Source organism: Ursus maritimus, unplaced genomic scaffold, assembly GCF_017311325.1.
Source record: "Ursus maritimus isolate PB19 unplaced genomic scaffold, ASM1731132v1 scaffold_18, whole genome shotgun sequence".
Taxonomy (NCBI): Eukaryota; Metazoa; Chordata; class Mammalia; order Carnivora; family Ursidae; genus Ursus; species Ursus maritimus.
In genome coordinates, this window is record NW_024424230.1 from 56068888 (window position 1) to 56139677 (window position 70790).

The 70790-nt window shown below is 48.3% G+C and overlaps 2 protein-coding genes across 3 annotated transcripts; both read left to right on the forward strand.

The window, feature by feature from the left end:
• The first annotated feature begins 17084 nt into the window (after positions 1–17084).
• On the forward strand, positions 17085–18910 carry LOC121103230 (microtubule cross-linking factor 1-like). Its single transcript, XM_040632385.1, has 3 exons — positions 17085–17375; positions 18576–18773; positions 18872–18910. Exons 1-3 carry the CDS (start codon positions 17145–17147, stop codon positions 18908–18910), a joined length of 468 nt encoding a protein of 155 aa, XP_040488319.1. The 5' UTR covers positions 17085–17144.
• A 7702-nt stretch (positions 18911–26612) lies between these two features.
• On the forward strand, positions 26613–50153 carry MTCL1 (microtubule crosslinking factor 1). 2 transcript variants are annotated; one of them, XM_008690141.2, is made up of 6 exons: positions 26613–26925; positions 30332–30586; positions 35616–35912; positions 37416–37447; positions 41876–43415; positions 48961–50153. In XM_008690141.2, the coding sequence occupies exons 2-6, from the start codon at positions 30452–30454 to the stop codon at positions 49153–49155; spliced, it is 2199 nt and encodes a 732-aa protein (XP_008688363.2). In that variant the 5' UTR covers positions 26613–26925; positions 30332–30451; the 3' UTR covers positions 49156–50153. The 2 variants fall into 2 exon arrangements, with proteins under 2 accessions (XP_008688363.2, XP_040488640.1); XM_040632706.1 differs by lacking the exon at positions 26613–26925 and having other exon boundaries at positions 30312–30586.
• Positions 50154–70790: the final 20637 nt, after the last annotated feature.

Consider the following 70790-nt stretch of genomic DNA (forward strand, 5'->3'; position numbering starts at 1 on the left):
TTGAGGGCTCTCTGGCAATACTTCCTCCTGGTGAAACGTATTCTGCCTGCAAAGTCATTCACACAGTGAAATAGTACAGTTCCCGTGGTGTTGGGTGCTTCATAAGGCGTCGTTCTCAGTGTTGGGTTGTTTTCGTGGTCTTTTTTTTAATGTGCAAACTGAACAGTATCCTAAACTGTCCTAACTGAACGAGAAGCGTTCCGCCGGGAGATGGTATAAGCACCGCCCTTTCCGAGCACACAGGTTGTGTTCTGCGGTACTGCTTGAGCTCTTCTGAACACTTGCTTTACTGGATGCCTTTCTTCTTCTTTTTTTTTTTTTTTTGAAAAAATGAATGCTGCTGGTATTAGGTATTGGAGCGAACAAAGGCAGGAGTGGGGTATCAGCTCCCCGAGCTCTCAGAGCAAGTAGTAATTAGAGAGGCGCAAGAAGTCCGGGTAACTGAGCGCTCCGCCGGCCTGCCCCGTGAACTCCACCCTCGATCTGCTTTTTTGTGCCATTAGTCAACCGCGCTGATGCCCAGAATATCCTTCAAGGAGGACTGGGCCATGGGAACAGCAGGAATGCCCAAGATTAACCTTTCTCCTCTGCCCTCGCTCCACCCCTCGTCTCACTTTGGTATCCACTAATGACGGGGACATTAAAATCTGCAGTCCCTGTGCTGGGGGCTTGGACCCTCCTGGGCTTCGAGTATGTCTCAGCTTCCTGGCTCTTGAGCAGGGCAGATCTCCCTTGGAAGGGGAACCACTTCCCCGTTACGGAATGAGCGGCACGGCGCTGCATTCACCCGGGGGTAGCTCGGGCTGAGATCAGCCGCCACTGCCTCTCGGGAGTGTCTGAGAACTACTCCGGGCACCGGGAATGTGTTCCGTTCCCCTCCGCCTGCGGTATCATTGAGAAAGGAGTATTCTGTCCAGCAGAGCGGTGGAACCGAGCGCCTTGGAAACTGCAGGTCTGCAGCCAAAACTCAAAGGAAACCGGCACCCTGGCGCAAGGTAGGAACGCGAGTAGTCAGCGCTTGGGGTGCTGGCTAGACGTCAGACTTGCAAGCCAAAGAATATATACCCAGAGCGATATATTTTTGCTGCTTGACAAGGCCTTTCCGGCTGGTGGTGGTGGTGGTGGTGGTGGTGGTGGTCCCATGTGTGTCCTCCCCTCTGTATTGTGCTTGCCTTCTCTGCCTGCGACAGGACCCATGTGGTGTGGAAAGTCTGACTGGACCTTCTGCTTTCATCCTGCATTCCCGGACCTATCTGATGATCTCTTGAAACCAGAGCTTGATAGCCTTCAGCTTAGGACTCAGCCTAGACCCCCTCCCCTGGAATTTTGGCAGGGTTTTAGAAAGTGTGTGGTTACAAGATAAGATGGGGATCCAGCCTCCTGCTGCTCTGGCTAAGGCTGCGACTCCCCATCTTATGAGAAGGAGTGGCTCCCTGCCCCAAGAACAGGCTGAGCCTGGCTCCCTGGGCCTCCTGTCTCCCGCCCCCAGGCCCCAGCAGGCGCAGCGCCCAGCTCCAGCTGCCTGGACCACAGTGAGCAAGTGTGACCCTTTCGCTAAATGCACACACTCCCTTGGCTCCAGAGATTGTCTTTCTTGGAAAACTACTTTAGCATTGGTGGCAGGTCTGGTGTCGTGCATGGGTGTTGAGTAGAAATGACAGCATGCTTGAATCGTGTTCGAATTCCTGGTGTATGTGTAGTTTCTGTTTTTAAGGAACAAGAAGACTCTTTGGATACTTTCTCAATCCTCAGGTAATCTATGAATTGGACCCTCCTTAGGATGTGTCATAGAATCTTGCTTCTTTAATGGACTGGGGTCTACGTTCAAGAGACCGAAGAGAACAGTTCTGGTTTTAGTCAGACATGTGGGGAGTGGTGGACAGGGGAGAGGGGATGTGAGGTTAAGGGGATGTGATTCTAGAAATCAAGGTGATGTGAGGCCTCTTTGGGATTGTCTACCCTAAGCACTTAGAGCTGAGCGTTTTAGAACCATTGGGGAAGGTTGGGGTTCCAAGGGCCTCTCAGAGATCCTACCCCTTTCCTCAGTTTCTTAGTTCAACTTTTGCGGGAAGACCCTCAGGGAAGATCACCTGAGACTCCCCGATCTTCGTCTGAGACCAAAACCTCCTGAGTTATGCAGATAATGCTGGGCCCCGCCGTGTCCAGCCTGGCCTCCACCTACCAGGAGCTCAGGAGCGAAAGGTTTCCATGGAAGTGGGGGTGGGGCATTGGTCATAGCAGGTGGTCCTGCCCATTCCTGGGTCCGCCCAGGCTCCAGGTGGACAGAGGGTGGCATTCCCTTGGGGCTGGCGACATTCTCTTCCACGAAATCAGCTGCTATCCTCGGGTTCAAAGGTGGATTTCTGGGCTTCAAGATGGAGACAGGATCATTTAAGTGATTTTGGACAAAGGATACATGCTGGCTATCAGGTGGAATGTTGGGGCTGAGGGCACCTCGCTGTCTCCCATCCTAGGCTTTTTACTCCCAAACTAATCCATTCACAGTGTCGACAGTCTGTCTCCATTGGTATGTATGTTTGCTTATTTAAACTCCGTCCCTTCATGTGAACTGCAGAGCCCTCGCTCTGTGTATTTGGATGCGTACGCTTCTTGCAGATCTATGTTTATCAAATAACTGAAAGGATGCTTTTGAGCTGTTTTTGAAAGTTTTAAGAAACTGGGGTCATTTAAAAGTAACGTGCCAGTTTCTGGTGCATAGTGGATTCTCAGTGTTCACTGAAAGAATGAACGAGTCCACAAACAAGCATGTTTTCCCATAGTCTTAGGATTATATACAATATGTCTTTTAGCCTCACGGCACTGACTCATAGTCGGCCTTAGATTCTTCCTTGAGTCTTCCCTGTCACATCATTTTTTTTTCCTTCCATGGGTTTGGGGTGCAGGAGGAGGGATCGAGGCAGGGTAGAAGGAGGACAGTTGGGAGGCACCCAGGTGGGTATTTCTGTATCTTGCTCCCCAATGCTGAGTGTACGGCAAGAACATGGCAGAGAATGAGCCCTGTTCTCTGAGCGTGAATGCTGCCTCTTACTCCGCTAGACCATTTGAGCACAAACAATGATCTGAAAGTTCATTCTCCCCCAAAGGGTTGACTTGTTCCAGAGACTGGTTTGATGCCCTCCCTCCCCTGGGGCTGGTGGGGTACAGCTACCATGAACCATGTTGTTGAGTCTCTCTGGATGATGGGGAAGCCTTTGCCTAAGTCTTTGTCCCCACAACAGCCTTTTGAAACGCGTGATAGCCAATCAGAGAGAATGATTCCTGAAATCGGTCATTTTTCCCATTCAGTGAATGGGACTAACAGAACGTTTGTGCAGGCCCACGTCGGGGTTCATGCAGTTCCCATGCATTGAGATCTGCCCTGGGAACGCACAGTCAACTTTCCAAATCATCCAAAACACACCTCCAGGACCTCAGCCACGCAGTGTGGGCTTTTAGTAGCTAAGAGTCGGCTTCGGTGACCCTCCAGAGTCCTCCAGTGAGAACCATCTCTGGTTTTGAAACACTTCACTCTGGCCTTGGGTTTTTGAGTTTCATTTCCTGCTGCGTTACAGCAAGTAAAAGGAGTGCAGAAGCAAAGGCTCTGTTACCCTTGCCTGGTGAAAGGTTCTGAGTAACCCAGGTGTTAGGTCTGTGATAACAATTCATCCTAACTGCAAGAGCATGGTAATTACTCCGCACCGCGGCTTCCAAAGCCCCCTGCTGCGTGTCATCCCATGTCCTTGTCCTCATGTCATCCTTGTGATACGCTGGGGGCAGGGAGACCAGGGGAGGAGTAGAGGCGAACTGCTGTGTCTCAGGATTTCAGCAGATCAGTGCAATGCCAGACTCTGACTGGGGCCTCCCCATCCTGGTAATACCTGTGGGCTGCTGGCCACTTTAGATGAGGGAGGTCCACACTGGAGGCAGTGAGTCGCAACAGGTAGCACTAGCTTCCGAAGTCTGTCTGCTATACCAGGCTGCGTGAGGGGTTCTGGCACCTCTCACTGGTGCTGGTGATTAGTCAGATTGGACCCTCAAAGTAATGCAGGGCCGCCGCGTTGCTAACAGGCACTGGGTCTCATTTCATTCCATGTCCTTTGCGCTCATCACCTGTAGGATGGATTCCACGTGCATGTTTTTCCCAAATGAATTGTTTGGTTTCTTTGGTTTCTGTGACAAAGCCACAGACCATAGGCCTTTGCAGTGTCTGCTCCGTGAAGGCCTGCGCTCACCTCGGCATTGTCTTGGCTCTTTCTACCTGTAACTCGACACACTGACAGAAAGATCATTGTTTTGTGTTTGTGTGTGTGCTGGGGGCGAGGTGCAAGGGAAATCATCAAAAACACGAACATGTGGTATTTTCAAATAACCCTTCTCCCGGGCTGTTCTCTCCTGGCAGGATGACAGTGCCGATTTGAAGTGCCAGCTTCAGTTTGCCAAAGAGGAAGGCTCCCTGATGCGTAAAAAGATGGCCAAGCTGGGGAGGGAGAAGGATGAGCTGGAACAGGAGCTCCAGAAGTACAAGGCCCTCTATGGAGACGTGGACAGCCCTCTCCCCACCGGGGAAGCAGGTGGGCCGCCCAGCACCAGGGAGGCCGAGCTGAAGCTGCGGCTGAAGTTGGTGGAAGAAGAGGCCAACATCTTGGGCCGGAAGATCGTGGAGCTGGAGGTGGAGAACCGAGGCCTCAAAGCGGAGATGGAGGACCTGCGGGTCCAATATGAGCGAGAGGGGACAGGCCGGGACCACATGGCAAGCATTCCTACCTCACCCTTCGGCGACTCCCTGGAGTCCTCGACCGAGCTGCGGCGGCACCTGCAGTTCGTGGAGGAGGAGGCGGAGCTGCTCCGGAGGTCCATATCCGAGATCGAAGACCACAACCGGCAGCTGACCCATGAGCTGAGCAAGTTCAAGTTCGAGCCCCGGCCGGAGCCGGGGTGGCTGGCGGAAGGCGCGGGCAAGGGCGTGGGCAGCGGGGCCCCTCTGCAGGAGGAGCTCAAGTCCGCACGGCTGCAGATCAGCGAGCTGAGCGGGAAGGTGCTGAAGCTACAGTACGAGAACCGGGTGCTGCTGTCCAACGTGCAGCGCTATGACCTGGCCGCCCACCTGGGCCTGCGCGCCCCAAGCCCCCGGGACAGCGACGCGGACAGCGACCAGGGCAAGAAGGAGAGCGACGGGGAGGAAGGCCGCCAGCCCCAGCCCAAGCGGGAGGGCCCGATTGGTGGCGAGAGCGACTCAGAGGATATGTTCGAGAAGACGTCGGGCTTTGGCAGCGGAAAGCCTTCGGAAGCGAGCGAGCTGTGTCCGGCCGAGCTCTTGCGGGCCAGGGAGGACACTGAGTGCTTGGCAAACATAAAGCACGAGGCTGAGCGGCTCGAGCGGACCGTGGAGCGCCTCATCACGGACACCGCCGGCTTCGGTGACGATGTGGGGTTACAGGGCAGTGGCGAGGCCTCGCCGGGGCCTGACGTCCAGGGGGCAGGGGAGACGGGTGAGGGGGACAAGAAGGAGCCCCCGCTGCTGGGGACCATCAACTCGAGGATGAAGGCTTTTAGGAAGGAGCTGCAGGCCTTCCTGGAGCAGGTGAACCGGATCGGGGACGGCCTGAGGGAGCGCCTGGAAGGCCTGTCCCCCTTGCCCCACCTCACGGAGTCGTCCAGCTTTTTCTCCACTGTGACCTCCGTGTCCCGGGACTCCCCCGTCGGGAACCTGGGGAAGGAGCTGGTCCCGGACCTGCAGGTAAGGGGGCTCCTGGCTCTGCCTCCCTGCTCCGTTTTGCTCTTCCTCCTTCTCGCTGGCATTGCTGCACTTGAACTCATTCTGCTCACGGCTGCTTGGTTATGATTTCAAACCTGCATTGTACTAAAGCCTCAAGTGTCAACCAAATCCTTTCTATTGGTTGGGTTTCTTTTTTTTTTTTTTTTTTTTTAAGTTTCTTTTATTTCCTTGTTTCTTTTTCCTTTTTCCTCTCTTTTATTTTTTTAACTGCGCCGCTGCTCTTGGCTTAGAGGCCCTCCCTCATGACACAAGGCTCACCCCAATGGAAGCGATAGGGATCGACGCAGTCCGTCCTTTCTCCTTTTTTTTTTTTTTTTTTCTTGGTATCTCAAACGACCGGCTGTTTTGATGAAGAAGCAGAGGAGTTTAAAACAAAGTACAAACTCATTTCACAGTCAGGATACTTAGCAGACTCGCTCAGGAGCGTGTGTATCCCTACCTGGGTCGATGGCCAGAGGGACGCAGTGCAGGTCCGAAAGGCCCTAGGCGGCCAGGCCCACCCGCTCCCACTGGAAGATGAGCCAGAGTGGGGAGAGGAGCCGGCCCGGGAGAAGGATGGCGCTGACGGAGAAAGTCGCTGCCCTCCCCGAGCCGAGGGTGAGGGCGGAGTGGAGTGGCCTTCCAAGGACTGCTTTCCTATGCATCGCCCTTGGGTGCATGACCCAGCTGCCGCCTGGATTATGGCTTTTGCTGCTCGACCACAAGCGAGGAAGGAGGAGCCTTGTTTCCGTATCCTTCATGGGTAGTGTGCTGGTGGTTGAGTCTTTGATCCACGCATCCCCATTGCATGCGCCTCATAACCCGTGTTCTGCCTTCTTCCCCCCTCTGTCTCTCTGGTTTGCTCTTCAGATCTTTCAGCCATCATCTTGCTCATCCTCATTTGGTTCTGTTCTCGTCCCTCTCGTACGGCACTGTGTCTGTTCATGCTTCTCCTCGTCCGGTGGCGGTTTCAGTCGTCTACCTTACCCATTTTTGTTTTCTTTAGCACCCCCTTTCCCTGCCCCTACCCCCTTCTCCTTTGTCGTTTATTCAAAATTAAAAACAAAACAAATCCGAATCCCTCCCATGCACCTAACAGTCCAAACTGAGAGGTCAGCCGGAGTGGCAGCCGGGGCAGGAGCGCGGGGATGAGCCGGGGCAGCTGCACCGCCGAGCCGACGGGGACGCCGGGAGCTGCCGGCCGGGAGGCCAGAGCTGCTTCAGCCTAGAGGTCAGCGACTGCCTGGCCCCACTGGCCAGCATCCCCTGCCCTCCCACCCCTCCTCTTGCTATGTGGCTGGCTGTGTGATGTTTCCTACCTGGGTCCAGGGCCCTTAAAGGACATGGTGGGCAGATGTGGAACCGGGCAGGACTCCCCTGAAATCAAAATCCATTGCATGCAACTGGAATGGGAGGGTCCGCACAGGGTGAAGGCGGGCAGACCGCCAGCTGCCCTTGTCGGATAAGCATCGTCCTGCCCATGGACACCTAGAAATGTAGCAAGGCATAGGGGACTGATCTGTGAGTGTTACATAGCTTTGTGTCAAACAGGAAAGAAAACAGGCATGAAAACCAAGGACTGTCTTTGCTGGTCTGGAGGAAACTGTCCTTCTCTGTGTCTCATGTGGCCTGTCGTGTAGTTTCCGGTGACACTGCTCCAGCCAGTGGGCAGAATCAGGGAGTGCACTCCCAACCTGGGGGCTCGGCAGCATTCTCTGTTGCCATAGCAACCTCTTGTCAACCAAGCTCCCAGACCCCATAGAGGCTACCAGAGATACTCCCTCATATGAAACAGTTGTCAGCAGTCCTGTCGGTGAGAGCTCTTCCTGGCAAGTAATTCCGCCCACAACAGAGAGACAGGTGTCCCCGAGGAATGAATCCCTGGCTCTGATACTGCTGGTCTTGGCGGGTTATTACAGGGGTAGAGCACCATGTTCCACATTAGAAAAGGTCTACCTGAAAATTCTTTTTTTTTTTTTTTTAAGATTTTATTTATTTATTTGACAGAGAGAGAGACAGCGAGAGAGGAAACACAAGCAGGGGGAGTGGGAGAGGAAGAAGCAGGCTCCCAGCAGAGCAGGGAGCCCGATGTGGGACTCGATCCCAGAACCCTGGGATCACGCCCTGAGCCGAAGGCAGACGCTTAATGACCGAGCCACCCAGGTGCCCCTAGCTGAAAATTCTTAATTCATCAGTCCCAGGAGGTGTGTTACTGCCTGGCTCCAAGAGATCCTGGTGGCTCCCAGATGGCAGGGGTGACAAAGACAGGGGACTCACTCCTGTAAGCACACTGAGCTCACTCAGCAAAAAAGTCAGGCATTTGACTAGGAAATGACGATCACAGAGACGCTTGGGGTAGAGCCGTGCCTGCACCTGTCAGCTCAGCTTGCGGTCAGTGCCTTAAGGAGCTGTGGGTCCCGGTCCCAGGTGGGCGCGGGACTGCTGGCTCACCCCGACCCGAGTTCCCGGATCTCCAGTCTGGACTCTTCCCTTGTCCTGTAGGAGAGTACGTCACATCTCTACCCTCATTGATTTGGGCACACAGTGACATGAAAACTGCCCTCAGAAAGCTTACATAAAAACAAATGGGCATTTAGGGATTGGTGTGTCTTCTAACTCGATGAAACTTCTGCGGGGAGCCCCTGCGATCAGCCTGTGCCCCACACAGGGGTGTCATCTGGGAACACTGGTTGCTTGGGCAGTAGCAAACTCACAGTTATACAGCTTTCAAAACAACTGAATGATTCGTCTACAGGATGACACCCAGGAAGACACATTTCCTAGTCTTCAGGGAACACCGCACCACTAGCTCCTCCTAGCAGGGACGCCACGCTGTGCTAGAATCCACTCTGGCAGGGGCATCCGGGGCCCTGGGCTCCAGCCCAGCTCTGTCCTTTACCAGCTCTGGTTCTCAAGCACGTCTCAGCCTCCATTTTTGCATCTGTGAAACGGGAAGAAAAATACTGCCCTACCTGTCTCATGTGATTATATGTGGATGGTTCCCAGAGCCGAGAAGCTGTTGGCTGAGAGAGTACCATGAACAGTGCTAAATGCTGTGTGAATGTGAAGTCTGACTAATAATAAAGAGGGAAGGGTGTCCACCACTGAAGACTGCCAGATGGGAAGGGCTGTCACGGCTCCCCTAGCTGTGGGACCAATTTCCTCTGCCCACTGAAGCCCTTTCTCATTTTCCCTGGTGGTTTCCTGACGTGCACGAGCGCAGCCTCTGGCTGAACGTGGCAGCCCCGTTCTCTGGGACAGCAGTTTGAGGCTAACTGCCGCTTCCTTCCCATATGTTCATCTCTCAAGGCATGTCGCACGTCCCCTTGTTTAGCTAAATGCTGATAAGAGGTGGTTTAACACGGGGGCGTTGGTAAGGTTCCCCGTTGCCTGCCACATGTGGCATCGAGTAGCTTCGGAAACCAGCAGCTTTGGAGAGAGAAGCCTAGTTTGTTGACTCGAACTGGGGTGTTGCGGGAATATAAACGTCCGTGAGAGGTACATTGGCAGAGCGAGCAGGGGCCACGTGGCGACTTGGGGTCACGGCACAGTATAGCTCAGAAGGGAGTGTCAGATCATCAGGCGAAGTCCGCCCTTCCGTGAATGAGAAAATGGAGGTCTGAGAGTGAGCCCACTTCTAGTAAGCCCCCGGGGGTTGGTGGGTGAGCGGGGTCTAGAACGGTCTCCTCAGGCCTGCTTCAGCCCTCTCCCCGCCCTGCTGTGACGAGCGCCGCTCAGAAGAGCCCCGTCCACTCGAGGTCACTCAGGTGACTGACGACGCACCAGCTCTCTTGCCATGCTGTGTTGCTTCCTTTAAACATCTTCAGTTTCCTTTAATTTTACAAAGTTTGATGAGAAAGTTAAAAAGCTCATGGTGAAAGGCAAGCCCCAGACAGCATCATTTCCTGTAAGGGGGAAATAGTACTCATCGGGACTGAAACAGCCTTTGTTCTGACATCTTTATCCACTAAGGCATTTCACACGGAAGACTCAATTACACATGCAAACACATTGCATTTTAAAGTATTGTTTTAAAAGATCAAATGTACTCTAGGACCACTTGGCTAGCTCTGTGGTTTTTCCTTTCATGAGAGGAGCCCAACACAGATCCCTTGGAGAGTCGAGGTCTTAGAGGAGCTACTTGGTCCCGGGGGTGGATGTCCCCTGCTGAGTTTGGTCTTCCAGTATTACATGGGGTTAAAGAATCGGACAATGGACAATGCTAGAGGCAGAACTCTTAAAAGCCTTTTAATGAAAACATCCCCAGATCCATTGCCCACAACTTTCCAATAAGGCTATCATGGAAACGGTACCCAGAGCTCCCATCAGTGAGCAGGGCAGCCCGATTTAGGAGCTGCTCCCGGTGCAGCCTCATGCACGCAGCCCGACACCAGAGTGCCACCATAACTGCAGAAAGATTAACTTGGACACTTTCATCTAGAATGAGTCCAAGACTGAAGCCCATGCACCTCGAGCAGTGTTCTTCCTTCCTCTTCGATTGCCCTTGAGATTACTAATTGTGCAAGCTGATGACCGCTATACAAATGTGATTTTCCTTTAGCTCTGCCCTTTGTTCCTTGGGGTGGGGAACTGATAGGACACCTAGTATCAACAGCTTAAAAGAGGAAAAAACTTTCTGTATTTAAGCTGAAGTTTTAACAAAGGGTCAATGTCTCAAGTTCCATTTGTGAAATGCCTTCTGTGAAATCAATGTAGATTTTCATATTTGGGGTAAGAGGAGAGATGTATCCTTATTTTGGAAGATTTGGATGTTTGGGCCAGGTTAACCCACTACCTGCAGTACTAGAACCAGTAGCAGCAAGAACACCAAGAAGGAGGAAAGGAAAAACCACCTTCGAACACAGTAGCATTTCAGGAGGTGACAGATCTGTGCCGCAGAAGACTGCCGCTTAGTACGCACGCTGATCTTAGGAAGGGAAGGCAATATCCACACCAGCGCTCTTGAAACAGTTACAGGCAGAACAGGCTGACGTCAGAACGCACTAATCCCCACTAACCCATTAATGCAAACACACCAAAATTAGCTCAGAAAAAAAAAAATAGACTTCAGAAGGACAGATATCTCTGGTGCCTGTTCATCTTGGTAGATGTTAGCTAGATTCTCCTACCGTGCACCAGATTTCTTCCCTGCCTTTGCTCCCCGTGGCTCCTGACACATCTGCTGAGAGATTCCGACTTGTTAAGAGAGAGCAGTGTATGGAATATGCAGCTGGGAATGTGCGGGGCACCTTAAAAATAGTTCTGAATGAGAAGTGGCCAAGCATGGGCACCGGTCACATTTCAGATATAAATGAAACCAAACCCGTGCCCAGAAGATTGAATTTCTAGATCAGAAATCTCAAAGAGCTCTCTTCCCTAGCTCCTCCTTTGATCCCTTCATCGACGAGACACATGAAGCATTTGGGACCCCTCATGCCCCAACTGTGAAATATCAGCCACGAAAAAATGATGTGGGGTTTTATGCCAAGTATGTGTACACATGTGTTGACCTCCTATACAGCTTTTGGAAGAAGCAGTAACAAAAACTGGCCACAGCATGATGGAACTTGCCGGAAAATGAAGTCCTGGGGATAGAGGTAGAAGAGAGTCCTAATATTTGGGGAGCACTGTTAATAGTGACTATTAACATGGAATGAAAAGCATTCCTGTTTTTCTTCGAGATAATGCAGGTAACTTCTGAAGTGTGGAAAGTAATCTACAAGCCACTTTCTCTGAAGAGGTCCAGGAAATTTGCATTGTAACTTGGTGTGGGACTCAACCACATGGGGAAAGCATGGGCGGTGGCGTTCAGAACGCTGCCATGGAAGGTGGTTGTGACGGCGAGCTTGATACGTCTCCACGGGCTTGGGATTAAGTAAGGATGGTATTTGTTTCAATAGACTGCCTTCGTAGAGAGGTCAAGACGAGTTTGTTCGATGTACAATCAGCATCTTAGGTAAGTGGGCAAGGGATGGCTCTTAGAATCAACCTTTGGGGATTTGGTGATGAAGGGAAGCGTTTATTTTCTAGAGGAGATCTCTGTGTCATGTAGACACTTGCTCCAAATGTATGTGGTTGGATGCAGTTGTGTGGCAGTGGAATAATTCTGGACTGAAACTTTGACCGTAGCGTGTTTGTATTTTGTTTTTTGTAACACTGGAGTGAAGGCATCCCAGCCAGGATCACTTACTTGTCTGAGGGGTTTTAAGATTCCATTAGCAAAAACGGACAGTAAAGTAAAGCCTCCAGCCGATGAGGAGAATCTAACAGTTTCTGTTGTTGACCCGTCTCCACGGATGACAGGGAGCCACCGTAGGTAAACCAGATGCCCCAGATGAACAACTTTGTAGGACTTCAAGAGTCCTTTTCTGTGACCCCCCCAAAGATGTGCTTCCAACAGAGGGACACACTCTTTAATCAAACAGTGCTGAGGTATGAGGCTCATATATTTGTTTAGAATAAAAACAGCTTATATACATTATTTATTAAGATTAAAGCCAAACTAACTCACTCGGTTTCATATATAGAAACTAAATTAACAGATCCTTGGTTTTCTTGAAAGATAGGCCTGATTGGGATGACTTTTTCAACATCTCTGCATATGGAGCCTTGGACTAGTATCAGATATATCCAAATATGGAGGATTTTTCTATTTTAAATGTATAGACTAATGAGTAACTGAAAAAAGTAAAGCTGGGAAAAGAGTAGCCTGGGTCACCTAAAGACACTCTGTGCAAAGTACCTAAACTGCCAAAAGGGACGCCCCAGGAGGGCAGGGATTTGGGGCAGCTTTGTGTAGGCCTAAGTCCCCAGTACAGTGCTGAGCACTATAGGTGCTCAATAAATACTTGTTGAATAAAGTGCTGCATAAAATAGAAAATGTCTTTTTAAATATGTAGCTGAATTCCCCCCAAAATGTAGGAAAATCTTCAGGGGTTGGAATTGATTTCAGAAGGGAACATCAGAGCAGCAGTGTCTGTGGCTTTTAGGTAAGCAGGTTGGGGGAGAGTTGCCAGAATTGGGAACCCAAAGCCTTGGGCTTTAATAGGTGCCTAGGGACAGGACACAGGGCCTTGGGCCCAACACAGGCAGTGAGAGCAATGACCCGGGACCCCCAAGGGCTGCACACTGTGTAAGCCTCAGCTGGAGAGACATCAGCCTGCTGGTAGAGGGAAGCTTGTCTACCAGCATGAAGTCTCCCCCACATAACCATTCTGACAGCCAGCCTCACCAGGATCAGGCTTTGAACTAATGTCACCTGGTGGCCTAGGAGTTCCCAAGGAAAGGAGAGTTGATGTTCTTTCGCTGGCTTCTGCAAACACAAACCCCATCTGGAGGCCCGTCCTCAACCCAGGTTAGATACAAGATCATAGCTAACTCCCCACTGAAGATGAACTCACAATGCAAAACTGCGAACACACAAGCCAAAAACACACACCTGGAGCAAGACTCAGCTAATGGCCAACAGCAGGGTTCAACTCCAAGACAGGCCTTCGGATTCTAGAATATCAGATAGAGACTACAAAGTAGGTGTGTTCACAACTATGAAAGGCAGGCAAACAGGAGAAAAGATTAAGTCATTACTGTAAAAGACCACGCATATTAAAAAACAATAAAGTAGTTCTCTTAAAAATAAAAAATTAGTCACTGGCATAAATTTAATGTGGAGAGAAATCCCTCTTTTCAGAAAGAACTGGAATCCCAGCCTAGTAGATATAAAAGTCTATAGTAATCATCTCTAGTAACAAGCAACTCAAAGAGGCATGAACATTTTCAGTACTTGATTTCTTGAAAGTAGGATGAGCTTAAATCTCTAGCTTTCAAAAATGTTACTCAAAAGTTGGTGAATCCGCAGCGTTTCTGATTTTCTGTCGCTATCCTTCCTGTAAACTCTCGGTCATCCCTCGTGCTAAGAGAAGAGATCTGCCCCCCACACACATTTCCTGTTCTTGGGGCATGGTTTTCAGTCCTGACAACCCAGGTCACATCCAGTTAGGACGAGTGAACAGTATCCTCTGTGAGAAAGCACAGATTGGCTCATCAGACTGAACCAGTAGGATGACACCTATTTTTATTACAACAATCCATTCCAGTTCCCAGATTTATGAACCCCTGTCTTCAAGTAGCATAAACAAGTGGGTAAAACATCGTGCTTCAGTTTTAACGATGCCTGAGGTTTTTAAATATAACCGTTTCCATTTCTTAAAAAATATACTTTATTTAAAACATAATAGCTCTGACTTCCCAATCATTGGACATAAAAGGCACAAAGACAGGCTTTTACCAATAGGTAGACTTTACCAAGAAAGGGCATAAGAAAGGATTCCCGTAACTATTTTTAACCTAAAATGTAATAGGCAGATCTTTGTGCAGTTTGTCTTAGGCAATGTGTGCAACTGAAAGGATGTTTCTGGTCCCCGAAGGCACCCCACCCCGCTTATCCCGAGTGCCCAGGGTAGGACTGCCCAGAGGAAACAAAGGCACTCTCGATGGGGCAGGAAAATCTCTACTAAGAAGCCTCTGAGCAAATGAATGCTGTAACCTGGAATGAACTCGGGCGATGAATCTCAGAGACAGACTCGTGTGAGCTGGCCACGCCACCTCTGGCTCACCCTGGCTCCCTGCTCTCAGCCTGGGTAGTGGGGACTGTGGTGGTCCAAGCTCGAGCCACAGGCACCACTGCGCACCTGTCTCCCAGGTGGGAGATGAGTGCGGTTGGGGTTGCCACTCGCAGACCACCCCAGAGCCCCGGGCAGGACCTCAGGGGAGTTGCCACAGGACCCACCCCACCGTTGCAGCGCCCACCCGTGCTGTGTCGCTCCGTGTGTGTCCCTGGCTTGTGCAGATGTCTGTCCTGCGTCTTCCCGTCAGGCAGAGTTCTCACTTCCACTAAACCCCTTCCTTTATCCCACCGATCAGCTCAGGGGCCCCCCTGTTTTACCTGAACAGAGTGTATCGCTAGAGGAGCTGCAGGGTCAGCTTGCGCAGGCGACCAGACTGCATCAAGAGGAGACAGAGAAATTTACAAACAAGATTCGGAAGGTAAATATGTAACCCAATTTCAGCACAACCAGGGCTCTGAGCGCGGAGCCCCTTGGAGACAGATGACAGGATGTATTTGAGAGAGAGCTGTCTGTCAGGCGCAGGCTCCTGGACTCCCGGACTCCTGGAGGCTCATCCAGTTGAGCTGCCCCTCGGACGTCTCATACAGAGAGCTGTCCGTCTTTCTCCTCTCAGACATGCTTTTCACTGTTTACATTGTGGTCTCGGGAAGTTCTTCCTAACTTCTGACCTACATTTTCCTGCAGCCGTCGCCAGCAAAGGAAAATCACATAGGGACCTTAACACACCTGGACAGGGAAATGTGTCCATAACTTTTGTTGTCCCACAGATTTGCAAGCTTTCTCAATGTTAGGTGAATTTTCTGATACGAAATATCAACAACTCACCCTAAACGGTTGTCTTCAGAAAACTTCCAGTAATTGAGCTGAGGCCTTATTAACTCTTCTAACTTATTTTAGAATAACCTGTTACTGGCTAATTAACCACTATCTGTTAAATCCTTTCCCAGAGTTGCTAGGAGAAGGGATTCACAGACACGGGTACTCATTTCCTAAATAATTTAACCTTTTTTTTTTTTTTTTTCTGCACCAAAGATCATGTTTGAGAAGTGAGTTTATCCCTGGAGATGCTAATAGCAAAATAGCAGGGTCCCAGGTGTGTCTAGTACTTGGATTCAGGACAAAAGAGTGTGTTGAAGACGAGGCTCCAGACCCTGTTTGGAGGGGGTGAGAGGTCATCCAGGCTTGTTCAGAGGGAAAGGGTCGGTGTTCCCTAACATATCAGAGGGAAGAGGACCAACTCTGGCCCTTGGGATGTTCAGAGCTGGTCTGGAAGGAACATTTCCAGGAGGCTGCAGATGAGAGGACAAGAGAGCATCCCCTCCCAGCACTGCGCCTCCGCCAACTAACACTCGAGGGTTTCTGGCGTACCTGCCATGAGCTAGGCGCTCTGCACATCTTGTGGTAGCTTCCTTTTGCCACTGAGGAAGCTGAAACCTTCCCAGGCAGCTGATGGCCTAACATAATATTGCAAGTAAATTGGAAAGCTGGATTTCCAGTATGGTAGGTTGCCCCTCTCACCCCGCTCGTCCTGCTCTTGTGCCCACGGGGAAGAGAACCTGTGAGACTCTGAGGGCTGCCGAGATGGTGAATTAAACCACCACTATTTTGTGTTCTCTCAGCTTGAAGTGCAAAAAAAGATCTGGTATTATGACGGTGGCCATGCGGGTCTCTGTGCAGACCCGGGATCTTCTCAGAGCTGCCTCTCCGTCTTCACTGGCATTGGCACGTAGGACGTACTGGTGTCGACCGCAGGCAGCCATAGCCACATCCCCGTGGTTTCTGAGCATTAATCGAGTACTTTAGGAAAATAAGACAAAACAAAACTCAATGCCTTGGTGTTTGGCCAAGAGGGAGTGTTAAATCAGGAGAGGACAGCTGATAGCTACAAGGCTGGTATTCGAACCCCCTTTTTTTTTCCAGTCTGTGGAACAGAAAGCTTTCATTTAGCTACTATTGATATTATTCTTGTGCCCTTATCTGTGCGATAAGATTTTATTCACACCCCTTTGCTTAGTCATTATCCACATAATCATTGTTTATTGCTTGGAAGAGTGCCTGTACCCATGTTGAAAAGCAGGAACTTAGCATAGAAATGGAAAAGACTTCTTTTTAGCAATGCTTTATTTCCCTGAGAGTTACTCGTGGCCAATAGGAATGTGGAGTCCTAAGTGTGGAAGTAAGTTCTCAACTTACTTTCCTGTTTGCCCCCCACCATACCTGGCAGAGGACCTTGTGTCCGGGAGAATCCCTGCCCCCCCCCCCACCTCGCTCTCCCGCTCTCTGTGGGCCTCTCCATCAGCTTGCTGTCTCCTCTTTCTGCTGGGGGCTGTGCACACCAGAAGGCTCAGGAAGCCGAGGGGAAGAGTTTCCACTTAACACCCCCCCCTTACAATTGCAGTGTGCCTTTTGCAAGCCCACAAACAGAGGGCAAGGGGAACCTGCATGGGAGTCAGCTGTAAGCAGTGCATCCGAGAAACAGTTTTCCTGAAGAAGCTTAGAGACCTCCAGAAACACCACGAGAGACTTGACAATGAGAATTGATGATAACACCTTGGTTTGAAATAGTGTTTCCTTCTGAATCAGAAAACCCTTGAGGTTTTCTAAAGAGTACACGTCTCAAGGAGTTTCCTGAACTTTGGGGGCTTCTGTTCCCGTCCTAGGTGCCACATGCTCAAGACTGAATGGCATTTTGCCAAGACTTGGTTTGGTTTGGGTGGCAGATTGGAATAGCCGCTGTCACACCCTTGTCTCTCTTTCCATTCAAGATGGAGGAGGAACACCTCTATGCCTTGAGGTGGAAAGAGCTGGAAATGCACAGCCTGGCTTTGCAGAACACCCTCCATGAGCGAACCTGGAGCGACGAGAGGAATCTGCTGCAGCAGGAGCTCCGGTCCTTGAAGCAGAACATTTTCCTGTTCTACGTCAAACTCAGGTGGCTGCTAAAGCACTGGCGGCAAGGGAAGCAGATGGAGGAGGAAGGCGAGGATTTCACTGAGGTACCTCCCCACCCCCACACGGAATCCATTCGATTCGTGTCCGCTTTGTTCCTGCCCCCAGGCACTGCTGTCCCTCTGCGCCCTACACACAAAGTCACGTTCTGCTCTTTCAGAGGATTTTATCAAGCCCGAGCCAGGATGGAAAATGCAGCAGGTTGTCCAGTTCTGTATTAGACCAGGAATTCTGTGCTGTCCCGTGGCCTCGTTTGCAGAGTCCTCGTCTCTGCGTGGAGGTTGTGCTGCCATTTCTTCCATTGCTGACCTTTGAGTTCACGCAAGTTGTCACCCTGAGGTCCCGTGCGTCTCTCGGGCTGCCTTGCTGGTTTGTCAGACCCGGTTCTGAATCTTCCTCTCTCCCTTCCATTTCAGTTTTTGTTCCTAAATGCTAGAGCCCGTTCTGCCCGTGCGGGTTGATAAGGGTCTCTGCTAGGCTCCAGATGGGCAGAGTTTTGCCACCTCTGAAATTTGTGTATGTGCTCCCGCTTGTGCCTCCTCTCCCAGATGCATCGCAGACCCAGAACAGAGTCCTTTGCTTTCTGAGTGATTCTGATTGATTCAGTCCACGGGGCCTCCAGCTCTGCAGGCTCCTTCGGGCCTTGCCTTCTGGCCACTGCTGCTGGCTGTGTGCTGGGCATCCGCACCCCCGCTCCTTCGTCAGCTGTTTCGGGACATCATAGATATGGGTTTCCCTTTAGCTCCCAAAGACTTTTCATGTGCTTTTCACTGTATGTAATTTTAAGTCCTCCTATGAAGGGGAAGATAAATTGATTCTCTTTCTTCAGGGAGGAAAGAAAGTCTTCCAAAATTAATTCAGCCTGCTTCCAAAGAGCCTTGACATAGAAAACCATCATTAAGCAAAGCCTAGAAGTGGTTGTGAAGTTTCCCGCTGATCCTCTAGCTTATAAAACCATACCTGTAATCAATAATAATGTATAAATCGTAAAATTTTTCATTATCAAAATAACGTACAAACAGTAAAATTTCTAATCTTTTCTGACCCATTGGGTACCCACTGTGTGCTGTTTCTATGAAGAAGGTGGCCAGTGAGTGAAATGGGCTAAATGAGCATATTCAGGAAAGGCCTGAGAAGTCAGGACTTGATAAGCCATAAAATGGAGAATTACCCTCCAACAATAAAAAGCAGGCTGTACAGCAAAGGATTCAGGTGGAGCTGTGATCATTGTCTCCTGCTGTTTTCAGAGCGAGCATCCAGAGACCCTCCCCAGGTTCGGTGAGCTTGGAGTTCAGGGGGACCTGAAGGGGGACAGCCCAGACCGAGATGACAATGGTCCAGGCTGCAGCTTTTCGATGGGAGAGCATTCTCCACACTCCCCTGTGCAGATTGGTGACCATGGATCGAGGCTGCAGCCTGCGCACGGGGGACAGTTCCACAGGCAGGTGGGTGCCGAGGTCCCAGCCCCTCTTTCTACCCACACCTGGGAGAGGCGACTCCTAGTCTATGTCCATGTCGTCTTATTTTATATGCTGGTGTTCAGGGAGTTGAAAACTCTGACCGCCTGTGGTCATGTCATTAAGACTTTATTTCAGTGTCAGCCCACTGGTTCCTTTGGCTTACACGTATAAATAAGGGGCATAGTCGGATCAGATCAGCTGGAGGGGCCAGCAAACGTACCTGAGAAGGAGAGGGGGAAGATGTAGACTGGTGTGTGGAGGGATCCATGGCTCTACAAAGGTTGACCGGGCTTCCACGAAAGAGACATTATGGAGTCCTTGTGGCCGGAGAGAGAAGGTACAGGGCTTTTTTGTTGACGTTGACCTGAAGGGGCATCAGCAGCATCACAAATTTGGCAACATAATGCATAAGGAGGAAAGAAAAAGTATTTTTTAAAATCCTAAACATGTATAAAGTGTTTTAGGTTCTTATTGGGCCACTTGAAATAAAAATATTTGATGACACTTAAAAAAATTAAAAGCATATATGGAGATGGGATTTCAGTGTATAATAGGAAATAATTATTAATGTTGCCAAATGCCACATTTATTAATTATTAAGCAGATAGCCCCTGCTTAATAAACCAAAAGATGCTATTGATGCCAGCCAGACTTTTTTGCGCTTCTCTACACAACAGCTGCTGTGTTGGGTTTGGAATGCTGAGACCCTAGGAGGTACCCAGTGTTAAAGCTTCTTTGCTCCCAGACTTTCTGGTCTGAGTCTTTTTCTGATCCTATGTTGCTTCTTTGAGGGTTCTGCAGGGCAGAGCCAGAGGCCGCAAACCCTAGACCCTTGACCCTGGGGTGAGAGGGCAGGACAGGTTGGACCCGAAGTGCACATGACCCTGGGCGTGGCTGTGGCCCCTCGACCGCCGACATTTCTGGGCACTCCCTGTGCACTGGACTCCACAGCTGCGGCTCCTCCCTCAGCCTAGAGCCTCAGAGGGTCAAGTGGGAGAGGGCTGTCATCAGAACTTTGGCTCAGATCCAAATGAGAAAAGTCGTGATGTCTGAGCACAGGCCTAGGAGATATGTGTCTTTTCCCCCGTCTGCTTTCTTTTCGTAGACAAATCAGATTTTCATAACTAGAGAGCTGTTTTCTCTGCATGCCCATCCTCCCTTCATTTCCCCTGAATAATATGACTCAAGAAAGAGGTTATACTTTCAAATGAATGTTTAATTACACTTATTAGGAAGTTTGTCATTATGTCAGTGTCCCTGGGGAGATTTTAGCTCATGGAATGAGTTTTCCAGCAATGGATCTAGTTAGAAAATAAAATGCTACTTTGCAAATAATCCTCGAAAACCTACCACTTTTAGTATGTTTCAAAGAGATGTTGTCATTCTGTTCTATGAAGTATCTGTGATTAACTCAAATAGCATCCGCTGATTGCCACTTAGCCCCAGACCTGCTGCGTCTCAGGTCACGTGTTGGGTGTTTCCCACCCGTGGGTCCAGATGCTTAGGAAAAGGGAAAAAAATGTAACACATCTGGTTTTCTAACCAGTTCTCATGGAAAATGTTACCCTGGGGGTGGAAAATAAGGTGAAGTCGCTCAGCTGGAAACTCACATTCAGTGTATTGTAACGTCATGTCTCTTCGCCTCCTTCCAAAGCTGACTTTTTCACTGGTCCCTTGAAAGTGGAGGTGGGAGCCATGAGATTCCACTTTGTACGGTGTGCGGTCGAGGCACACGGGGGGCCTGCAGGACAGGGTGCGGACGGGCAGGATCCGGGCTGCCGTTCATGGCCCCGTCTGTCTGTAGGAGTTAAGTGCACGATGCCGTCCATCCGAGGACAGAAGATGAATGCACTCTACTGTACGACAGCTGGCTGCCTGGGAGTGACCATTCTCAGTTAGCAGATTTGCCTGCCCTTTCGTGGTGTGGGTGTGAGCTCGGCAGCTGGCCCGCAGGAGCAGGAACGTGTCCTAGAGAGCCGCACCCTTTTCAGCAACTCTGAGAACCTGCCAAGGTGATAAGCAGAATGGGCGACGTGGCCTAACTTCGCAAGAGACACTGTTTCCCAGGCCTTGGTCTTTGCTTTGTATCATAGTGAACGTTCTCACAGTTGAACACAGAGGATGGCAAAATGTATCCTTGTCAAGAGGTTGAAAAAAAATGTGTGTAGATCAAGTCAACCTTGAGAATAGTTCATAAAAAATTATCAGGTTGGAAAATGTTTGGCTGTGTGAATGTTCCCCGTTGACTGGTTTTTAGTTACAGGACTAGTGATCTAGGGGCAGCGACCTGATTGTCCTCGAGAACAGAAAGCCCTTTCAGTTTGCCCGGCCTTCTGGAAGAGCTGGAAAATATGCGAGGGCTTATTGTATAGCTCTCCCTGAGCTCCAGGATGCTGGCCACGACGTTAAGCTTTTGAGACCTAAGGCTACATATGCATTTTATGCTTACTAGTAGTTCCTGAAATCAAGATTTTTAATGCGAGGTGGCTAATAGTGCCAGAATTATGGCCCTGTGGTTCCAACTAGCTAATTGTCTGTGAATTAGATTAATTTATTCCAAGAGAAGTTACTTTTTCATCCAGGGATGGGACATAATATTCTTTATTAAAGCATCTAAGTGTAAATATAGAGAACCTAATTTAAAATTCAGAGCAAGAGGGGCGCCTGGGTAGCGCAGTCGTTAAAGCGTCTGCCTTCGGCTCAGGGCGTGATCCCGGCGTTCCGGGATCGAGTCCCACATCGGGCTCCTCTGCTGGGAGCCTGCTTCTTCCTCTCTCACTCGCCTGCTGTGTTCCCTCTCTCGCTGGCTGTCTCTCTGTCACATAAATAAATAAAATCTTTAAAAAAAAAAAAAAAAAAAAAAAAAAAAAAAAAAAATTCAGAGCAAGAGCTAATGAAATTATGTTTCGTGTTGGTCTTCAACTACAGATGGTCACTAAAGAGTCTCCCTCAGGACCCAGCTTCAGGACCGAGTATAATCTGTTCCCCAGGACCTTTGTCACTCACTTGTGCAGGACTCGTGTGGAGCTTAGGGCCTTCAGAAGCCACCCGCAGTAGAAGTCAGCCTCTCTCCTGTAGACAGGGTGCCTTTGGCTCCCTGGGCCTCCCAGATGTCGACTCACCTTGGTGCCCACCTTTCTGCTTTGCCCAAGATGCAGAAACTTCCAGAAAGAGCACCTCTGCCAGACAAGACCTATATATCAGAACTGTGATCTGCTCCGACTCTTTTTCTTTCTTTCTTTCTCTCTCCTTTTTTTTTTTTTTTTTTTTAAATAAGGAAGCTCTCCTCTTGAACCTGGATCAGTTTTACCTCCAATATTTATGTTGTACCACGATTCATTTTTCAGACTCTGAAAATTTATAACCTCACCTAGGAGATATGCAACTGTCTATAAACAGACCAGACCAGAGCTTATAATTATGAAACACTTTATGTTGGCTGTGTGTTTTTGTTTATTCCTGTTATTGTGCAAATAGGATGGGCACAGGAATGAAGAGCCACAAGTACTCAAGGATACTCAGGAAAGGACTCTCTCGGCCCCTGCCCCACCTCCCAGCGCCAGCCACCGTCCGCAGTAAACCCTATACCTCACTCATAAGTGATTTCTTCCCATCTGGCCCCTTGATTTTCATCACACCTGCCCTGGTTTCTTTGAAGCCTTCGGCTGATAAACCTGCATTATAACTTACTAAATATATGTCCATCACTTCTTTCACAAGCCCACGTTTATTCTCGGGAAGCTCTCTGAAAATTACGGTGACCAGCCCCGCAGAGCCTTCATGGCCCGGATCACCTGGCATATTCTCATCCAAAGGACAGATGATTTTTGTACATAAATGAATCTCTTATCTCTAACCCTCTACCAGGGATTTTCATGGCCAGTCTTCAGTGACTCATTCTCTTTTATCTGTGGGAGGATAGTAGTTTTAGAAAAGAATCTTAAAATTAATCTGAATGGAACAATGAAAGCAAGAATGACAAATGGCTTATTTATTAAAATGTTGCTGGATGTATCCTTTCAGTCTGATCTCACAGTTAAGGACTTATCTTGGGACTCTTGCTGGTAGAGGAGTTACTTTATTGACTAGGATGTGAGGTCCCCCTCTTTTTAAGTATGAAATAGGAACTATGCCTGTGTTGGGGATCAGGGGCAGCTACCATGGCATTCTGGAACCCCTGCCTATGTCTGCTAGCCTGGATGAATAGGAAGTAGAGGCCATCTGGCTTTCTGTGGTCAGCCCATAGCAGCCATGTCAGTATATCTGTTCCAACTTTAGATTAAACCCATCTCCGAAATTAATGGCTTTGATATAAGCAAAGTGGCTGCTGGTAGTTTAGCTCTTTCACAGAATTATGAAACACACTATCTTAGAAATCTTAGGCAAGAATGATTTGATCAAATAGCTGGCATTGTATCACAAATATCTTGGTGTGTTATCTTTCCCAGAAACTTCCTTGTTACTTTCTATTAATAATATTTATTGTGTATTGGGGTAGCAGTCTTATTGGCTGAAGCCCAACCTTGAACCTGTTATAAAGTTTAGCACTTTATAGCACAGTCAAGCTCCTGATTCCAATTTTGGGATTATTGTAAGCATTTCCCAAGAGAGATGAACTTGAAAGAGTTGAAATACCCTTAGCCTGAGGAAAAGGAAATGGTAGGACCATTTTATCTTGCTTCTTTGTAAGAAAACCAACTGGCTGATCTTGAAGAGGTTGAAAAATTGGTCTTTTTGATCAAAATTGACCTATACTTAACAGACCTATAAACTAAAAGGTTGCATAATTGGGCCCCTGGCACAAAAGATTCAGAAAATTCTGTATCCAAGAAAACTTTGACCCAAAGACCTCTAAATGGCCCAGAGAATCTTGATTCCATTCTTAATTAGAGCAGGGAGCCCGAGGCAGGACTCGATCCCAGGACCCTGGGATCACGACCCGAGCCGAAGGCAGACACTTAACTGACTGAGTCACCCAGACGTCCCAATTAGGGTCATCTTTTTACCCAAAACATTGCAGCAAGGGCCCCCACAGGGAGAAAAATGAGACAAGTAACTTTTAGGCGTTCTTTCAGGATGGCTCGTTAAATTATTTCCATTGATCTGGGTGATAGAATTTGTTTCCAGAGATGAGGTGGCTACTCTTGGGCAAAATTCTAAAAAAGCAAAACCTGGGTAGAGTATAATGTCAGAATTTCGATACGTTGGTCCAGGTTGTCCAGCCTCAGATGGACAAACCCGGAGCACAGTCCGCGTTGCCCTTCCTCGCAGGGAGAGCCTGGCGGTTGCCGTGTTGCCACGTGCTCTAGCCCCTCCTCTGTCACACGGGACACGGGATGGTGCGCACCCAGGATCGGTGTGGGACGCAAAGGAGACCATGCGCGTGAGTGACCGGCACACCTGATCTGGCACCCTCTGTTAGAGACAGTCAGTATTACTTTTCATCACTGGGCTTTTTGTACATGAATAAGTTTAGAAGCATCCTTCCCATCTGGGTCTTCAGAAGTTTTTGTTTGGACATCCGGTCTCGGGATTGTACACCAGTGGCGGAGAGCTAGTCTGGCTTCTTGCCATGTCACGTGCTGCTCCTGGGTGATTATCATAACAAGTACCAGTAACATCCATTCCGTGGGCTCTCTTGCTCTCTTTGGCCACCTTCATCCCAGAGCAATTTTTGAACTCATTCTGTGATGATTAATATTATGCTGGTACAATAGCACATTGTGTTGATTACTTTGACCCAAATGTGCATGAAAACATTAAGGCTTAATTTTATTTAACCTGATATTTGCTAATGCCAGAAAGTACTTATTTCCAGAGGAACCAAAATTTCAGTCTGCAAAAGGACTGTTCTGTGAATTCCTGCTTCCGAGGACCACGAACTCTGGTCCTGAAGTTATCAGAGCCATTTGGGGTGGGGCTAAGAACCCCGCAGGCTGACGACATTCACAAAGTGGGCTTTTTAGAGAGAGATGGATCACATACAAGAATCGATTATATGGTTTTCTGCTTTTTCTTCAGTGAGAATTAGATGACTACTCAGAGACTAGATCAAAATTATTCCCATTACTTCATGCTTAAAATACTTTGACTTAAAAAGTAGTGATTTTTTAAAAGTTTAAAATCCAAAGATAAAAATGCCAAATGAATCTACTATAAAATGTAACTTTTTTTCACACAAACCCTGTCCTCAAGAAGACGTGCATTTACATTATTTTTAAATACTTTTGGTGCAGAGTTAAAAGAAACTGTTCGACATTTATTACAGTCGTACACATATCTTGAGCACCTCTTTGAGTGTAGTGGTAATTTACTTATATTCTGGTGGTTAGAAGGAACGTGTAGGATTTTTAGAAGGCTTTCTAGCTGCTGAATCTTTCTAATGTTAACTGGATTGTACTCTTATTGGCTTTAGTCTCAGAGCTATTAAAGTAAAAATTGATGGTCAGGAGGAGAAAAACCAAAGAGCCATAAATGTTAACAAATAGGCCTTTCTACCCCATGGAAAGTCCACCACATCTAATATTAGAACTCCAGACAACTGACAGGGAAAACTGGGGAGTTTTCAGTAATAAATCTCAGTTAAGGAGTTTCTCTTTTCTAATTCAACTTTATTTAAATCCAAACAGAAAACCAAAGTATCTTAAATTCTTCCCAAATGTGGCTGTCCGTTTTTATCTCTGTGCATGTGTATTTAGGGGATTAACGAGTTGGTTTTAGGAGCATGACAGACTCTCCATGTGGTAGAGGAGAGCTGGGGGCACTGTCCTGCTGCCCTTGGCACGAGAGGGTTATCAAGCAGGGGGGAGTCTCTCTGAGAGTAAGGGGCTCTCTGTTCCCAAAGTCTCGAGACATTCTGACTCCAGCAGGACTGAGAGAGCTTTGATTCTACCTGCCTCGTAAATGCCCCGAACAAGATGGCCCTGTGACCAGTCTGGGAGCTCGTGATGCACTTTTAGTGTTTTCTGTCAGATTGGAAGAGATGAGCTCGTGGCATTTTTATTATCCAGGTACCATAATTGATTCAGTATTTAATTCACTGGGACAGACCTTTCTGTTATAATGCCCATGCCGAAAGTACAAAGATAGCAATCATGGTTTTGAAATATGCTTTCAAAGGTCAGGGTGAGTTTTAGAAAATAAAAAATCTTTTAAGTTAGGTGGAAGCGGATTAGTGATAAAAGTCCCTTTTTCATTAATCAGACCTGTTTGCATACTTCACATGAGCGGAGCACTGTGTGGGACGCCGGAAGTGTGGGAGCGAGTCGGGTGTTGTCTGTCCCCCGTGCGCTCACATGGGCGGTCGGGTGGTCAGGGAGGCACAGGAGAACAAGTAGGTGCGTGGTTATTGGTGCAGTTGGTGCAGCCGAAAGGAGGGGCACAGCAATTCCGTTTCAGAGGACCGTGAGGAAGCCCTCATGAGCAAGTTAAGCGTTTACATTTGACTTTGATTAAAGCTCAAAATGCCCTCTCCCCCATGGCCGTACTCATCCATCCAAGTCAGAGTATGACCACCCTATGTTTCTAAGAGACACAGAGCCTTTATGTATTCTCTTCTGGCTCAGTGGCTGGCATCACAGTGACAGCATAGATAGGGATGTTTACATCTTGCCAGACCCCCAACTGTAGCTTCAGGTGTCTGAAATCCCATGCAGCATCCTTGTGGCCCTGGCTTCTGGGTTCCCTGTGGCCTCCTGCAGCTTCCTCCCTGCTGCTTCTGGGCGCGGAGCACCAGCCTGAGTGCCGACCCTCCTCCTGTTCCACCAGGCCCTTAGCGGTCTCAGCTCTGGGAGCCTGACGCCCGGCAGCATAGGGACCTCCTGTCTCTGTCCCTCTAACTGCAGACTTTCTACCTGTTCTGTACCCATCACAATGGCACCTTGGACACAACCCAGCACCACCTTGATGCCTTGACAAAAGAATACCCTTACATGAGGGGGCTGAACCAACTCCGTGTTCGCTCCCGCAGGTGGCGGAAAACCAGCAGCTGTTCGGGGCGCTCAAGAGCCTGCTGGAGGACCTGCGCACCGAGCTGCGCGAGGACGAGCATGCGCGGCGGCGGCTGCAGCAGCAGTACGCCAGCGACAAGGCCGCCTGGGACGTGGAGTGGGCCGCGCTCAAGTGCCGCCTGGAGCAGGTACCTGCCCGCAGGGCCTCCCCTGCTCGTGCTGTGGGACCTCTGCCATCTGGGCGGGGTGGGGAGAAGACGCGGTTCCTCAGATCCATGGTGATCTTTGTCCAAAGAGCTCGGGCTCCAACGGGAAAGCCAGGAACAGCTGCCTGCTCGCTCTCCTTAAAATTCCCAGCCTCGGGGCGCCTGGGTGGCGCAGCCGGTTGAGCATCTGACTCTTGATCTCAGCTCAGGTCTTGATCTCCGGGGTCATGAGTTCAAGCCAGGTGTTGGGCTCCATGCTGGGTGTGAAGCCTACTTAAAAAAAAAAAAATTCCTAGCTTTTCCAAGGCACCTTCTTCTCCCTCCTATTGCCTCTCCCAAGTATGAAACACCATCTCCAGTGACCACGTTTTGACAGTAGCAGTTATTTTTCCATTCTGTGTTGAACAAGGCTGTATTTAGCCCCATCAGAGGGTGGTCAGCATGAAGTGGTGATCAGAACACACTGACATAGTTCAGACAGGCGCAGAGAAAAGATTGTGGCTTAGTTATCTCAGAAAAGGAAACTGTGTGCGTTCCTTTAGATTCCTCCAAATACTGAAAAGAGCTTGTAGACCTTCCACCGTGTGCCCTAGAAGTCTGATTAGTTTCCGTGGTCTTATTTCCCCTAGAGGAAACGGAGGCCCGGAGGAAGTGGCTGGTCTCAGATCACAGAGCCTTTAGCGCTCGAGCAGAGAGAACGGGGTCTTGCCTCCACCTTCCCAACCAAGCTGAGCCTCCTCGGAGATTTTAGACCATGGCCATGGTTGTTAAGGTCAGATGTAGCCAGAAACGTTCTTTTCTAAGTGTTTTCTCCCTGGAAGCCCTTAAAAGCAGTATCACCTCCTGCCCTGAGTCTGCTTGCCCGGATTGTTTCTCCAGGTTTCTTCCAGCCCCTTGATCATGATAGGAGGAAAAGTCTGTGCATCTTTGATACTCTACTTTCTGAGCCCTATTTTGAGGCCAATCTTAAAGTAATTAAAATTTTATATGAATTGGCTAGATCATGAAAGAAAAAAAAATTGCCCAGAAAGGAGACATCTTCCAAATGGCCTTGATAATAGATGAAAGAGCCTGTCATGCCAAAAGAAAACAGCCCCCCTGATACTCACAAGTTCATCTGCATTGCCAGCTGGCCTAGGGGCGCAGTGGATTCAGGCTTGCAGCCCCCGGTAGAGCGGAGACACTGCCTTCTCCACAGAGGAAGCAGCAAAGCATAGCAAAACCACAGCATCAGGCCAGGCTGGTGGAGCCGCTGACCCAGTTATGACCTGCCTACTCGCCTGATAGGAGATTCTTACTCGATGCTCTGTTTATCTTAGTGCACAGCCTGAACAGTCAGCAGTGGCGGCAAAATGAGTAAGATGCTCTCTGGTGAGCCGCCTTTAAACCTATTTTAAAATATGTTTATGGGGGAGAAAGCTAAATATTTTCAAAGATGTAAGTGTAGCTGAAGAAAGGAGGCCTAATCTTTGATATGCGCCAGTTTCAAAATATTTCATCTTTGTCTTAGAGAAACCTGGTAGCCACCCACACGCGTGCGACACGTAAAGCCTCAGGAAGCCTCACCAGACACCCAGAAATAGAATTAGGACTTCAGACTTAGAAGCCAGGTGGTAATAGGTAAAGATTCATCTTCCACCCAAATCATTTTAAGAAGTTTCTGAAACAGTTGCAGCCCAGGAAGCCATGAATGTGGGCTGAAGCTAGTTTATTTATAATCCTCCCATCTTTACTTTCTTCTACTTAAAAGCAAAACAGTTGAGTTCTACCAAAAGTGAAGTATTTTATCTCAGTGGAGGTCATGTTGTGTCCATGGCCAAATCTGTGATTCCATCAGTTAGCCCCCCTGTCAGGCCTTGCTGTAGATGTCAAGGATCCAGCAACAAAGAAGACATTTCTTGAAGGGGCTCTCCGTGTGGTGGGAGACCCAGACAAGGGCTGTCACTTATAATAGTGTGATAAGTGCCCTGCCAGGCCTCTACACAGTGCTGCCAGGAAATAGGGGTGTGCAGGCCATGCACCTCAGCCCAAGGGTTAGGGAGGGGTTGTTTGTGAAAGTCCTGCTTAGAATGAGTCTCAGAAGATCAATAGGAGTGGATACATGGAAAAGGAGAGAAAGGATGTTTCAGACAAAAAAAAAATCATGAAAAAAGGGGTAAGTCCATCTGAGGAGCTGCACCTGGTCAGGTATGAGGGAAAAGAAAAATGTGCAAAATACTGAAACATTAATCCTGATTTTATCATGGAGGTAAAGCATTTTGATTTACATATTTAAAAGATTATTCTGGCTTCAAGGAAGAGAATGGACTAGAAGCCATCAGAATTGAATGGAGTAACATGGTCCCTAGGTAAAAATCCAGGGCTCTGCTGAACTAGAATGCAGAAGGTTGCATCTTTATGTTCATTAATCCTTCACTGAAATCTGTCATGTTCTGCAGCAGCAGTGTGCTCCCAGCTCCCTCCTCCATCCCCTGCACTGTTGCCACAGCTTACTCCTGTAAACACAATACATTGCAACTGGTTTTGCTTTAGACACTCAATAACACTTAAAAGCAATTAAACATACTTTTATTTGTATTTCTTCTGTCATTTCCAGTGTTCATTTTTTGTGTAAATCAGGGTGTCTCTTACTATCATAATCCTTCTGCCTGAAAACTTCCATCACTTCTTAAAGTACAGGTCTGCTGGCAATGTTTTTTTAAAATTTGTTGAAAAAGCCTTTTTCCCCCTTTATTTTTGAAAGATATTGTTGCTGAGCATAGAAGTCTATCAATGTTGACATTTTTTCCCCTTCAGCTCTTTAAGGATGCCACTCCATCGTCTTCTGACTTGCATAGTTTCAGAGGAGAGGTGTGCTGTCACTCATGTCTGTTTGTCCTGTGTCTGTCTGCCTCCAAGGTGTCCTGTTTGGTTTTCAGCAGTTTGAATATGATATATCTAGATGGAAATTTTTTCGCTTGTTTGTTTCTTTTGGTATTTAATCTCAAAAGACATTTAATGGATATTTATTGTAGACCAGTAGGTCCCACTACTGCTCCATCCCTCATTTCCATGTGGGGGCTGAGGATTTAGTGATGGACAGGGACCTGCCCTCAAGGACCTCTATAGAAGGACAGGCAAGATATGGTGGTAACTGAGTCCTGAAGTGGAGCTGAGATGCAGACCACAGGAAGCTAAGTGGACTCACTGCTTTATGTTTTGTGTGACTCTCTATGTCAAATGTTTGTAATTAGGACTTTAAAAATGAGAATTTTTTTTTTCCATGGGATTGGTCAAATCTTGGTTTAAACATGTTTCCAGGGATAATATGCAAGTGAGCTGAGATTTTCTTCACCTGTTAATACAAGATTTGCCAGGGGCTAAGGTCTAAGTCTTTTCTCCTTGCCAGCTGGAAGAGAAGACTGAGAAGAATTTGGGAGAATCAGGCTCTTCTGCCGACAGCAAAGGTGCATTCAAGAAGGAGAGGGAAACGCACCAGAAGCTCCTGGCTGACAGTCATGGCCTGGTCATGGACCTGCGCTGGCAGATCCATCACAGTGAGAAGAACTGGAACCGGGAGAAGGTGGAGCTTCTCGACCGTCTGGACAGAGACCGGCAGGAGTGGGAGCAGCAAAAGAAGGAGCTGTTGTGGAGAATAGAACAGGTAAGGGAGCACCCAGGCGCCAGCGAACAGGGAGGAGAGTACAGACAACTAAACTAACCTGGAAATTAGAGCACTTAGAGGGGAAAAAAAAAAGTTAGGCTAATGTTTCACGAGCTTCTGAAGAAAGAGGAAAAAAACGTAGAATTTCTAGCATTGGTGACCTAGACTCAGCCCTCGCGTTACACAGATCTTTCCATTGCAGGGTTTGTAGGTAACGTCCTTGTGTGTGTATATACGTGGGGTAGGTCTGTGGTCGGGGCTGGTGAGGGGGGTAACATTCTGAAGGAATGTAAAGACTAAACTTGAAACATGAGGTTATTTCAGGTCTTATAAGGTGATTCCTGCCAAAAAGCAAGCTACCTTTTAAGTTTGCTGCTAAAGATGTGGTCATAATGGCTGCTCCAACTTGAATGGAATTGCTGTCCATTAGTAAAGAAGTTGCTGAATTAAGTTGGAAATCAGGCTGTTTGCACCTGCTCTGGATATTGCTGAGCTGCGATTAGGTCGGACCATAGTCGAGGGAGGGAGCTGGCAGCTCATTCTCTTGAGCCAAACAAACAATTCAAACACCCAGATGAATTCAGGGGGAGAAAGGGAGTTGTTTTTCTACCTCCCGGAGAATCATTCTCTGCGTTGTGTCCAACTTAGGACAGTTTGCACAGCTGTGGTCATACCTGAGTGATGCACAAAGTAAATTTCCACATCAAACTGATAAAGGTTTGGAATTCTTCTCTGGCTGGATTTTTACATAGTATATATGGGTGGTATTATTATTATTATTATTATTATTATTATTATTTATTTTCGCCGTCACACTTAAAAATTTATGAGGCCTCAAGGAAATGTATTAATCAATAAGAAACTGAGTTCAGGAAAAATAACCTTATTACTCCATTACAAATAGCCATACTGCCTGCATTTATGTGGGAGCCTTTTGAAAATGTGTTCTGTCATCCCCAGATGTGATACCTGTGTTATGCTGGTGCAATGGCCGAAGTTAGTTTCTGCATGCTGTTGGGGAGGGAGAGAAGGTGAATGAACTAAAAAAAAGCCAGGAGCCTCTGGCTCAGAAACTGTGGAGAAGAAGGCACAGTGCAGATGGAATGGAGGGGAAGTTCTTCCTAGATTCGATTACTCATGCAACTGAGTCACCATATTGGTGTTTGATGTGTCTCATTTCAAAATTCCCCAAAGTCAATCAGAAGTAAGGTGGCCACTTCCTGTTTGGTCTAGAAATGCATCATTTGAAAAGAATCTTCTGTATTAAATCTCTGCCTATGCTCTCCTGAACAGATCAGCAGTTAGGTAGAAATCGCAGGGGCAAAAACAGCATGTATTCTTTTGAAGGGGTCACAGATTTGTCATACCCAGCTTCGGTTAACCAGTGTCTCAGTACCTCCAGACACCTCGTTATCAGGGACGGTCCCTCTTGGCCTTCCCTCTAGGAGCACTCACCCTGTCTGTCCCTCCTATGGTACAGCAAGGCCATCGTGATCCCTGCCACAGCCCTGCTGGGGTCCCCTGTGCCTGTTAGCTGTGGGCTCTTTGGTCTTGCCATAGCTTCTTTTTGGAAGTCACAGCTTGGATATAATTTAAGCGAATCTTTTAGGGTTTCACTTTTGGAAATGAGGAATCCCTAGTGAAGGAAAAGTAGTAGGACATCCGATGATCGTCAACTTTTGAAGAGTTAATGACCAGGGGAGGAGCAGCCACCCCATTTTAAGACTGTATTTTGAAGGGTAAGATTGGGCATGTGCCCAACTCCATTTCCCATTCACGTCAGTCTTCCGAGTCAGGACGTTTCCACTGAGCCAACAGCCTCAGAACCCGAGTCCTCAAGGTTCACATCTCTGAGCATAATGGATTTGAGACACGTGGGTTCCAGGCGTTCATCTGTTCCTGAAATCTGTGCAGTGGATCCCACAGGCTTTGTACAATGATCTCACTGCTGTTTTTAGAAGAGGATTTGCTGCCAGTGACTGATGCTGCACATACGCAGTTGTGGCTTTCAAAAATAAAGCCGGCCTTTTCCCCAAACAGTCAGCATTCTAAAAGAAGAGTTTATAAATCTTGGTGCCCAATCCCGAAAATTAGATGGAGCGGTTATCTTCGTTCTCTGGAAGAGGAAATTGACCAAAGTGTGTGCGTGTGTGTGTGTGTGTGTGTGTGTGTGTGTGTGTGTGGTTTATCGTTCATTTAATTTTTAGCTCCACATTCCATAGATAAACAAGAAATACAGGTGAACATTCTTCGTAATATATGCTCTTGATATTTGACTACTTGGGGAGCCATGGAACCTTGACTGTGAACCTAATACAGATGGTGAAGGAAGTAACACTAAATCCATTTTCCACTTTGAGAACACGTGCTTCATGCTTGTTGGGTGTCATTGAATTCCTACATAATTTCTGTGCCGCATGAGGCATCTTATATGACAGATGGCTGTGGGAATGCGGTTCAGGTCACATAACACATGTCATCTATCTTAGCATCCCTTGTCCCAGTCCAGATTTGGCTGGGCGATAGTTAACTTTTATGGAGTCGCACTACATTTCTCGGTAGAATTAAGTTCCCAGTTAACATGCAGATGATAAAGGACTCGCCGCTGTACTAAAGACCTAAAGGAAAGACCATGTGTCGTCCCAGTCTCCTTCCAGTAACTTCCTTAAATCAGCTGCTTCTACAGTCTGAAAGGCCATTCTTCTCAAAGCCGTTCACAAAGTGACCTTTTTTCTTTTGACCAGTTCAGGTAAGGTGACACTGTGGAGGGCTTATTGTTTCCTGTATCATTTGAAATGCAAGTCTTTTCAGTTTTCTATTTGCATTAAAAGTCGTTCCACTGCAGGATTGAAGTACAGTGGGTGCCCATGGCTGGTTCGAAATGACTCTCCTAGGAAACCCTATCCTTTTAAGGACCCATTATTCTATTACAACATCCCAGAGGCATCTTAGCAGCAGATACCTCCAGCTAAACCCATTCCAGTTCATTTTTAGGAAACCTAACACTGACCAGCTTTAGTGCGCCTTGCTCCTGGCTGCCTGTGTTTATTTTTGAATTCCCACTGTGCTGAGTTAGAATGTGCTCGTTAGAGGAGCCCTCCTCCTTAGTCATTCTTTCCTCCTCTTCACACACACCCTCGGTGCACATTTACAGCTCCGAGTGTGACTCTTGCATTTTAATTCCTTGCCCAGAATAGCTTTGAGATGATCATGTGTTAGAACTAAATTGTGCCGACTTGCATTTGATGAACGTAATAAAAAGCTTTCCCTTTTTGTTGTTGTTTTTTGTTTGTGTTTTAAAGAAAACATTTAGCATCTTTAAGAGAACTGGGAAGAATTGTGTCTTGGGGTGGAGGGGCTGGTAGAGATCAGAGGGGCCTAGCTGAAGCGATTGGCTTGTTCCCTAATTCAACTCTGACCCCATCTCAGACTCTAACATTGAAGCTCTGGCTGCTTGAATTACCATCTTTCTCAGAAAATGAAGATAATCCATTGTCTCAGGAATGATGAAAAATGAGTAAAAGTCCTTTGTCTCCATTATTTCACGTGGCTGATGATGAACAGGCCATGCTTACGTCCAGCTCCTGGACAAAGGCCTCGGTTAGGACACAGAGGTGTAGCTTGTGAAAGATGCTTCGTTAAAAAGTAAATTAATGCTTCCAGGGGAGTTGTAGAACTTGCTGGCACGGTCTCAGCACTTGAGGACTGAACATCTTTCCTCTTTCACAAATCCAAATGTCACTTTCACCCTTCAGAGAACTTTCTTAGCCAGGAGAGCAGCCCCCGCGGTGGTGGCGTGTGTGAACGTGTCATCTGGTAAAGACCCCAGTGGACACATGTAGGTGGAACTCTCCTCAGCCCTCTGCTGTGCTTTCTTTGCATGTTTCGAAAGGAAGGTGGTGAGGAAAGCTCTGGAGAGTCTAGGGGGAAGTGGTCCACTACGGTTTCTCCAGGGAGCGAGCATCCGCCCTGCACGCCATTCCCAGCCTTTCCCTGTGATTTCACGTTGGCTCCCTTCCTAAGTGGCTCCACATGGTTCGTTCTCGTGCCGTAAATCAGCAAGGCGTGTATCAGCGCACCCAGACCCCAGGGAGGTCAGTGCTGGTCTCGCTGACGAACAGTGAGCCCTGCTGGGCTTGCCTTGCCAGGGGCCCCCACGCTGCTCCCGTCCACAGCAGGCAGCTGGGCGGTCCCCACGTTACAGATGAGGACACTGAGCTGGGGACACTGAGCTGGGGACTTCACTTCTGCCAGCAAACCAGCAAGCCACAGGACGGTGGCTCCCACTCAGGCCTTCCTCACTCTAGGGGCGCCTGCGTGTTCCCCACTATTGCTTCCTGCGTTTCCCAAGGCAGGCAAAAAAGGTGTGGTTCTAAAGTGGGTGGCTTATTTTTCCTTTTTCAGTCAGTCCAGATCTTTCATTAACTTGATAGCTAAGTTGTAATCCTCCCAAGCAAAGTGAGAAGTTGTTTTTGACACCAGTGGTTACAACCCAGTTCAATCACTTGGGTTGTAGATGGGACCCATTCCAAATGATTTGGAAATAATAGTGTTAGAATGAGGAAACTCTGCTAGTTAGGAAAATCAGATTCACCTTCAGAAGTTTGCTATCGCTGATGTGAGGGTGCCTTAATTTCTGAAGGTATGAAAGAGAGTTCTAAATATGTCATTTAACAGTGTTCAGTTTCTAAAAAATAAATGTATAGTTTCCCATGAACAGTGCTCCAAATGATATACAGTACTATATATATATATATATATATGTATATTATTGGCAGAAGGAGTTGGCTCATGTGTGCGGTTAATGCAGCGTTTCCAGTCCGGATAAAGTTGTGATTTTTTTTTAATAAAAGCATCTGTAATGTTGTATTACTTTTGAAATTAAGGTCAGAACTTTTAAGAACATTTACTTCTCACAGTCTTTCCGATGAACCCAAATGTAGTCCCAAACTGTGGAGAAGCAGCGGTCTTAGGGAGAGCAACAGACAGAGGAGTGAGGCTAATTGTTTTCATTTTTAAAACCCTCAAGTTGCAGAAAGAAAACAGTCCCCGGAGAAGTGGCAGTTTCCTCTGTGATCAAAAGGAAGGCAACATCCACCCCTTTGCCCACCCCGGAAGCCCCCGAATGCCTCGTCCCATGGGGATATGGCCCTGCGTAGACACCGACTCCACCCCGTTTGAAGACCGGCCGCTGTCCAAGCTGAAGGAATCAGACAGATGTTCAGCACGGGAAAACCTCTACTTGGACGCCTTGTCTCTGGATGACGAGCCAGAGGAGCCTCCGGCCCGAGGGCCCCAGCGGGAGTTCAGGAACTGCCTCCCCCAGGTCGGCCTGGGATTTGGGGTCCAGTTACCTGCTGTGAGACCCGGGGGTTGTCAGGAAACCTGGCCACCTGGCCAGCAGGCGCAAATCGCAGCCTCTGGGTTGAGTAAGCATGAAACCCTCACAGTGCCAAGAGCTTTGCTGGCTGGCCCAGAGCCCAAACTCCTAGCGTGTGCTGCATTCGGTTTCACTTGGCCAACGTGTCTTGGGTTTGGAGACACAGGACTGTGTCCTGTGTAAACGAAAGTCTCACCCATGAGCGGGTCCAGTGAAACACACAGGAGGAGATCATTCATTCTGGGAAGTACAGGTCTGCAACCTCTCTTGAAATCACAGCAGCCTTCTGGTTCTAAACAACTTATTGGTAACAAAAAAATTCTGTTCTAAAGAAAGTACCTCACATGGGGAAATACTAAGTGTCACTAAACAGTGACATGGTATAAATTCTTATTCTGTGCAAAGGGGGGTGGAATCCAACACTTAGAAGCCGTGCGTAAATCAGATCGGCAAATCGGGGAGTAAGCTGTGGGCTGGAACTCCCATGGCGCCGTGTCAGGTTTTTCTGGTTATGCCCTTTCTACAGTGGGGTTGAAAACCGGGTTGGAGTTGAGGAATCATTACGTGTGAATCAGTTTAACAGTTGCTGTACCTGTCACTTAACCTGACAAAGACAGACTTCGAAGAGATCGTGTCAAGCAGTGTTGAAATGCGGGGCAGCTAGACTTCAGCCAGGTGCTGGGAGGTCAAGTGCGTTCTCAGCAGGAGGCGGCCAGGGGCATGACAGCACCAGGATGCTGCCCTGTTTGAGTCTACTGGCAACTCTCCTGGTGCAGCTGCACAGCAGAGAGGAAGCAGACTGGGGTCGGGAGCCTGCCCTGGTCCCGTCCACAGTGACCGGGGCCCGGTACTGAGCTGCACAGAGCAGAAGTCCTTGTAAGTTCACCTGATACCAAAGAGCCAAGCTCACAGCTGAGAAAGTGCTCAAGCCTAAGGCTGTTGCATCACCTTCTACAGTGAGGCTTAGACCAAGGGACAGAGCCTCCCGACTTCCTCTCTAGGGGGCCCCGTCTTCCCTCTCCCCCCCCACCTCCTCGTCCTCCTCTCTGTCTCTCTCTTACACACGCGTGCGCTCACACACACACACACACATTCAGATGTACTCAGATCTTACAAAAGCCAGCTTTGAGATTCACGTAGTTAGCTTCCTTTGAGGAAGCAGGAGAGCCACTTTCTTCATGACGAAGTGTATGGCCAGTTTTTCTCACTCACGGGGGCTCCTCCCTGGACTGCGGGAGCGCCAAGCCCTCATCACGCTGTGGCTTCTGGTTTTATTATTATACTTCAAAGGGCTGAGGGGCAGGAGCATTCCCGACCAAAACTGCGCCTCGGTGTACCTTTCAAGTGGTATTTTCCTGTGGCCGAAGAGCAAAACAAATCACTTAGCACATTGAAAGTGCCTGGCAACCAATATTAACTGATTCAGACGATCTTATTTCTTCTTTACAGGAAGAAGAAAATCACAAGGGAAATCTTCAAAGGTAAGCAAGACTGATGAAAGCAATAGCCGGCTACTGAAATTAAAACCTCTTGTTCTTAAAATTCTATCTTGTCCCCGCCGTCTGTGGTAACACTGTCTTGAGAATGACTTAAAGCAAGACTTCTGAATAAGTCGTTGCTTTATTATTATTGATTTCACAAATACGGCATTTTCCGTTATCAGCAATAGAAAGGCCAGAGACACGCTGTACGCATGTGGGTGTTAGTGTCATGGTGAGAACAGTTACAGTTGTGTGGGGTGTATATAAAGGAATGTTGTGTCTGGTGGTTTCTGAAAAGTCCACAGAAACCCCTCACTTCTCATTTAGTCTGGAAAGACTCCCTCTTGATGTGCTGTGAGACATCTTTTTTTTAAAAGATTTTATTTATTCGACAGAGATAGAGACAGCCAGTGAGAGAGGGAACACAAGCAGGGGGAGTGGGAGAGGAAGAAGCAGGCTCATAGCGGAGGAGCCTGATGTGGGGCTCGATCCCAGAACGCTGGGATCACGCCCTGAGCCGAAGGCAGACGCTTAACCGCTGTGCCACCCCGGCGCCCCATGTGAGACATTTTATATACTGTGCACTTGAAGCTCTGCCGGGAGGATTTATTAAACTATTTCCCGGCAGTAAACCTTGACGTAAATACAAAGCAAGTCATGCCGGTGGTGTTAGTTATCAGCTATGTTAGGTCGTTTGTATGATAGGATGTACCTGAAAAGACACATCTAAGCAAATTTGTTTAAATTTAAACATTAAAAATACACAGCGGAGCGGAAGGATTTCCTGTACACAGTCCCCCCACCGCCCACCCCCCACACATGCTTTTTCCTTACAGATGATCACATGCTGTTTCCACCACAGGAAACTTCTCGTCAGGGCAATTCGCTGTTTCCAGATCTCCTCCTCCCTGGTTTTCCTATTGAACTTCAAGTCCGTGAATTACTGTGTCCTGCCCATTTTGCCCTGTATCGGGTTCATCCACAACCACCCAAAATGCCTGTGGTGCGCTGCTGGCCTTCAGGCTGTCTTGTCTGGTCGTTCTCGGACAGTCCGGGGCCGCGTTCAAGAACTAGAGCCTGGTGTCAGAGCACATCTGCCTCTCGCTAGCCGTGTGCCCTGGGGTGACTTAGGTAATAACTACCTTGTGCCTCAGTTTCCTCATCTGTAAACAGAAGGAATTTCCATTTCTTTACAGCTTTAATGTGTTACTACACATGAAACAGCAACGCCCGACACAGAGGGAACAGGCAGCAAAGTTTAGCTCTCTTCACAGAGCTCTTCCCTGCATAGTAGCTCTTATTTTTTATCTCTTTTTTTTTAAGTTTATTTATTTTTTTTGGTGATCTCTGCACCCAACGTGTGGCTCGATCTCACAATCCTGAGATCAAGAGTCGTACACTCCACCGACTGAGCCAGCCAGGCGCCTCCTATTTTTTATATTTGTTGCTGCTATTAATTTCAAAAGTCATCCATATTTTAAAAAGTTAATCTTAAATTAAAACTTAAATATCACAATATCAGAAATATTATTAAAACTTACATATCAGCAGCGCCTGGGTGGCTCAGTGGGTTAAGCGTCTGCCTTCAGCTCAGGTCATGATCTCGGGGTCCTGGGATCGGGCTCTGCATCGGGCTCTGCGCTCGGTGGGGAGCCTGCTTCTCCTCTCCCTCTGCCCCTCTGCCCACTTGTGTTCTCTCTATCTCACGCTCTCTCAAATGAATGAATAAAATCTTAAAAGAAACCTTACATATCAAAATGTCCGAGGTATGAAAGTACATGTGTTGTCCGCACCATCCCCTTCTCCCTCTTGCTTCTAGCAGTTTCCTGTCTTCCCTCCGTACTTTTTCTTCTGTGCGCCTTCACACACTGGCACGTTTCAGATGTGTCCTGGTTTTGTATCTGTTTCACGTTGGCCACTGCTAAGGCTGCTGTGTCCCCTTTCTCTGCCCACATCACCTCCGTTCCACGAAATCCATCCAAGCCCTGGAGGTGGAAAGGCCCCACACAGGCGCACTGGCTTAACTCTGAGGATAGTTCCTCCATGAGCAGCAACGGGTCTTAGACAAGCCGTGTCCAAGAAATGCAGAAAGAGTTGGGGTTTCAGTACCTACAGAGCACTTCCAGCCCCCAGTGAACAGCATTCTGAAGCTCATTTTTTTTTTTTAAGATTTTATTTATTTGACATAGAGAAAGAAAGAGAGTACAAGCAGGGGGAGCAACAGAGGGAGAGGGAGAAGCAGACTCCCCGCCGAGCAGGGAGCCTGATGCGGGGCTGGATCCCAGGACCCTGAGATCATGACCTGAGCAGAAGGCAGATGCTTAACCCACTGAGCCACCCAGGCACCTGAAGCTCATTATTAATTCAGCAGCTCCTTGACTTGGCCAGAGGCAAGAAGAGAAAAATCACGCTTGCCAGAAAGCTTCATACCCATGATAAACTGACCCATCCCTTCTATTTCTTTTTATTTTCAGTGCTAGTTGTAGCCAGCTTTCGGTTATTCATCGGGCCATGGGAGAGTTTGTAGATTATTTCTAAACAGAAAATATCACTAACTCTTGCCCCTAGTGAGAAATAACAAGATCAAAGGCCTACTGGTACCATTTGTAGCCTGTTCTCTTTTACCCCAGAGTGGCGACCACAAGAGCATGTGTCCCCAGGGTGAGGGTAAAGGCGCCCAGGGTTTTGCCGGTTCTGTGGGCCAATCCATGTGGTACACAGACCCCAATTCTGGCCTCACCGTCATTAATGGTTTCTGCAGTGGCGTGACCCATGTACTGTCCATCTGGGACCTGTTTGGCAGCACCTGTGCTGGTCTGAAACCCTAGGTATTTAACCTTCTGTTTGGGGTGTGCAGATATAAATATGTCCTATGAGAAAGTGGTCTAGTTGCAGAGACCGTGAGTCTGCATATGCCCCGCCTCCCCGTCCACCCCAATAAGAGGGTTTTCTGGCCAGAGGGTCCCGGCCTGAGCCTCCTTCCTGGCCGCCCCTGCTTTGCCCTGGGTGGGTTGACTAGCTGCCTGAGCACTCCAGCAACCTCCTGTCTTAGCATTTTGGAATCCCCAGCCCCTCATACGGTGCCTGTGCTGGCCTATAGGAGGCAGTCAGGACTTTCATACCAAATAGAAATATATTGGACGAAAGCACTAGTGTGTACGGCAGAATCTGCACCCAAACCACATCCGCCAGGCAGCACTTACCCCGACCTGGCTGTTCCTTTAGCTCACCCTCTTCGCCCTCCCATGGGTTTGTGTGTCTGCAGGCGTCTTCCTCTTGCCCAGGAATACAGGAGGAGCAAGAACACGGAACAGGCTGCGCTGTACAGGAGAGAGCGGGGGGAGGGGAGAGCCGAGCCCTGTTGGTGGATTTCGACAGGGCCGGATGGAGTTTCTGTTTGAAGTCGTATTTGGAAATTACATGCCCACCCGTCACACCTTCCACGTCCCTCCTTTGCTCCACATCTTCCATTTGGCCTCTGGAGATGACAGTTGGTACAGTTGACCCCCGAACAACACGGATTGAACCACACAGGTCCACTTAGATGTGGATTTTTTCCAGTAAATACAGTACAGTACTGTAAATGTATTTTCTCTTCCTTATGGTTTTCTTAATAACATTTTCTTTCATTAGCTTATTTTATTACAATAATACAGTATTTAATACATATACAAAATATGTGTTAATAGACTTTATCTTATCGACAGGGCTTTCGTTCAACAGTAGGCTATTAGTAGCTAAGTTTGGGGGAGTCAGAAATTGTACATGGATTTTCAACTGCATGGGGGTCAGACCCCCTAACCCCTATGTTGTTCAGGGGTCAGCTGTACTTCACTAGACGTTCATCCAATGAGGATGAGGCTGGCGGCTGAACAGGACTTCAGATTATAGCTGTGATGTTGTGCTACCCACCCCTCCTCGGATACCATTCGCTGGTTTGGGAACAGGATGGGGTTGTGTTCCCGTCAGTCGCACGAGCACCTGCCACAGTGCCTGGAACTCAGGAAACTCCTAGTAGGTGAAGAATTGCAGGCACTCGTCAGCCAGGTGTCCTTCCTATGGAGCATCCAAAGGCCAAAATAAAAACATTCCGAGGTGGGTTTGGAGCCTAGCTCTGACCACCCCAGAGCCCAGCCTTCTTCTTGTTCCCATAGTATTTCAGGGCCGCCTGTATTACATTCTGACTCATACAAGGCTCCCAGAACAATTCCAGAGCCATTAAAAGTCCAGTGAACATCCAAGGGGCTGCTTGGGAGCGGAGAACATCAAGCGACTAGAAGGTGTTCCGATAGTCGTGGCGGAGACTGACGCACGACGGGCACCTCTCCTGTGGGCAGGACGCGCGTGCTGCGCTGGGTCAGGGGTGGCAGGTGAGCACACTTCCTGGCCGGCAGGCAGCTGACACCCTCTTCTCTCCCCCTTTCCCAGGGCTGTGTCTGTGTCCTCCATGTCTGAGTTCCAGCGTCTGATGGACGTCTCTCCCTTCCTGCCGGAGAAGGGCCTGCCGGCTGCCAGCAGCAAGGAGGACGTCACCCCGCCCCTGTCTCCTGACGACCTGAAGTACATCGAGGAGTTCAACAGCAAGAGCTGGGACGAGAGGCCCCCAGAGCCCTGGGCAGACAGGACCGAGGGGGGGCTGGCAGGGAGCGAGGCCACTGCCGAGCCTTTCCCCGACTCCTCCTGGTACCTCACCACGAGTGTCACCATGACCACGGACACCATGACCAGCCCAGAGCACTGCCAGAAGCAGCCCCTGCGGAGCCACGTGTGCGCCGAGCAGGCCGGGGTGCGGGTGCTGCACAGCCCGCCCACCGTGCGCAGGGTGGACAGCATCGTGGTGGCAGGGGGTGAGGGCAAAGGCCGGTCGGAGCCTGAGTGCCCGTTTCCCACAAGCAGAGCCAGGGGGGGCGCTGGAGACACAAAGGGGGGTCCTTCAGAACATGTGCTTAGCAGGTGGCCTTGTGCCCCCTCCAGACACCCCCGAGACTATGTGGAGGGAGCGCTGCGGCCCCTCGAAAGCGCCCTCTGCACGCCCCTGGGGTTTGCCTCCCCACTACACAGCCTGCAGATGTCCAAGAACATGAGTGATGACATGAAGGAGGTGGCCTTCTCTGTCAGGAACGCCATATGCTCTGGTCCCCCCAAGCCTCCACTCAAGGACATGGCCTGCCAGACCAATGGGTCCCGGACAACGGGGACACAGACCGTCCAGACCATCAACATTGGCCTGCAGACCGAAGCCCTGCGTGGCAGCGCCATCACCAGCAGCCCCCACAAGTGTCTCACGCCAAAGGCAGGGGGTGGTGCCACGCCCGCATCGTCTCCTTCCCGAGGCCTTAGGAGCAGGCAGGTAGCCCCTGCCATCGAGAAGGTGCAGGCCAAGTTTGAACGCACATGCTGCTCCCCCAAGTACGGGTCTCCCAAGCTGCAGAGGAAGCCCCTCCCCAAAGCTGAGCAGCCAAATAGCAGGACCTCCCTGGGGCTGGCCCCAAAGGGGTGCAGCGAGTCAGCCTGGGCCCGCTCTACCACCACGAGAGAGAGCCCTGTGCACACCGCCATCAACGATGGCCTCTCCAGCCTCTTCAACATCATCGACCATAGCCCCGTGGTGCAGGACCCCTTCCAGAAGGGGACGCGGGCCGGGAGTCGGTCTCGCTCAGCAGAACCTCGGCCGGAGCTGGGCCCAGGCCAGGAAACTGGCCCCAGTTCCCGGGGACGGTCCCCCAGCCCCATCGGGGCTGGCTCAGAGACGTGGAGGGAGGATGGGGGAGAGGGCACGCCCTTGAGGCAGGACTTATCCGCTCCCCCTGGTTACACGCTCACTGAGAACGTAGCCCGGATCCTGAACAAGAAGCTGTTGGAGCATGCCTTAAAGGAGGAGAGGAGGCAGGCCCCCCACGGGCCCCCAGGTCTTACCAGTGACAGCCACATGGGAGAAACAGTCAAAGCTGAACCAGGGTCCATCGAGGTAATAAGGCTGAGTATTCTAACCCTCACCCCACCAGCTCTTCTGTTTAGATGCCAGGAAAATATGTGTCAACCTGGGGTTTTGCTAGGTCATCTGATTTCAAGAATCCTTATCCATAATAGGTTCTTGTGAGCTGGGAAGGTACAGGGTTTATGGGAGAATGGAATAGGCAGAAACAAGCCCTGACCTACTCCTAAAGAAAAGTTCATATTATTGTCCTCAGTGATCTTTTCTTGAAGATGCAGCTCAGGGTTTGGCTCAGGTTCTCTGGTCTGGTTGTAGGTGATTGCTGCTTGGCTGTCTGGGCCTTTTACTTCATAATTCGCCCTCTTCCCGTGTGAATCTGTGTCCTAGAAATGTGTGTGTGTGAAGTGTGTGAGAGTCACTCAGGGCTCTGCGTGCTCGAGATCTTTATCCGGGACAACACAACGGAGCGGGTGTGATAGCGTGGATACTAGAACATTCTCCGTCAGGAACGTACCAGAAGGTCTAGATTCCAGTGCGGGCTTCAGTACACACTAGCAGTCCTCTGTCTCCCAAATCCCGTGCCCTCTGCTACCACGAATCTCCCTGGAGGTAAAACCAGGCGAAACAGATGGATAAGATCAAAAGCCTGCCTTCAAACGATGTGATTACTACTATTATCCCCCTCACATCTCTCATATTATCATCACACTATATAGGACCACACATCCCGGCCCCTGTTATCATTATGCGATTATTATTATATCCCCCTTGACATTATTCACCAGTGGGTCAGCCTTGAATTTTGTTCTCACACGTTTCCACATGAAGTATGTCCATAGCACAGCACTTTAAAAACAATCCGTGTTTCCACTTCAGGAATGAGCAAAACAAAACAAAGCCCGACATGCTGGGAGCGAAAGGGTGGGGCTGCGGGCCTGGTGCGGTGAGGCTGCGCTCGGTCCCCACCTCCGTCAGACACTGGTCAGCGGGGATCCCGCGTGCAGACTGGAGGGTGAGGCCAACTCACCACTAGCCTAGATGGACAGACTCCACACCCGGGGCATCCAGATACCCATAACCATTCTCCAGGCAGCTCCTGCAGGTGGCAAGGGTCAGAGAGGAGAGACATACGCTCGCCGGGCTGCGGCCCTGCTCTGCCACCGTGGCCCAGGCAGCGCTGGCTTCACAGGTAGGGAGACATGGCAGGTGTGTTTCCACATTTCCCTGGTGGGGGGAACCAGGGGCTCCCAGTTTAACCCACCAAGGAGTAGTCAATTCAAAATATAGAGTTTAAAGCTGAAATAGGTCAAACCATGTTGAAATTGCCAGTGACCTGCAGAAAATGGCAATTGCCATTTCATTCAACCTAATATTGATAGTATATTGGCCACGTTCCGAACATACACATCTCTGTGATAAAGTTGTTTACGTGCTCTGAGAAGACCAGATACCATGGCTGAGTGTTCTCGGGTGACAGATGGTGTCTTCTGCGGGCTTCTGTTACCCCCCTCCCTCCAGGGGCCTGAGGTGAGTGACTCAGTACTGCAGAGGGCTTGTTTGTGTGAGTGCCCTACCTTCTTAGGGCTCTGGAGGAATCAGTTGAAATGAGGGCTCTGTCCCAAAGCATTAACTGGCTGTGTCTGCAATGTCCATTAATATTAGAAACTAAGGAGAAATTAATGTTTAGGAACCAAAAAGGGCTTTGAGTTACAGTGACTGCTCCAGGCAATCTATGATAGTAGAAAGACAACCGCTTAATGGCTAAATCACAGCTCTAAGACATGAAGATGGTTTTATCAGAACCGAGCTATGCCTGTCCCCCTGCCACTTGGGTCCTCTATAAAGTGTCTGAGTAGATTTTCTTCTCACTGAGTGTGTTCGCTACCAAAGACATGATTGGCCAAGTTCAGGGATTCAGGACCTGCGCGGAGCACTCACTGGCAGAGACTGAACGTTGTGGGCTCTTTTTTCCTTTTCTGTTGGAATTTTGCTTGTTCTAGATTCCAGGTCTTCCTCGTCTAAACTGACTTCCTATATTAGGCCCATTGGAAACCCCTCCCCATCACTCCATAAATTATGTAGTAAGTAATTCTGGGTTTCCATTCCAAAATCACCAGGACTAATACTGATTATCCAGCCTGCACTGAGCGCCTGGCTGTGGATCCTTCCCTGAATGTTCCCTCGGAGGCCTGGACATGGGCCTCCCTGGTGGGGGCACAACAGGAAATCTCCCTTGTCTTTTCTCCATCCTGCCCCATGGCTATATTTATCCTCTTTTTCTCTTGTAAAGCTGGTGCTACAGCTCTACCCTGCGGAGAAGCTAAGAGGGGAGTTGTGGTGTAAGGAAAAGAATATTCTGGAAATGCAGTGCTACTCTTTACTCCCTTGTCTAGTGGAAAATACAAGGGGAAATTTTTAGCGTAAGCAGTGGCCACGTGATCCTTGTGACTAAAACAGACCATTTAATCCTCTGTTTCAAGTACAGCAGTCATGTGACTTCCATCTCTATGCACCCCAAAGGCTTTCTGAAATGTGAAATGCTAAAGGGCAAATCAGGGAAGAACAGAAAGCAGAAGGGAGAGGTCTGTTACTGTTCTGTCGTGAGGGTCCTTCCGTGCTCCGAACTGCCTGGACCCACGCAGAGAGAGGCCCGTGTACCTGCAAGCACGCCTGCCCTCTTCTGCAGGCCTCACGTTTCTCCTGGTAGCTGTCCCTGGAACTGCCACCAGGCTTGTTGACTTTAAACCTTTACTGTTCCTCTGTTTTAAAAAATACTTTCCAACCTACTTGCTTTTCTTTTCTTTCTCTGTCTGTTCTGTCCAGAACCAAACTGTCTTACTAACTGCCCCCTGGGGACTCTAGCCCTGCCTGCCTCACGCCGTAAGTGCTCTCTACCTTCTTTGCACACCGTCTGGAAAGGTCCTCTGTGTAATTTGGGGTTGGTATCTGACACTCAGAAACAAGGCCGATCATGCCAGCTAGATCTGCCTTGTCCATGGAGCCTGCTGCCTGCCTGCACTAGCCTGGAGTCCGTCTTCAGGGTCAGATCGGCAGGCCTAGACTTTCCCAGTTGCTCCACGGAGTAGCGAGTGCTCACTGTGAAGAAATCCTGCTGAGATTCCCGCTCTCTGCTTTCAGAGGGGTAAAGGGATATTGGCCAGAGAGGGGACTGTCTCGGGCACAGAGGCCTGGTTTGTGGGGGTCTGAGAGCTGCGTGTTTTCCCAGTCTGCCTGCACCTGCTCACTGGTATTCTGGAAACACATGCACACCACCAGATACTATAATGAGGTGTGAGCTTAACACGATGAGGCTTTTCTCTCTTTTTCAACAGCCGCACCAGAAGGAATAAATCCAAATGTATCTTGTCCTTCCAGGTGACCACCATAGGTGACATAGCGACTGCTCAATAAATATTTGTTGGATGAATCAACAACAAAGCCATCCCTTGTTCCAAAAAACAGCCTCAGAATTGCCGTCTGAGCCCGAACTGAGGCGTGTGAAAAAAGACCAACTTACTGTTTGATCGAGAGTTAGTCACCCACCCACCTCACCCACTGGTCTTAACTCGGAGTGCTAAATACAGAAATACGGTTGGCTCTCAAAGACGAAAAAGGTGCTCGCAAGATAAAATGACCACACAGCCTCTTGCAGTAGCCTCTCTGGGAAGGACAAGATCGTTTGCTTGTCTGTGCTGGTGTGTTACTGAGGGAAAAGTTGGTCCTTAAACCCATGGTCACACATTTCTTCCTACCGGGGTTCACATAGGGAAGAGGTGGCACCCCGCTGTCTGATCAGAAGCCTGTCCTGGTTCCGCAGCAGCCAGGTGGAAAGGGGCTGCAGTGGTGTGGGAAAAAGAACCATGGCAGCAGCCATCCCAGCATTCAACACACCTGCCCCACATGTAACACACTCATACACAGCGCGTGCAGCACACGACACGCACGCACAAGATGACCCACAACGCACACGCGCACAGCATAGCCTCAGACGCGGCACATACAACACTTCTACACAACATGATGTCACACATACACAACGCACTTACACCCTACACGACACAACACCTAAATCTTACAATACCAGGAGCAGAGACAGAAAAAGACAAAGCGGTGGCGGATTTCCGGAGCCCCGCATCTCCAGCGCATGCGCACCCGCGGGCTGAGGTGAGGGGGCACAGCTCACCCTGCCTAGTTTGCCTTTCAGCTATTTCAGGCCGGGCCTCGTGGGCGAGGGCTTCCTGGTTGCCATGGTTCCCATCAGGGGAGTGCTTTGCTCATCAGGGCTTCCCCATCCTTTGCTATGACGCGCAGTCACCAAGAGGCAGGGGACGGTTAGGAGTAGTCTCCAGTGTTCATGCCATTTTCCGCGGGGCCCACGGGGAGGCGGGGACCACCTCACTCCATCACTCTTCCAGAAGCACCGAGCCCAAGCCGGGGCTCCGCCTTCCCTCTTCTCCTCCCTCCTCCCATTGCCCATCGACACAGCCCACCGTCTTCTCTCTGCTGTCACTCCCTGCTCCGCAGACCAAACCGTCCTCATCCTGGCCTCTGCGCTTGCTGGTCCCGTCTCTGTCAGTCGTCCGCCGCCCTTCCTGACGGGCTCTGAGCGCCTGTGTCCTCTGTCATTCTTCATTGCAGTGGCTTACCATCTCAGCTTTTCTTGTTTGTCACTTGGGCGGCCGGGTTCCGCCCCGTGGAACTCACCGTTCCCTCACGCCCCCACCGCTCCTCTGCACCGGCATGCTCCAAGTGTGGGCATCCTCGTTTCCTGTGCTGCACACTAGGGAGCTCGACACTCCTACCACCAGAAAAGGAGCGCGGGCCCTTAGGAAGAAGTATGGTAGGTGGTTGGCCCCCTGGTTGAGTGTGTGGTGCCCAATCTGTTCTCAGAAGGCGTAGGATGACTTAACAGAAGCACAAGCACACTCTGATTCCACTTTTTAAAATGCTGCAGCAAGGAAGAGTCATTAAAGAAAACTAGACCGAAGTTAAAATTTCTGCCTGCAGCATTTTTTCCATGTCGTGGGAGTTTGTTTAACCCACTGCCACTCAGCTCGGAATAAGCAGTAGCAGAGTTCGTTTTAAGGTGAGTCTTGTTGCTAATGCAGCTGGATAAATCATCGGTCTCTTCATGGGCCTCCAACAGACCAAAGCAGAGGGAGGCTGGCCTCTTCCGGCCGGGTCACTGTGGTTAGCAGATCATTCAGGATGGCCAAAAGGATGGGGTCAGCTGGGTCGGGATATGACCAGGTGGCCTGTGGCTCTCCCCCCCCCCATAGGCTCCAGCCCAATTCTGAAGATGCTGCGTAAACATCTCCATCTCACGCCACTGCCATATCTTGATCATGATTTGCTATCTTCTCATCCCTGTGTCACGACCATCCGCGTGGAATTTTTCACTTACCATCTTAAGTTATTCTCCCTGAACAAAATATAAATTAACATTCTGAAGTTGACCCTAATTCATTGCACTGAACTCAAGTCTGTTGAGAAGTGTGTTTGGGGAGAGTCACCCCTCCCCCCCCAAGAGGAACTGTCGGTCCGAGTAACCCTGTCTTTCTCTTTCTCGGCTTTGAAGGAACTACCTTGTTCCGCACTAGCTCCATCCCTAGAACCCTGCTTCTCCAGGCCCGAGAGACCAGCAAACCGTCGCCCTCCGTCCCGTTGGGCCTCACATTCCCCCACTGCCTCACCGGCTCAATCACCCGGAGACCCAGCCTCATTGGAGGAGCTCGGCGACGAGGAGCCACCAGGGGAGAAGACACACCTGTGACGAGTGCAAGTTTGCATGGATTATCGGGGAATAATTCCCTGTAATTTGCATAACCACACCGTGGTCATCTACCAAGCTCCGCCCACAAGGAGAGATCTAGCTTTCCCAAGGTCAAAGAATGTTTTTTAAAAAACACACAGCTGCTGAATGTCCAACCTGTGAACCTGAGATGTTTCTAGAAAGAAACCGTAAACGTGCCTGTAATAACTTAATTTTTTTCATAGCTCAGAAAACTATTTTTGTCTCCATCTTTTTTACACACAGTATATTAAACAAAAAAGCTAGATAAGATATAAATAAATTTAAAAAATAAAAGTTTTAAAGATGTACATTTTAAGAGATTCTGAACACCCTTGCTCTCAATACTGACTGCCTCTCTGTTAAATTTGCACTGTTACACTTTGGTTTGGTTTATTTCCACGCTGAATTAGAGTGTTTTAAGTTAATTTTATTTTGTCAGTGTTTTTGTTTTTTAAGAATTTTTGAAATGCTTCAGACTGTCTGATTCAGTGAACTTTTTGTAGTGAAAAAGCCATGAAGCCAGTCGACAAGACAGATATCCTCTCTATGGGAGGGGATACGCGTCCGCATTCTTGCAAAGGTACAGAGTCCTCATCTGGGCTTACCGAATTCGCTGTATAATCCACGTACTCTACTTGACTTGCACGTCTTTGGGTTTGAAGCGCTGGGGTGCATGTACATACTGCTACTGTGGTCTCACCATCGCTTAAGTGTGAGTCATCTGTCCCACCGTAATACGTTGTGAATCCCTCGTACTGTACTTTTATCGTTGTCCTCTTGCATTGAGATACAACAGCAATGGCATTTTTAAATTATTGTTAACGATGAACTGGCAATATACAGTGTTTATTCAAAATTTTCTTGTTTAAGGAAAAGCACTACAAAAAGTCAGGAGGGTACCACACTGAATCAAAGGATGGTGCCTCGGAGTCTGTATGAGACCATGATGAAGTAGAAATAAAGCCTTTACAAGATGGCGGCCTGTGCCGGGACCTCATGTTTCACTGTGCCCTGCATCCTCTTCTAAGGGTTCAAGGGACAGCTTTCCGTAGCCAGGGGAACGAGGGAAAGGGGAGGTCCTGCTGCTAACACACCTCATTGGGGGCACACTGTGAGCGCGTGGTGCGCCACCGCTTCCCTGTTCTCCATAAGAGCGTCCTGGGGCCGATGAAACGGCGACTTCGTTGTGGTTGAAAACATGGCGGGCATGGAGGTGTGAGGAAACTGTTACCCACAAGTCCAACTGTGCCGGCCTCTCTCCCTCTCCCCTGCTTGGGAAAGCAGGAGTGGCCAATCACCAAGAGGGTGCTTCCCTCCTCGGCAGATGTCACCTGGCCTGTCAGTGGGTGACAGAGTAGGGATTTATGAAGAGGTGCTGCTGCCAAAGAGCGTAAGAACTACTTCAGGCCGAATATCCTTCTCTAGACTCCCTAGCAGAATAAGCTCTGTTCCCAGCATTACCACAGTTCTGCCTTTAAACTAAATATTTTCTCCCAAAATGGAAAATGCCAACTATTGTTGAGGATGTGGAGACACTGGAACCCTGGGGCACCGCTGGGGCAGCCGCTGTGGAGAACAGCATGAGGGGTCCTGAAGGGAAGCCGATCAGCGCTCCAGCAGCTGTGGTCGTAGGCCCGGAAGAACTGAAAGCTGGGACTTGAACAGCTACGTGCACACCGATGTCACAGCAGCCCGATCCACAAAGCCAACCTGCGGAAACAATCTGTCAGTCAGCGAGCGAATAAACAAGATGTGGTCTGTCCACACACTGGAATACTGTTCAGCCTTAGAAAGCCAGGAGGTTCTGGCACATACGTGCTGCCTACTACACACACCAGCCTTGAGGACGCCATGTTACGTGAAATGAGCCAATCACAAACATAACAAATAGTGTCTGGTTCCAATTCTGTGAAGGACCTAGAGTAATCAAATTCATAGATACAAAAAGTAAAATACTGGTTACCAGGTTACAAGGGGAGAGGAAAGAACAGGGAGTGCGTGTTGAATGGGTACAGTTTCTGTTCGGGATGATGAAGTTCGGGAAACGGATGGTGGTGATGGTGGCTCGACAATGTGACTGTATTTAATGCCACTGAACTCTACACTTAAAATGATTAAAATGGTGAATGTTCGTGTATATTTAATCACCGTAACAATTTTTAATGCAAAAAATACTCCGCCTAACTACTCTAGGTGCAAACTAACTAACAAGTCAACAAACCTTACTTTTGTGCCTATCCTGTGCCCATAGTAAATGCTGGAAGGTGCATTAGTGTTTCTCCAGTTGGAAGCAACCAGCCAGCAGGAAGAAGGGAAGTCGTTGGCACTCATAACTGGAAAAGTGCCAGAAGTGCAGTCACAATCCAGAGCCACCAACTCTGGACTCTGCTCCCGAGTCAGCTCCAATGGCCCCCAGCGGCTCCTATTCATTGCTCAACTCCTAGAGAAAGAAGATCTCTTACTGGTGGCTCCAGCAAAAGCCCCTGGAATCCTAAATCTCATGGGTCTCCTGTAACTCATACATCACTCCCTGAGCCAATCGCTGACAGATTTGCCCAGCAGAGGAGAACCAGGGGGCTGGCAGAATAGAGGCGAAGGTGCCTGGTGGGCAGGGAAGGCTGTGTATGACGGCGGGGCGCCCCAGAGTTACAAGGAGAGGTCTGGTCATCAGAGAGAATATACTGTCTGGTTGGAGGAGGTAAGATTCCCAAGCACTAAAGCTAAATGCAAAACTGCTGTGGTATAAATCCTAAGTACAGTAGGGCTTGAATTGGACCTCAAGGAAGAACAGGATTTTAGTGTGAAGACAGGGAGAGGTTATGGGGTTGGGAGACCAGGAGGAGCAGAGTGTGAGTTCGTGGCAGTAAGTACATCAGACGGGAGCAGTGACAGGCTCACGGGGCTGGAAGCAGAGCCTGGAATGAGCAGAACCACACCACACGGTGCCAGTGCCTTGAAAGCCAGTTTGGGAACTTCTCCGACTGTCCAATTTTCTAATAGTTGGGCGTATGTATTCTTGAGTCCATTTGTCGTGGAACTATTCCAACTCCTGCAAAAGCAAGACAATAAGTCAGATGAAATCATGTTCTAGACTCCTGTCCAAATGAATGCCTAGTGGCATACCCTGAATGGGTAATGCTGGGCTCTGAAAGGGGAGCAGGTGCACCAGGGGCCAGCCTGCAGGGAGTGTCTGTTAATGTCTTCAGGAGCCGTCCTCAATGTGCCACTTGCTTTTATGTCCTAAAGAAAGGGGCAGAAGCAGATTCCTGGAGCCCAGCTAGCAGTCCTCACACACGGGGCCTGCCCACTGGATCAGGACCAGCACCAGCAGCCCAGAGACAGATCTCATCTAACTGTACTAGACTTAGGCTTCTTTTTTTTTTTTTAATATCTGTGCATTCCATGATTTTACTTTTTATTTAGTACATTTGTGTTTCAGTCTCTTTTTTTTTAAAAAAAGATTTTATTTATTTATTTGACAGACAGAGAAAGAGCGAGCACAAGCAGGGGGAAGGGGAGAGGAGAAGCAGACTCCCCACTGAGCAGGGAGCCCAGTGTGGGGCTCGATCCCAGGACCTCGGGGTCATGACCTGAGCCGAAGGCAGATGCTTAACCAACTGAGCCACCAAGGCACCCCTCAGCCTCTTTTAAAATTAAACTTGCCAAGGTTGAGCCTATTTATTTTGTTCAAAAAGTTGCTGAGAAGGACAACTATTATTTTCTATTTTCTAAGTCACTGATTTTTTTAAATTGTAAAATACCCATAACATAAAATTTACCATTTTAACCATTTTAAAGTGTACCATTCAGGGGCCTGCACACCAACGTTGTGCAGCCATCGGCATTGTCTACACCTAGGACATTTTTCAGCCCCCAGAAAGGAAATAGACGGTCAATTCCCCCAGCCATTGGCACCCATGAATCTGTTTTCAGTTGCTATGGATTTGCCTATTCAGGATATTTCATATAAATGGAGTCACATATGTAGCCCTTTCTGTCTGGCTTCTTTCACTTAGCGTGGTGTGTTCCAGGCTCAGCCACACTGTAGCACGCATGTGTCAGCTTTGTTCCTTTTATAGTTGGACACTATTGCATTGCATGGATGCACTTACGTGTTCTTTACTCATTCACCAGTTGATGGTAACATGTCTATTATTAAAACAAAAGGACATGCTTTGGTTATTTTAAGCAACCTTCGGCATTCCCCAGTTGCCCAAAGGAGGCAATTCATGAATAATTAAGACTCTCACTAATCACCCAACAGCACTGAGGCACTTTGGTGTCTTTAATTTATACATAGTTGTTTTCATAAGGCCCCCAGTACGTCTTCTGCTCACCTTGCTTGTCTTTGGTTTGCATTTAGTGCTTTCCACACCTTTCTTTGAATGCAGTGTGCACAAGAAACCAGTATAGCAAGAAATCAGGCTGAGTCATAAGCGAGCTGGCTGTTTGAATGGATCTGATGACACTGGGTCTTTAATACACCCTGGGTCTTTAATACACCCTGGGTCACTAGAGTCAGTATGGCACTGCGAGTGGAAAAATCGGGGTTTGAACTCTGATTTGAATACTTAAAGTAGTGTAAGCTTGGGCCATCTCTTGAAGACTCATTTGAAAAACAGCAACAATAATACCTACTTCCCAGGCTTGTAAGGATCAAGGTTTATTGTGCTAGGAGTTGCGAACACCAGACGTGAACAGAAGAGACAAGCTCCTGCTTTTGCAGAACTTCCGTTCTCGTGACGAGAACCCAGAGCACAGAGGTGGGAGTGTGGTGGAGAGGAACCGAAAGGCTCCCCTGGGGAGATACCCTCTGAGCAGAGGAAGGAGCAGCTGTCGGCTGCAGGCCGGTGGAGGGACTAGCTGGTACAAAGCTGGGATGAGGAGTGTGCATGCGCCAGGGGTGTTTCGGGAAGCGGAAGTCCATTGTGGCCTTGATAAGAGGGAGAGACCAGGGAGCTTGGGAGAGGCTCCGTGGCCCACAGGAAAGGATTTGGACTTTCGGTTAGGTGGGGAAAAAATCCATTGGAAGATGGTAAAAAGCAGGGGAGTTACTTTTTAGAAGGTTACTGTGATACAAGTATAAGAATGGGGCAAGGCTGGAAGGCATCCTGGTCAAAGACAGTTATGTCGACCGAGAGAAGCCATGTTGGTGACTCGGACAGCTTTCCGCTCCTGTTATTATTAGCAATGTCACCACCAGGACCGCCACGTGCTGGTCGTCAAGAACCGGGCTGTAGAATCCGCTGCTGAGGATTCTGCAGGCCCCATCACCAAACTCCAGAACTGACCCTGTGGTTCAGATAAAAATTGAAGGAAGCCCTTATTTATTCTGCGGCCTCTCCGGTTGGGTCAGCAGGCCTGCCCATGGCCTCGGGCCCAGAAGAACCGGTCTTCCCTCTTAGCTCCCATCCCTTCAGGGGCAGAAAATCACAGAGCAAGGTTCGTATTCCCGTGTTGTTGCATTTTATTTTGTTTTTAAGCTCTGATCCTTCATAAGGAAGTTGGCACTTCTGAGCTATTTTCCATCGTGTGTAATTTAATGCCTCCATCCTTGTCTCTGTAGGGGCCGACTGAGGACTCCAGGCATGGGGAGGGTTGGGGAGGGCTGGGGAGGCAGTGATAGGGCCTGAACAACCTAATCCAAAAGAACAGGATAGGAACACAAGGCAAGCCGACCGTTGTTTTTCTTAGGCCAAATTCCATCCATTAGATTGAACAAACCCACTGCATGCCAATGACAGAAGCTTCTGTAACTTCCCAGTGAGCTAATAAACTTCAGCAGGGCTCCAGGACTCCAAACCTCATCATCCCTATGGTAATCCTGGAGCAATTCATCATTCATCAACCCATGGCCAGCAGTGGGCCCCTTTAAATTCACTTTTAGCCGACTGAAATAAAAACAAAGCCCTGAAGATATTCTGATGGAATAGGCACACCTAGAAATAGCTCATGGAATTCTAAATTCTAAATCCCAAATTTCTGGAGTATGATTGAGCAATTATCTATAAAACTGTTTATACTTTTTGAATCATTTCACCTAGGGGAATTTACCCCCAAATAACCCCAATGAAATCAATGTAATTTGTAAAATAGATTTCATGGCAGCACAAATTATACAGTGAAATTTAGAAACGGGCTCATAAGTTATGGTCTATCAACAGGTTTGAATACTATGCTCATTCGTGTAAAAAACAGTCTTAATGACCAAGGACTGGGCTAGGCCTGGGGATATACAAACATAAATGTGACCGGTCTGCTCCCAAGAGGCTCATGACCAGGTCAGGGGTGTCCAATTTCCTTGGTTCAAATCCTGCTCCATTACTTTCTAACCAGACACCCTTGGGAAAGTTACCTATGCCCTCTGAGCCTGTTTCCTCATATGAAAAATAAAAAGAATAATAGTAATCACCTAATAGGAAAGTTAGGAGGATAATGCTTATTAAACACCTAGAATAGTGCCTGCCACTAGGTTTTGTTAAATAAAATAAAGAGCCAAATATATATATATATATATATATATATATATATAAATGTCACATTTTCGTACAATATAATATGTGTCATAATAGCATATGTAAGTGGAGAATGAGCCCATTGAAGGGATTAGTTCTGCCTGGGGCAATGGTCTAGGAGGACGGCAGGCTTATCTGTTTGGTAAGAGTCTTCAAGGATGCATAAGGTTTCTCCAGGTGGAAATAGTGAGGGAAGGGAGAGAGTGAGAAGAACTTTAAGAAGTACTATCAAAGTTATGCATGTAATACTCCTTTTGGATTTTCCAAGATAGATTCAAAATTATTTTCAATGACTTTTGTATATTGAACTGGTATGTTTATCTAATGTGATGCCATGCTAAACTCTATTGGAAAGAAAACCAAGACGAGAAAATCTGTTCATCTATCCTGACCCTCAGGACACTGCCATCCATCCCAATATAGTCCTCCCAGAGTAAGGACTGCCCTTGCAGGAATGCCAGTTACTGCTTCTTGGGCATCTTCTATGGCATTTTGTAGAAGGAGTCACTTTTACTCTTGTCCACTAGAAGACTCTCAATGATGGCATTCCTCATGATGCCAGCAGCCTCATCTACTCTGTCTTATCATGAGTTCATGCCTGTGGACCTGTGAGTTAGACTTTGGACTGTACCAGTGTTCTCAAGGTAGTGCTAATAAAAAAGAAGCTAGATGTGAATGTGGTTGTGTCCATCATGAGAGTTCTTCATGAATATTCCATGTACTCCTGAGCACATAATAAAATAGCTCCTCCCACCCCGTTGGAAGTTGGGTTTGGCTCTCTGCCAATGAATTGTGGATAAAAAGCAATAGGTGTCACTTCCTGCTGGAAGTTTTAAGAGCCAGTAAGTACACCACTTACCTTGTACCTTGGCAGCTGTGGAAGTCTGTGTCCATCCAGCTGGCCTCCGAGTGACTGTCATACACGGGCCCACTTTAAATATGTAGCATGAGGGACAAAGAAGACCTTGTGTTAAGCCAGTGAAATATGGGAATTGTTCATTAATGTAGCATGCCTTAGCCCAACCTGACTCAAAAAACTGTCCAAAAAATTGTAAATATATGTATGAATCATGTGAAGAAATCCAAACAGGAGATCAAATTTCCACAGCATAGAGAAGCGCTACTTCATGTTAACAAGACGTAAGAGAAGTTAAAGTTGTGCAAACAGTTATTAATTTTCTTATTGAATTCTTCAAATTCAGAATGAGAGAAATTTCCAGTTCCTTTAGCCAAGAAGATAGATGAAGGCAGAACTGTGCTTATTACAGGACTAATTGACTACATGTAGGAAGCAGAACCGGAAGGGCCAACTATCCCACCATGCTGCTTCCTGCTCCTTTTCTTCTTCCTAGCTTCCCTTGCTGTCGGAGCTCCTCCCTTGAGCCAGCCAGCTGAGACAAAGGTGAGTAGTGATTGTCCCAGGGAATTACAAGTACAGGTTGGAAGAGAACTTAAGAGCATCCTGACCAAGCCCTTACGTGTTAAGTAACGAAAGAATGCAACCATTTTCTGGGGGTGCTTTCCCTGTAACTTAGCCCAGCAGTCTCTACTGGGCTGCGTTTGAGAATCACCCGGAGTAACTTAAGGCCTTTCCCCCAACCACATAAATCGGACTCCTGTGGGTGTGGCCACCTGTATATTTTAGATGTTTCCCTGGTGGTTCTGTGCAGCCCGAATCAAGAACCACCAGTAGAGAATTTCTTAACCTAGTGGTTCCCAAATGTCTTTGCACACTAGAATCACCCGGGGCTTAGAAAATAAAAAAATAAAATAAAATAAAATAAAATAAAATAAAATAAAATAAAATAAAGCCTTGTCTCTCCCAGACTTACTGATACACTTGCTCTGGGGTGAGACCTGGGGGTCACAAATTTTTAAAGAATTAATCCCCATCAGAATTAATTCTGTTTTACAGCACAGTTGGAGAGCCACAGTCTTAACAACATTTAAGAGTTTCAGGTCTAGCCAGCCAGGCGTGGACACAAATCCTGACTCCACCACAATATGTGGCTGCGGGCATGGTCCTTACCCTCTCCGGAGTTCGGCTTTTCCGTTCCGGAAAGTAGGAATGACCACAGCTGCCTCATAAGGTGGCTGTGAGGACTGAAGCAGTGGGTTAGCACTCTGTCCTGCGATAACTGCTCAAGAAACACAAGCGAGTATCATCTCATTTCATTCTCTCGATTATCTTGTAAATCACGTCCTAACCTCATAGCTAAAGGAACTGAGGATCAGAAAAGTCGTTGGTTGCCTCAAGGTTACACGGTAATAATTGACAAAGCGTGACTCATCCGAAGCCTTTACTGTACAGAAGCTTGCAGCTGCCTCAGACCCACCCCGTTCCCCACCCTGCCCGGGGTTCGCACATGGGGCCAGGCCGCCATGTTGAAGTGACCCTGCTATGGTACACATTTAGGTGGTCCGGTGGACCTGGGCCCAACTCAGCTCACCTGCTTCTGCCCTGGAGCTTGAGACTAAGTCATGTCTTAAATTTCATTGACTTCATCCCTTTTCAAGATTGTAACATAGCATCAGTTGACCTATTTGACCAGAATCCTTTTCTCAATGTGATCACAAAAAGTAATGGTTACTCACAACTGTTTCTTGTATTAATATGGTACCCTTTCTAAAGGGATCATGGCCTATTAAACCCTCACATAACACCTTACACAGAAGGATGAACTTGGGCACTGGGGACACATTATTTATATTTGCTTCACAGATTCTAGAGAAGGCAGGGAAATTGTCCAAGGCACTTCTACATCGAAGAACGTAATCCTTTGAAGGGGAAGTATAGAACCACAGAACTAGATGGGGCTCTCAGCACCCTCAAATATGACCACAGGTTTACTTTGTTTACTTAAAATATGTGTTCATCCCCAGGGAGGCCAGTGCCCTGTCCCAGGTGCCCTCCCACCCCAACCTGCCGTGTGAGCAAAACCATGACTTTGGTGGGGGAGGGGCGGTACAAGGGCTGGCTGGGGTGGGGGGAGGAGACAAGGCTGCTTAGCCCATCTCCTCTCATCTCTATTATCCTCTCACCCCTTCATTTCGATAGGAACAATTGACTTTTCACTGCTACGGGGCATGAAGAGAGTTTCAAGAATTTTCCTAGTCCCCATTCAACTAGAATGAAGCCCCAAAGTCACTCCTCTGCAAGATTCCGGAGCAGCCACAGCTTTCTAAGGCAGAATTTACTCCTATGGGCTCTGGGGCTACAGGGTTGTGGGGTCACTTGTGCTGGCAATTTCGATGCCCCAAGAAAACAGAGAGGATTTCTGAGTATGGAAAGCCACTCTTCTCTCGGCCACAGAAGGGGACCTCTCCAGTCACTTGTTGCCTTGTTGGCTACACCTCGGTCCTGAAGGAGGTTATTTCCAGGCCATACTGGTTAAAGGAAAACCTCAAAATAACAAGGCAGGAACATCTTCCCCCTGAGAACACTGTGTCCTCAAAGGTCAAGTTCAAATTGAATTTAATTCTCAGAGCCACTAAAGATCTTTTCTAAATTTACCCTGACCCACTTAGGGGAGGAGCCAGGACCAAGCAGCTTTTTTTTTTAATGAAATTTGGGACACTATACTCAAGGTACTGATGCCCCATAAAGCATCCAGTGGCCGCTTTGGAGATTGGATCCAAGATTAACTCGCGGCCTGGGAGACCAGATGGGCCGCAAACTGCTTCCGTGGCGGTCAAGGCGAGGGCTGGGTCCGCACCTGTGCGCAGTAGCGCCAGCGGAGCTGCAGGCAGGATGGTGACGTGGGCGAGCGGCTGGGGATGTGCAGGGCATGCCTGGTTGCCTAGCAACACCTCGCAGGCCTCACTCGTGAGCATCAGTAGCGGCATCTGGTGAGCACAGGACTCTGGCATTTTGACAAAATGGGCTGAAATGGTAAAATGGGTTCTAAGTCACTGCTCCAGGTGGGGGATAGAGCGGATGGGGCATGTGCTTTGGAGGCCAGAAACTTACCTCTTCTTCTGCGTTTAGAATGACCTGATCTGCTTTCCCCCTGGGCAAGAGCACACCTCATGTGGCGCAGCCCAGCAGGTGGCTGTGCACTCGCCAAGGAAGGCTGGTTTATACTTCCAGCTTCCTGCAGCCTAATTTTGCTCTGCCACTTGCAGTGAGGTGAAAGCCAAAGGGACCTATTCCTGGCTTCCTTGGAACCCTGAATTAAGGCAGCGTGGCTTTGCAGGTGCACTGGGTTGTGAGCCCCATGCAGGTAGGTGTTCTCTTCCTTGTAACTTCACAGTGCTGTGCACAAATTTGCAGACCCTCAAGAAATGCCTGTTGGATCCAACACACTCATTTCCAATTTGGGGGGGCAGGGGTGGGGACATTTAAGGAATAATAAATACTTAATAAATATAAATAAAAGCATTAACATTTAAGGAATATAGGCTAACCCGCATACCCTGAAAAGCCCACTGCCTAGCATAAACACACACACACACACACACACACACACACACACACACGGCACAATAATAAGCACATTATAATACTGATAGCTGCGGTTTGCAGACAGATCCATGGTTTCACAAAGTATTTGATACACATCATTCCTTTAATACATTTATGATTTGGGGACCTGAATATAGTGCCTGTTTCCCATTAGTCATTCTTTCTCCATCCTTTCTAGAACTTTCCCTCATTCAAGTCTTCTGGTCACTTAGCCGTTACCTTCTCCCGGGGCACCACCACTCAGAGGCCCCTGCCCACCATGGGCCAAGCAGATCTGGAGCTATTTCAGAGGAAGAAGACAAGGGGTGACTGGAACAGTGAGGTGTCAGAAACCTCACCTCTCCCTTTGCCTCCAGTAAATTGACCAGTTTGTGTTCCTTCTCCGCCTAAGCCCTGCAATTATTGGCTGGGCCTAATACATCCAAGAATTATAATTAATCACTAACATGGTAACAAACGTTTATCAAGCACTCAACCATGTACTAGGTATTATCATATTTAATGCAACAATCCTACGCGTCTTATAGATGAGGAAACTGAGTCTCAAAGGGGTTAGGTCACTTATAGGCAATAAATGTGGACGCAGCAGCTCAGATCCTGGATCAGCTGACCCAGGGCCTGTGCTCACAGCCAGCAGCTGGCAGGTGCTCCTTCTGCACCATTTATCCTGTCCCAGCTCAGTGGAGAAACCTTCCAGCAGCATTCCTAAATATCTGCAGAAACACATCATTAGTAATCTGCTTCCTACCCATGCACCATTTGGGGTCATGAGAAGCTCAACCCTCCATGGTCACCTTCAAATAAGACTGATTAAGCCCCACAGGTGGCATATGAAGAGTCAGGACCCAGAGACCTTGTAAACAGACCCTCCCTTAGTCCTGAAAAGACAAGTCCCACTCCAGTCTCCTCACATGGTGCCTTTTGTTCAGTCCTTCAGCAAACATCTGACCTCTGCCAAGTGCTTGGCTCTCTGCTGGGGCTGGGCACATGGTGGGAGCCGAACAGACTGGGTTCCTGCCCGCAAGTTTCTGACAGCTTTGCCACCATGGGTCCATCATGGAGAGAAATCGCCCGGCCAGGCATTTGTCACGGTAGCAACACATACTGGTATTTCTTGTGGTGCCGCTGGAAGATGTTGGCAAACACACGGTTGCAAACCAAGCTGGTTTCCACCCGAGCCGTTGCACCAGAGAGCGAGGCTGGTTGGGGACAGAGGCACACCCATGTCTGAGGTGGCCTGATGCCAGGAGCGTTCATCTGCTGACATTTGTCCAGGAGTGTGCTTCTGTAAGATGACATTTTGTCAAAAATACGTGATCCCCAGGAATAAGCCATTTCTCAAAATCTTCCAGGAAATATATACATATTTCCTTCCTCCCCTGTTCACTGCTCTCCGATGTCCATTGTTGTCTTAATTGTGTGGGTTATGCCACCATGAAGCATTTATAAGCATCGGGTAACAAATGAGCAGGGCTTAGACTAGGGTGTGCTTCAAACCCCGATTGTGTTTTAAGCTACTGTTGGACTTTAATAACGAGGTGCCTATCCACCAGCCAAACCAGGTGACACAGAGATGTGCTATGCTTCTGCCCTAATTCCTGGTTTAACTCCTTTATTATTATCATCACTTTCTTCCTGTTTGTTCAGTCGTCTCCCTGTCCACCCGCCCATCCAGCCACCCATCTGTCCATCCTCCATTCACTTCATGCTCCTGTTCATGCTGAGACACTTGTTATTCAGAGATCCCCAGGACATCCTCCCAGCTCAGAAGAAGGGATGGTTTTTTAGGAAAAGAAAGGGGAAAGTGGTAGTGGGGAAACTGTGGGAGTAATAAGATACCACTGGTGGAGTTCGTGAGAAGATGTTTTCTGGAAAGCCCTGTCTGATAATAGATCCATGGCTCCCACAAGGAAGAGCCACTGGGTAGTCTGCACCTGGGCATTAACAGCTATCCCCTACCTAAGCTGCCCCTCCAGGGTCGTGTCACCCCCAAGCCACAATTCCCCCTGAGTGGACTAGCCCATCCCTCAGGGAACCATAGCTCCAGGCCAAGGGGTTACCCTACACTGAGCAGCTAGGGCACACCTTTCTCCTCCTTCCAGAGCATCTGCTGTTATTGGTTCTATGCCAGCATCTCCTGGAGTAAGGAGGCACGCTATTTTGTACCACTGGTTCTTTCTCATATGCATCAAGTGCAAGAGAAAGAGCTGTGAGTACAGATAATGCGGGCCTAGCGTGCCATCTGTTAGTCGTAACACAATTCTACAGGGCCCACGAGGCCAACCGTAATCCAGCTTTCCTTCTGACTTCTGATCACCTGCCGTTACTAAATCACCCCAGGGATTGTATTCATCTTATAGGCCAGTCACCTGAGTTATTATTAGGTGATTATGTTTTCAGAATAAAGTCTAATTACATATCCATCCTGTAGTCAAGACTCTTTCACTCAGTCAATCAACAGATATTCATTCACCATCTACTACATTCCAGTCTTGGTTGCAGGGATATGGAGATGAGTCAGTAGAGACCTGTGTCAAGCGACCCCTGAGTCCAGCAGAAGAGAAAGGCTTAATTCCTCTTTGCTGCCGTGTAGGGAACTACACAGTGCTGCCCACACAGGAGGCTGGGCCTTGGTCTACTCTGGGAGCAGCAGGTGAACCCTGCAAAGACATCCTTGTCTCGGTTTATCCACTTTGGGGATGAGACTCTTGACTCAGATGGGGCCCTTCTAATTCATGTTTTCCATATAAAATATATCTAGCTCAGTTCTTGGATTCAGAGCTCCACGAGGATAGCAAGAGGATTTGCTGCAACTAGCTGAGCTCACAGCAACATCAGAGAGTATTCCAACATAGTATCCACATCGGAGTCATAAACACTGGCTATGGTCCGCAGCCTCCTTCTCATTAAAGAGGTGGTGGTGCCTCCCCACCCATGTAACGGGGCAGGGTCCAGCCCCACCTCGTTCTCTGCAGTGCTTCCCTGTCTGGACTGCAGCTCTCAGACTCCCGAGTCTTCTGCTGAGGCAACAGCTAAAAGAAGTGTTTGTATCCACTGGTCTCCTTGAATGGGCATGCGTCCTTTCTCGGGCACTGCCCAGTGTCGTCCATAAAGCAGCTCCCAACCTGGGGCTGTGCTCAGTGCCATTGCTTTCTCTGAGGGATCAGTGATCTTGGTAAAATTGTCATCCCCTGGGCTGCAGCTGCAGCTGTGAGAGAAGCAGGCTTTCCTTCGGACACTGATCTACAAACAGATCCTTCATTGCATGGCCACGAGGACAGCGAATCAATTTCTTTATGTCCTGAGGACTAATGGGTCACCATAGGACTCTGAGTCATAGCATGAAGCATCTTGCACGGGCTGGAAAGTGCGTATGGATAGTGAAGAAAATAATATCAAGAGAGAATCTGGAATAAAGAGGACTGAGGTCTTGATGTGGTTGAGATGCAAACAATGGCGAAAAGAGAGCTATAAATATGAAGATTGAGATTGGCTGTGAGGGACAGAAAACCGAGAAGAGCAGTACTGTGAACAAGAGAGGCTTGTTTCCCTCCCATGGACACACAGGCAACGCAGGGCTGGTGTCCACAATCATAAGGAGGTACGTTGCTTCTATCATGTAGCTCTGTCGCCTTCACCCTCAATGACAGCTTCTAACTCAGGGTCCAAAATGGCTGCTCATGCCCCAGTTATCACAGCCTTACTCCACCCAGTGTGAAGGAAGGAGTAAAGAACAAATTGCCCCCTTCCTATGAGGACACTTTTCAAGAACTGCATATATAGCTTCTGCTTTCATCCCATCAAACTAGTACTACTGAGTCACATCACCACACCTAGTTGGAAGGGGGACTAGAAAATGCAGGCTTCATTCTGAACAGTGACAACTGAAGGCTTTGTCGCTGTCTCTGCAAATGGCCTGAGCAAAATATTGAAGCTTAAGGGTCTGAGAGATGGAACACTTCTGGGCGATAACAGAAGTTGAGTGAACAAACCCCAAACACTCACTGGATCCCAGCAGATACCCAAATACGTCGTCTTCCCCACAAGGCCCTCCCTGACTCAGCATTAGGAAAACGACAAACACTCGTTCTGTTTTGTAACAGCATTCTGGTAAACTGCCCAGCTTAACGGACAACTCATTTATTCTTTGAAAATTGAAAATAGTCGAGGGAAAAATACATAAAACAAGAAAAGAATAAGGAAGTTTTATGTCTGCTGCGTTGCTGTGACAGACTGAGAACAGGACCAAGAGTTACGGTGCCACATCTGTTGCCGAAAAAGCCTCACTTCTGTGTTCTTCACTAAATGATAGCAAGAGCTGCTGATTTGGAAAGAGAGCAACTTTCTCCTCCCTGTGAAGATGAAAAGCAAACCTCCTGGCTTTCATCGGAACCAGGTACTTAAAAGGCCGCCATCCGAGCAGCTCAGAGGTACGCAGGGGCCGGGCTCTGTGTCTGGCGGCCCCACTGACTCCAAAGGCCGCACCTTGGCTGGTGCTCCAGGCAGAAGCCTCGTTCTGGCTGGCTCCTGTGTTCGGCCAGCTGGACACCTTTGCCCCCACTCCCCACGCGGCTTTTGTCAGCTCAGTGTTGGATTAGAAAGACCAACAGGTGAAGTGTGGCCAACCGAGGTGGATCGGAATGCATTGGAGGCCTCATGCAAATCTGGACACAGATTCTAAAGCGGGTGAAGTGTGGGTCCAATTTGAGACTAATGCAGATGTTGAGAACCAGTCTTCTGATGTTTACGTGGTGCTAAAGATGGGCTTCTCCCCTGAAATCCTTGATGAAGAAGCTCCTGACCCCTCCGTTTTATTTTTTTAATGTAAGAATTGTATATATATATCTCAAGCTAAACCAGTTAACAGGAAAGAAAAAATTTTTAATTATCCCATGTTTATACTCCAAATTGTTTCTTTTCTTTTTGAAGAAAATACAAATAATAACAAAGACTACTGGACTAATACTCATGTATCCACTATTCAAAATGAATGGTTAACATTTGCTAACATTTATACATTACATAATTTACATTGATTCTCATTACCAATGGTAGTTACGTTCTACAAAGTTGCCATGAAGCCTTAATTAGCCAACACCGAATCATTGCTCTTAAGGGAAACGTAGTGAGGTTCCCGAAAGCCTCAGGGGTGTGCATCCATAAACAGAACACAGGGTGGTTCTGTAGGATTTATACATTTCTTACATAAATGATATCAGACTGTTCCAATGTTCTTCAACTTGCTTTATCCACTTCATTGTATGTTTCTCTTTTTATATGGAAATATATAGCTTGAATTCACTCCTTGAAACTGCAGTCCAGTAACTCTGGACTCAGTAAGTAGGTGATATCAGTCATCAAGGGTTTTAGGTACTTTCGATAACAAGCTATTATTCATCTTGCTCCAGAAGAGTTGTCTGAAAAAACAAATCTGGTCATACTACACTTTTGTGTAAAACTCTCTTGAGCACATGGTATAGGGTGTAATCAAACTCCTGAGACATGAAGGTCATCTTCAATCTGACCCCAGGACAGTTTCTCCGATGTCATCTCCCACCACTCACCCCATACAATCAGTGCTGTCATACACGTTTTCACTTCTTTGGCCCTTGCAAATACTAATAGCTTTGCCAAGTGGGTTATTGCCTTCTTTCCTTATCTGGCAAACTCCTAGACAGCCTTCAAAACCCAACTCAAACATCATCTCCAGTGGCAGATTTACTGGGAAGCTAAGGGGATTTAAGTTTCAGGACTTCCATTCACACGGGCCTCTACTAAGACCGTGGGAGGGGTTCTAGCAATGTGTTCACATGGACATTTCTTGTTTTTGTAAAAGGATAGAAGTAAGATATTTTTGGTTAAAGGGCTATCCAAACTGAATGAGCTTCAGACCCCTCCAAGCCCAAGAACCCTCCCCATTTGCCCCAGATCACCGCTCTTGTTAAGCTTTCTCTGAGCTCCCAAAAGGCCAGCCCTCTGGGTTCACACAGCACTTTCGCCTATGATCTGACAAGATGTACGAGGATTTGTGTGTCTGTCCCAATAGTAGGTATTCACCAAACATTTGTTAAGTGGATATTAGTGAAGAAAATATAAACAGAGCTTTGTGCAATTATTGGCCAATTGCTCCAGCCTCGGCCACGTTCATCTTCAGGAGACTGCCGACTGCTGGCTCGTTGCACACCGGCAGACAGGAGGGGACAGAGATGGCCGCGGGACCCAAGAGGGAAAAGAGTCAAACAGAAATGAGATGGAGAGATTAAATAGGGTAGGGACAACAACTTGAACCTATCATCTGGAAAGAACTCATGTTTTAGGTGGTGGGGTGGTTTCATTGAAAAACAAAGGGAAAAACACAAGGTACATAAAATGGGGGAGATGAAGAAAATGGGTATTTAGTTACTATTGCGTGGATTGAATCTGAGACCGCAGCTAACACAGTGTCTGGCACCTGCTGTCTTTCCCCAAGCAGCTCTGACCCAGCCTTCGAGAACCAGCTTCACCCTGATTTCCCAAAGCCACTGCTCCACATTCCCTTCCTATGGCCTGGATTTCATTCTTGCCTCAGCTCTGCCCCCCAAAACTGTGAATGTAAGAACAACTACAGTGACGAGCTGTTTTCCTTATTTTAAACATCTGCATAATTACTGAACCGTGCATGTAGAGAAACTACCCTTTACACTTGCATCCGATGACCCTAACTCTTCCAAAATTCGCCACTAGTTAGAAGATTTTTTGTGTTTTATATTTCAAGGCATCCTTTTGTCCCACATACCCAAGACTGAGCTGTGTTCTGGAAAAAAATATGACATTGTTCTGCTGTGAAGAGGCAAAGAGGCAAAAGCAAAAGGCAGGAATGAAACACATGGGCAAACATTTCCCATGGGAAAGAATGTCACAGCTGAAAACAGATGCCTTCCTTGTCTCCCCGGCCCAAGCGCCACTTACTCTGTAGAATTACAGTTGGAGCCAGTGTTTGCAGAGCAAGCCGTTCCGTCCCCTCCTCTTGCTGTTATCTCTATGCCGAGACCGGCACAAGGAGAATCTGAGATCATTCAAAATTTAAACAGTGAATATAGCAATCAAAATGTCACTGGGTTAGAGGAAGGAATGAATAATTTAGCTCCCGAAAAGTTAACATTTAGAAAAGACCAGACTTGCACATTCCAGGAAGAAGGGACAGCCTGAAATAAGATGGTCCCCTCTCTTCCATTAGAAATAAATAAACTGACTCCAGAATCTGTATGTTAATTTCCCACAGTGTTTTGGCGGAGTACCGTCCCGACCCGAGAGCAGAGTGGCCTGACCCTTGACGGGGTGGACAGGAACAGTATTTGATTTCAGCTCATCCAGCACTTTCTGAGCTCGTACCAAGCCAGGCACGACTGGCTGCTGGGCATGCAGAGATGCAAAGACCCCCGCTGCCCTTGAGGTCTGGTGAGGCCCACGAGAAAGGCACAGGGAACACATGGCATGGGAGTGTGTAACAGAGCGGTGACAGGACAGTGGGAGGCCACTTGCCCAGGCTTGTGATTATGTCGGGTTGACGTCTGATAGAAAACCAAGATGACAGATGGTTATCTAAGAGGTGCCTGGGCTCTGGGGTATGACTGTCAGGGAGCCCCAGCAACCAGCAGCAAATTTGGAAATCAGGGTCAGGACCCGTGAGGACAGCCATGCTCTGACATCCCGCCATGACTATAGGTGTGCTGATTCTCTGCCCACAGTGTCCTCCACTGTCCACCTGAAAATCACTGCTTTTCCATGTGATGAGACATGGGCATCCGCTGAACCCTCCACGGTGGCCCTGACAGGCCTGAGTGATGGCTACTCTCCATTTCCAGCACTTTCTGTGTATACCAGCAGTGAACACATCCTGCTGTGAGGCCGCTAGCCTGGTGCACAAGCTGTTCAGCAGCAGCCAGCAAAGACCGTGTCTTACCTCCTCTGCACGCATGGGGCCAGGCGAGCGAGGCACTCAACAAATGTGTGTTAAAATGAATGAGTCTGAGCCCCACTTTGCTTAGTGGGAGCTCGTGGCTTCCACCGTAAGAACAAGAAAAAGCCAGACACTCTAAAAATATCATTACCTTTCTTGAGCCCATCAAAGAGGCGATGCCACCAGACCATGAAGTGAACATAACTTAAAAGGGTGACGAGCTGAGAAAAGGCAGGACACATAGCTGATTCGCCTTTGGTAGAGATGGAGGAACTCATGGCCGCTATGAGAAGCTAGTAGGAAGGAAATAGCTTGAAAGTTAACAGATTCTTAAGTGTGGCCCAAGTGTCACAGTTTAGAAGGATGAGGAGCTCTGGACACAAGAGGCGGTGGTCTGCACAGCTCTTTCTGTCATGTTGCCCTGGAACCTTTGTCGAACATCAGATGAATTTTGCTACTGGCCAAGATGGTGTAACAGGGACCAGATTAACCACTGAGCCATAAAACACTACAAACCTGGATGAAAATCTGTGACAGAATGGTTTCGACATTGGACAACAGGCAGCCCAGGAAAGCCATGGCCTCTGTCAGACATCATGAGAAAGTTTGGGGCCAGGCAGGTGACTGTGCCTATCACTGAGGAAAGACCCGAAGAACTGAGAGCCCCCATCTCCCCACACAAGCCTAACACAGAGGAACAAGCCACAGCCATCTTCTGGTGGGGGGCACAAGCATGGAGAGAGACCCCCTCTGTGGTGGACGTGTAGGAACCAATGAAGCAGGTGGAGGAAAGCCTCCGACCCCACAGGCCCTGCATGAAGCACCAGGTGACAGCTGCCCACTGAGGCAGAGAATGAAAATGCACGGTGGTGCCCTGAAGGTAACCAGAGCAACAACAGCCCCCAACCCAACCTGATTACACCCACTGGCCCCCACCTCTCACAGCCTGACAGAAGTGGGGTGCCCCCTTCCCCTCACTGGCATTCTGCCTTGGAAATTCTAGCTGCCTTCATCTCCCTGAATCCCCTCCTCTGACTCCTCCACTGAGGGAGAGCACCAGGCCCAGTTTGGGTCCCCCTCCCTGTGCTGCAGCTTGGAGACTCTCTAGACGGTCAGCTGCAGCCATGGTAGGATGACCTCGTTCAACTCCCTTCTCTCAGGAATGACCTTCCTGCACCGTCTGTTGTCCAATGTCAAAACCATTATCTCGTAGACTTTGTCCAGGTTTCTAGTGTCTTATGGCTCAATGGTAAATCTGGTCCCCATTACACCATCTTGGCCAGAAGCAAAAGTATGTTTGATTTTCTGCAAAGGTTACAAAGCAATACAATAGAGAAAGGAGAACCATTTCAATAAATGGTGTAGAAATAAGTGGATGTCCACATGGAAAAAATAAACCTCAGTACTTGCTCCCCCACCATTATGCAGAAAATGTTACCTGAGATGTACCATAAACCTAAATGTAAAAGTTAATGTCAATGTAATATAGCTTTTAAGGGAAAACATAAATCTTTATGACTCTGAGAGTAGGGAAACATTCCGTAGGCAGGAAACAGAAAATAGTGACCATAAAAGGAAAAAAAATGCAGAAATTAGACTTCACCAATATTAAAAACTTTTGCTCATCAAGGAACCGTTAAGAAAATAAATAGGCCAACCATAGGCTTAGATAAAATAGTCACAGAACTAAAGACTACTATCTAGGACAAATAAGGAACTCTTATAACTCAATAATAACAAGACAACCTGACTTTAAAGAGGTCAAAGGATATGATTAGATACTTTGCAAAGAAGTTTCACCAATGGCCAATAAACATGCAAAAAATTGCTGGATCGCATTAGTCATCAGGGAGATACAGATGATTGAAACCACAAGAGAGCAGTACTCAGCCACTGGCGTGCCTAAAATTAAAAACATCAGCTCCCACTGTGAAGCAACTGGAACTTGTATATTGTAGGGGGGCTGTATTGTGGCAGTTTTGTGTATGACTAAAACGTACACCTGCACTTTGGCTCAGCAGTTCCATTCTAGGCGTTTCTCCAAGTGAAATGAAACGTACATCCACAAAACTTACAAAAGAATGGAGATGGGTAATATCCTGAACTGGGGACTCCCAGGTGTCCTTCCATGCAGAGATGGACATACAAATTGCTGTAGATTCACACAGTGTGATACTTGTCAGCAAGAAAAATGAACAAATGACCAGCACACAGCACATCGCGGATGAATCTCAAAATTGTGCTGGGTGAGAGAAGCCAGACCAAAAAGAACATGTACTACTGTACATGGATCGCAGACACGAGATGGCTATAAACCAAGTCTCACCCCGAAGCCTCTCTCTTCCCGAGTCTCCCCTGTGCATTACACCAGTATCACATCCCTGCCTGAAGTCCCTCGACCACCTGCTAGTCAACACGGGCTCTTCCGCCTGACGTTCAAGACCTTTGTGCAGATGGATCCCACCTGCTTTCTAACCTTTTCTTCCGTGCTCCTTCTCATGAGCTGCTCCTCAACCCAGTGGAACCATGTGCTGCTTCCCAGACTTACTCTCACTCTGCCTGTACAGTACTGTACTGTACTGTAGGACTCCATTTCTTTGACATTCTGCAGCCATGGTAGGATGACCTCGTTTGACTCCCTTCTCTCAGGAGTGACCTTCCCGCACCGTCTGTTGTCCAATATCAAAACCATTAT

Bases quoted from the DNA above. Each gene is read 5' to 3' on its own strand.
- LOC121103230 (XM_040632385.1), top strand. From the start codon at position 17,145: ATGGAGGAGGAACACCTCTATGCCTTGAGGTGGAAAGAGCTGGAAATG. The intron at 17,376-18,575 runs GTACCTCCCCAC...TGCTGTTTTCAG, and splicing joins AAGGCGAGGATTTCACTGAG to AGCGAGCATCCAGAGACCCT. The intron at 18,774-18,871 runs GTGGGTGCCGAG...GCTGGTGTTCAG, and splicing joins GGGGACAGTTCCACAGGCAG to GGAGTTGAAAACTCTGACCG.
- MTCL1 (XM_008690141.2), top strand. From the start codon at position 30,452: ATGGACCTGCGCTGGCAGATCCATCACAGTGAGAAGAACTGGAACCGG. The intron at 35,913-37,415 runs GTCGGCCTGGGA...TCTTCTTTACAG, and splicing joins TCAGGAACTGCCTCCCCCAG to GAAGAAGAAAATCACAAGGG. The intron at 37,448-41,875 runs GTAAGCAAGACT...CCCCTTTCCCAG, and splicing joins CACAAGGGAAATCTTCAAAG to GGCTGTGTCTGTGTCCTCCA.